Raw genomic sequence first — 70,135 nt, 5'->3', positions numbered from 1 at the left:
CTTCCACCGAATACCCAGTGGGTTACCGTTGTCCCCGTCGCAGCCGCCATACGGCCGGTCCCCCTATGGCCTCGTGTCTCCTGCGGACGCATACGCCCGGGGGCTCCAGCGAATGCCGGTGCCGCCCCCTCTCATGTCTGAACTCGTGGGGATGGTAGACTACGGTCCCAGCTGTCTCGACTTCATGGACAACAACGTCGGGAGTGACGACTCCAGCATCGGCGACATGGCACCAAGCCACCGTCCGTCCCGCGAGTGTGCTATGACGGACGCTTCAGAACAACCGCCAGGGGTAACGGAGTTCGCACGGACTCGCGCCCCTCTAGGCCCTCATGCGGAGACCCTTGAGCTCACGCGTGAGCACGGGGAGGATCTACAATGACAGTGGCCGCATCAGCCACCAGTTGCGCCAGCGCGCTCGGCGCACCACGCTGTGCCCTGCGCGCATAGACCGGTGAACGGCGCTCGGGGTCGCACCTGTCGGGTCTAGCGCAACACCCCGTATAGGGGAACCGATCCCCCGCAGTTCACTCGGGCCAGCCAGAACATTGCCGCCGCGGTAATGCTCCTGCGCAGCTTGTCCGAGCCGAACGACCCTTGCGAACAGGCGATCCACCGGAACCTCCGGTCATTGGTGGAGACCGCCGCCGTTCAACAAGCGGATAGCTCCATATCGTGACGCTGACTCATGACCTCGCTCCCCATCCAGGGAACAGAGACACAACAGATGAGGCACTACGCCCTATCACCGTCACAACCACCAAGTGGAGCACCGGAAGCCGCAACGGCACCTCGTCTTGACTTGACGACCGCTTTGTGCCGACTGCCCGTCTACGCACGCCTCAGACCAAACCAAGGCACGCGCGACGTCGATCAGAGTCCCAACCCTGACAGCCCGGGGCCACCGACCTTCGCCCGACACCTCCAGCAAATGCCGTTCCCACCACGCTTCAATGGAGGCCATGGCAAAGGAAAGGCCAAGCACCAGGATCAAGACGAGGGCCCCTCCACTCAGAGAGGAAAAAGAATAGAAAGAATCGCCACCAACCGACCAACTCCGTGTTGGTCGCCATGGCTGATCATACGGGCACGCTGCCCCAGCAGGGCCCCTCCGGCCACTTCCATGAGCTCATGGAGAGTCCATGCACCAACCACGACTACCCCGTGAACCACCTCTACAAGGACTGCCTGCTCCTCAAGCGCCTACTGAGGTAGGCTGGCAGGCCAGGAAAAAGAAGAAGGGGGCGCAGCGGACAAGGATCCAGACGACTGAAGTGATCCGACCGGACGCTTACTGACTGAAGGATAATGACGAGGATGCTCTCACCAAGCACCTTAGAACAGCTAGGTCGTTTTCTTTTCCCCTAAGTTTCAACCTTACCATTATTTACTTAACGTATGATCCTGTAAGAGCACCCCGACCTGAACATTTTTTGGCTCGGGGCGTTCAGGGGCTCCACTAGGGGGCACTACTACCTCTCTGTTTTGTTTACTGTTGTATGGAGAAATTCCTTCCTACCCTAACGAAGGGGTAGTTCATTCCTTTAATTTACCTTACGTAGCTTTGCTTTAAAAATTCCGACTGATCGCACCCCGCTCTTTCCTATAGTTACGAACAGATGAGCCTCGCGGGCCACGCCTCGGGCTCACAAGGTCGCAATCTATGGAACAAACAGGCAGGTACGAGAAAGAAAAAACTAAAAAACAAAATTATGCTAAGGCAAAAATTAAGGAATGAAGGGGAACAAGCTTCCTCGAACGGAGTGACTCCATCGTAGAAAACAAAATACCATTATAACTGTTAAGCACACGAATGTTTTATACGAGGGCTTCCCTCACAAGCTTAAAACTATCTACTTCCACTAAACTACTATTATTTTTTACATGCTACTGGGCTGGCCCAGCAACAACCGACGACGGTGCAACCGATGAAGGCGCGAGCTGCTCACTTCCTGATGGCACGGCATTCGGCTCAGCCAAGACCGGGGCGACATTCACTGCCGACCCAAGCTCCTCGCCATCCGAGAGCTCTGCAGCATTCTCTCCACGCGCGCTTTTGGCCAGGTCTTCATGGCGGACGTCCATCACCCACTCGCGGAGACTTGGTCTGCCACCAACCGCGCGTACGACAGCAAGCTCTCCCCAATGGACTGAATGTCCACCATGCTCATGCCTTTAGCGTATCCGCTATAGATGGTGGCGAAGTCCAGGTGCGGATGGTGCGTTCCCACCATGGTCAGCACCCCCGATGCTCCGTAGAACAGCCCAGACCTGATAAGATCCCGGACCTCTCCCGGGACCTCCGCCAGGTGGACAACGGGTGCGCTGGTGCTCGGCGCTGACCCAAAGATCTCCGAGACAACATGCTGGGCAACATTGCGGATCTGGTCAAGACCCCCCTCAAGAGCACGACGCTCCTCATGGGACTTGGCCAGCTCCTCCATATTCCGACCAAGCGTCGCCTTGGTCATCTCCAGGTCCCGCTCCAACACCTCCACTTTTCCGCCCAGCTCTGCGAGAAGAGCAACGAGCTCAAAAACAGGCTGAGGGAAAAGCCAACACAACAAAAAACAAAAAGGGTACGTACCGATGTGAGAAGCCTCAAGGGTGGAGAAATCCTTCGCTTGCCGAGCCACCTGCTCACGTGGCTGGGCCACCTGCTCACGCAGCCGGGCACTTGCATCCTCCATCTCCATCACCCGGCCCCAGAGCACGAGCACCTCTCGGTCCGCCTCCGACCGGGCCCTCCGCTCCACCTCTAGGGCCTTCTCCGCTGACTCTAGGGCGGCGCGCTCCGGATCAAGGGCCGCCAAAGCCTCCTGAAGAGACACCTCGGTGTTTGCCAGGGATGCCCGCAACTCCGCCTCAGTCTCCGTCTGGTGGGCCCTTGCCGCCTTGAGCCCTTGCTCGGCCATAGTCGCCCGCTCCTCCACACGCTGCCCCTCCGCCCGCACCGCGGCCGCCTCGGCCATCTGGTCCCGGGCTTCATGGCAAGAGGACTCCGCCCGACGCTCGAGCTCAGCCATCCGGGCATACTCCGACCGGTGGAAGTGGGACTTGCGGGACGATGTCTTCCTTATTTCCTACAAAAGGCAAGCACGCTAAAAACAACCGACAGAGGATCCAAATGGTAAAAGACAAGCACCAGAAACTGACCTCCGCCGCAAGCTGCATGTCGCCCTCAACCAACTGTTGGGCAAACAGAGCTTGCTTCCGGGCGCTTTCAAGCTACGTGGTCAGCTTGGTGAGTTCTGATACCACGACGTGCCCTTGCCCCCCAATGATGTCCTAGAGCTGCCGCTCTTGGGAGTCCCAGAGGACGAACCGCGCATTCGCTGGGTGCTCAGGGCAGGGCCACTCCAGGTCACCCTTCGGCACCTCGCTGGAGGGCCCAACCTCCAACCGTACCACCGCTAGGTCCCGCGGCGACACCACCGGCCCGCCAGAGGTCCCAGCCACCGACTGGACCACCGCCAGTCCCCGCGCCAGCACTAATGGCTCCACCATGACATCACCAACGGGTTGCCACAATGGCACCGATGGCTCCGCTAGGACATCCACCTCATCATTAGACAGGATCTCCACCACCTTGTTGGCCGAGGCCGCCGCCAAGCGTCCCGACCCCGGCCCAACCACGTCTTCCCCCGGCGCCTTCAGCTCCGACGACAAGGGTGAACCATGCGACCCTACACCCGGCAAGGCAGGAAGCTCGGTATCCCTTGCCTCCACCGCAAGAGTCACCTCCGACGCCACCATCACCATCGGCACCGGGATTGCCGCCAACATCGACGCCATAGCCGCCACCTCATCAACAGCCGAACTAGAGGGCGCCATCCCCGGAACGGAAGGTCTTGCCACTGTGACACGCTGCAGAACGGGCTTCTAGGTCTCTTGCACGACAGTCAGGGCAATACTCATCCCCGGCATTCCTAGGCCACTGACGGAAGGTATGGGTCAGTCACACTCCAACAAAAAGCTCAACCAGCAAAAAACCAAAAGGAAACGGAGAAAGACATACCAGGTGGCGAGCGGCACAACTTTGAAGGCCAACCCTAACATCGACGGGCCTGCATGTCGAGGACCGCTCCCAGACCGCGACCCACGCTCCTTTACTTCGGCAGGGGGCAAAGTCGTCCCTACCGGCTCCTGCCTGACCTGCGGGTCATCCCAACCTCCGGCTCGGGAATCCTCGATCGGAGCAACAGGCGTAGTATCCTTCGACTGTGACTCATGCGGCACACGTGCTCCAGTCCGCCCCTCAGATTGCTCGACATTCTCAACTATGCCCATAGTAGGCAGGTCCTCCCCCCCATGAGTCATACATCAGCACTGATCCAAGCGACGCGCGGGTGTTAGTCTGCCCCTTAGCAGACCGCCCGCCTTGCTCTACCACATCCACGACAGGTGGGGATGGGGCTGGCGACACTGCCAAGGGGCGCGGTGACCGCGTCCGCTTCAATGCTCACTCACCGACGACGTCCACGCTCGCTGCACGCTTCCTTGACGAGGGATCCGCCGCATGACGCGTGGCCACCAGCTCATCACTAGTGGATGACGTCACGGTATAACGGCGCTCCGCTGAGGTCGCAATGACCTCCCCGCTCTCCTCCTCACCGGAGAGACCATGTCATCCAGATCCGTAGGATCATCCGATGCAAGTTCTGACTCAACGTCGCTCCTATGTTCCTCGGCCCTTGTACGTTGGGCGATCTCCTGCTCCTTCTCCTATTTCCGTAGGATCTCCTTATTCTTTTTCTTCTTCCGAGCCTCGGCCTCATTCTTCTGAGCGGTCTGCCGAGCCACGCCCTCCGGTCCCTTGGGAAGGTGCGGTCAGGACTTATACCTCCCAAGCCCCTACGGAATGAATGAACCAGATCAAAGAAATAGGAAAGAGTAGAGAAGAAGCACGAGCAAAACAAGGGAACACACCAATGTGAACGCGATCGAGGCATTAAGCGGTATAGGCTTTCCCACGATTGTCTCCCTGGGCCTCAGCTATAGCACCCAGCCGACGTGACTCTAGACCTCGTCATCCAACAACTCCTCTGGTGACGCACGGTTCGGGTCCGACCGGCCGCCGTACTCCCACATCGGCTGCGTCCTCTCCGCCAACGGTGCAATCCAGTGGTGGTAGAGGGTGTAGAACACCCGCACTTCATCAAGGCCGCGCCTCATGAGCTTCCAGAGCTCCTCTTCGATGGCCTCCACCTTGTGCCTCTCCTTACGGCCACAACCCCATGACCAGCTTTCCTGCTCCTCTGGCCTCCTGCCGATAAACGCTAGGAACGACGCAGCCTTCGGGTTCTTGATGTAGAACCACTCCTCGTGCCACCCCTGGTTGGAACTACAAGGGGTGTACATGGGGTACGAACCTCCTGCGCTCGGCTTCCTCTAAAGGGCGAAACCCCCCACCGGCGTGACCTCAACCGAGCTCCCCGCCATTAAGGTCCTCCCAGAGAAGAACCGCCGGAAGAGATCCACGTGCGGCTCCATCCTGAGGAAAGCCTCATAGACGGTGATGAAACCGGCGATATGCAACACCCCCATTAGATTGAGGTGTTGTAGCTCCAAATCCCACTCATTAAGGAGCCCGCGCAGGAACCAGTGCGCGGGGTATCCTAGCCTGCGCTCATGGAAGGTAAGGAAGGACACCACCTTGCTAGGACAAGGTAGCAGGAACTCCTCTTCTCCCAGGACCCTCCAATGTGCCACCTCCTGCGGTGGCAGAAAACCCTTCTTGACGAAAGACTCCAGCATCGACTTCCTCACGATGGACGACCTCCAGTCCAACATCTTGCTCTGGCTTGCAAAAAGAATCAGTGAGTTCTCCTCTTCCCCCTCGCTCTCTCTCCCTTCCTTTCTTAGAAACCTCCACAGCTCTCTGGGATGCTCTCGACAAAGAGGAAAAAGAAAGGTGGTGGTAGTAGGCGACGAATAGGCACAAGAATGAGGCAAACACCCTCTCTCTTCTCTCCTACTTAAAGGAGGGGGAGCAACAGTTAGGAAAGGACATGCCGATCGGGAAGGCGAAGCGTCAGGGCAAGAAACTCTCTCTCTCTTTTCCATTTAATGCAGATGGGAGGCCCCTGACCAACGGGACGTGCCTAGTGCGATGAAACGACTCCTGATTAGGCGGGACATGACTGGGACATGGCCCACCACTACCGCACGACCAACCACTACCGCACATCAGGCATGAAAACCAAAGCGCCACCGCACGCGGACGACTCCTCGTCTCCCCAGGCCATACCTAGAGAGATCCAACAGCGAAATCTCCACCAGGAGAAATCAGCCGACCTCCTGAGTTGATCATTTCACTTAGGATAAGCACCTGAGATATAGGTCCTGGTCGGACATTTCCGAACTGAAGCTATCCGAACCCCGTCTCTTAGGTCACCAAGGTGAGCATGTGTTCATTAATACAAAACTGTTCACACGAGGGCTAACCTACGATTGACAAGCGCAGGTATCGGTCGGACATTTCTGACTGGAGCTCTTCGAACCCCGTCACTTTAGTCATATGGGCACCACCACACGAAATCTTCGCCAAGAGACCAACCGGACCCCTGAGTCGATCGAATCGCTCAGTATCCACACCTGAGATACAGGTAGGAAGCGAAGGGGCGCCCCATGCGGGCCACGCCGACTCCGTCTCGAATGACGAGCATGGGTCCCGGTCGGACATTTCTGACTGAAGCTCTCCGAACCCCATCTCTTAGGTCATCAAGGTGAGCATGTGTTCATTAATATAAAACTATTCACACAAGGGCTAACCCACGATTGACAAGCGCAGGTACCGGTCAGATGTTTCTGACTGGAGCCCTTCGAACCCCGTCACTCCAGTCGTCAAGGTAAAACACTATCAAAGCCCCTCTATTTCGATTTAAAACATTCATGCATCCATACGTGCATTTCATTCCATACGCCTGAACCCCCCGGACGGTTAGGGCATGAACCGCCCGGGGGTTCGGGAACTAAGCATCGCACGTGCAGCGAAATGCACCAGAACGCTCCGTGTCGCGCCACAAAGCGGCGGCTTGCCTCATTCAACATGAGCAACCAAACAGAGATAGGGGAGAAAATTGTAGATGAGCACCGTGCGGCCTTCGCCCGGTCTGGCAAGCTAGGTCATCTCAACCTTCTTGTTCGATCCTGAACCTCTCGCCAAGCCCACAGAATCTCCATCGAGAGGAGGCCATTAGGCCACCCGGGTCGGTCTCTAGAACGACCTAGGCATGTGCCAGGCTGTAGGTAAAGGAGTAGTAGAATGCCACAAGAGGGCAATGCCAACCTCGTCACGAACGATGAACCCGGATTCCACTCGATCACACCCGTTAGCGAGCTCACCGAGCTAGTCTTCGAGCCCGAGCGATCAGGACAGGCGACGAAACTCAGCTCCTTTGGTTGTGAGGAACCGGGTGGGGTAGCGCAAAACGACTCACACCACCCCCGCCAAGGCCCAATCGGGCTCAGGGACTCAAATGCCAAGGGACCGTGACTCCGAACTCGCGTCGACTGGATCAGCGACATCTGGCTACGACTCTTGGGACCGTGACTCCTAAACTTGCGTCGATGGGATAGGCGACATCTGGCTACGGCTCTTGGGACCGCGACTCCTAAACTCGCGTCGACGGGATAGGTGACATCCGGCTACGGCTCTTGGGACCGTGACTCCTAAACTCGCATCGACAGGATAGGCGACATCCAGCTACGGCTCTTGGGACCGTGACTCCTAAACTCGTGTCAACAGGATCGACGACATCTGGCTACGACTCTTGGGACCATGATTCCTAAACTCGCGTCGAGAGGATCAGCGACATCTGGCTATGGCTCCTGGGATCGCGACTCCTAAACTCGCGTAACGGCTTCCTAAACTAACTAAACTAACTCTCTCAATCCACGGCGTGCACCGACGCCTGGGTCCATTCGCAAACTCCGCCTCACCCGATCCCGCAGCACGCATCGACGCCAAAAGATCAGTGAGCACTAACACAACTGAACCGAGCTATCTCCACCCACGGCGCGCACTGACGCCAGGGTCCGTTCATGACTCCGACTCACCTGATCCCACGGCGCACAACGACACCACGATTTAACAAAATTCCATCTCAAACTAAAAAACATGCATACACGCCTACTGAGACAACACCCCAGCCGGTTCGGCCCGAACTGGCTGGGGCTCGGGGGCTACACCCGCGGGTGCGGCTCGCGCGCATCCGTCGGCAAGACAAAAATCCCCCGAACGATTCTGGCCGAATCGCCTGGGGGCTCGGGGGCTCCTGTCGGGTTCATAAACCCGGGGTCCCTCAAGGACCGGCTTCCACGCCAGGGCTCGGCCTAGAAGGATGGCCTTCTTTTCTTCTGGACCGGCCCGAAAGTCTAAATTCAACAGACCAGAGCACTCGCTTCAGGCCCTGGCCGCCTTCGGCCCATCTTTCTGACCGAAGCACTAGCTCAGGCTCAGGCCAACTCTGAACGGCCTCTCTGATTGGAGCGCTAGCGTCAGGCCCTGGCTGCCTTCGCACGGCCTCCACTCGGAAAGCCTGACTCGAGGACCGCCTCCGACTCCGACCCCGTGTCTCCTGACCGGGGTTCATAGAAAACCCTGCCCATTGCTATTCTCCGACTAGCGCGCCAGAACCGACTGGGGCCATCCGACCTGGGACGCCCGCTCGGAAAGAACCAGGAGGCGTACGAAGGAAGGCAAGACGGGGCTCGCTAGTCAAACCACGGCACCAGGGACCATACCCTGCGGAACAGTACTTTACAACCGCCCTGCCATAAACAGTATTGTAGGCGCCGACATTTACCTCTACAGTATTGTAGGCGTCGGTCAAAACACCCGTACGGTAAGACCCCCCATGTGCCTCTGGGCATCAACAGTATCGTGGGCGTCGGAATTCACCGTATCAGGTGAACGTGGTACAGCCATGCCCCCAGTCGGCGAGACAACATTTTTGCAGGTACCGACATCCTCCAGTCTAGAAGAAAGTAGCTCAACCTCCCACATGTACCTGACATTCTGTGATGACATCAACAGTATTGCGGGCGCCCACCATTGTCCCATCCCCGTCGGCGTGGGCAACAAGGCTTAGAAACGTCCGTACTCTCTCTCCCTTTCACTTGTAAAGCTATCCCCTTCTTCTATAAAAGAGGATGTGCTCCCTCCAAACACGAGGAGGTGAACCCAAGTCGACTTCTTCAAGTTTAGGTTTAGGGTTGGACACTTCGTTCACAGCATAGTTCCTATCGATCTCGGCCCTTCCGACCAGACCGACCGGACACCCCATCTCTCTCTCTCGTTTGTAACCCCACTACAAACTTCGAGCACCTGGGCTCAGGAATAAAGTCACCGACCGACCCACACTGGACGTAGGGCACGTTGCCTGAACCGGTATAAATTCCGTGTCATTGAGTGCTAGGCCACCTCCGATCACAACGTGCAGCAAAACTACAAATATTTATTAGTTGGTCACTTTTTGTACCGACACTCATCATTCACTTATCCCTTGTTCAACCATCTTTCTGGAGGTTTTGATAATTTTTTTCAAACAAAAACAAGTTCTTCAAATGATGCTCTTAACCGCTCAATGTGTATAGTCCTCACCAAGGAGCTTGCCTCCGGCGCATGGTGCCGCGGTAACGGCTCGCCAACGGCTGCCCACCTGGCCTTGGGCGCGACGATGGCTGCCTCGAATGTTAGTGATAGGAGAAAGGAAGAAAGGGGATTGAGAAATTTGGCTGGTTGCCCCATTTTCTTTGGGAATTAAGGGGTTAATTTTCTCAACTGATAAAAAATATGAAAAAGATTAGAAAGGGGATCTGCCGGAGCTACTTTTCTCTCTCAATCCTTGTTATCACTAGTTATAGGAAAATGGATTTCTTTTTCTTAATGGAGACGCTCTTAGAGTGTCTTCAACGGTATGAGCTAGCTCTAGGTTTATTAAGCTAATAAATATGGTGGAGAGAGAGACCGTCCTAAACATCGTGCTGTGAGAGAGGAGTGCTTCGTGAAGTGTGGGCGACTATCTCTTGAGTCCATGATAGTCTCCTGTCTTGTGTACTATTTAATCATTAAAAAAACTCATGAGCTAGCTCTAAGCTATACCATTGAAGACGCTCTTATAGCGCTTGGGAGGTTCATCATCCGCTTGGAGTCTTCATGTCATTGAAGTAATTACGAAGTTTGATGGCAAAGAAACTACCTGATGAATTATGTATGCACGGCGGATCTGCGCATCGCGTCCTCTGGTTAGTTGATTTGCTTTAGTTTTTGCAATGTATGGAGGACATACACTAAGGAAAATATCTTCAAATGAAACAAAAAAAAGCACATCTCTCTCAGTTAAACTGCGCAGCCGAACGGCTAGGCTAAAAGGCCCAGCTGCTACGGCCGAAATCAGCCCATTTTCCTCCAGCCGAACAGGGTGACTATCTGCCAGGCCGCGGGAGAGACTGCTGTGCTCTTTTGGGCCACTGACAGTCTGGTACTCAGCAGTTGGGCCGCTAGTGCTAAGTGCCAAACCCGGTCGGTCCCACAGCAGCTTCACAGTTCACACACACATGATGTATGTGATAACAGTGCTATGCTATGCTGTAAAATATTATTACTGTGCTTCTAGTAGTAGCAGTTAAACAAATCCAATATGGTCACCGGTCGGGCGGTCACCCACGGACCCACCTACTCAACCGGTGCCGCAGAAGCTTCGCATTTCCAAACCAGAGCACAGAGCCATCCAGCCCAAATTTTAAAATCGCAACGAGGCAGCAGTTTGCAGAATGTAACATGGGTATATAGATCGGATAGCCCGAAATTACGGTGTTCTTCCAGTTCCGGATTCCAAACCAGTTTCACAACACATGTGCTGCTGTGTGCAGCAGTGTTATTATTAACAAAATCAAATAAAAATATGGCCAAACTATTGAAACACGGCACGGTAAAGGAGGAAGACAGCAGCACGATCTAGCACACTTTACACAGATCGCAACGACGAAGCATAGCATGTACACTGGCCACGCACAGCCGCCGGCGTCGACCAACCAGAGACCAGCGGACCAGCGCTACTCATCGTCGCCGCCGTCGCCGCCGCCGAGGAGCGCGGAGCGGTAGTAGAGGAGGACGGCGATGAGTGCGAGCGCGAGCGCGACCCCGACGGGGGATCCGCCGACGCGGTGCACGGAGTCCGGGGACCCGCCGAGGGCGAGGGCGTCGGCGAGCGCGCCGGCGGCGCCGCGGTCGGAGGAGAGGACGCGGATGACGAGGATGAGCGCGACGGGGAGCAGCAGCAGGCCCGTGGGGCCCAGCAGGTCCGCAATCGCGGACGTGATCGCCTCCCCGCCGTCGCCCAGGAACAGCGGGCCACCCACCACTAGACCCACCACCACCGCCATGATCACGCCGTGCGGCGCGCCGCCGATGACGAACCCGGGGCCGCCTTGCTGCTGGTACCGGTACTCGTCACCTCTCATCATCGTCGTCGGGCGGAGGGGAGGAGGTTGGAGACTGGAGACGGAGATCGAGGTGGATCGGTGGTGCTGGGTGTGGAGGTCGGACACTCAGTAGTGCGTGGTGGCCTGGACTGGTGGGAGAGAGTTGGAAGGAACTGAGTGTGTCGACGACGAGACGAGGAGGAGAAGAAGGCGTGTGCTGTGGGGGCGGGTCGCGGTCACATGACGGCATGAGACGGTAGGGGCTGCGCGGGAGGGCTGCTTGGACTTTTTCGTCATCGCACGGCGAGGCAATGACTGCGCCGTCCCGGGCCCGGCCGCGTGGTGGGGTGGGGAGTCTGGGGACGCGGACGACACGACGCCATCACACTTGTGCCTTGGGCAGGTTTGACCAGATGCAGATGACGGGTGTGCTGGAGCCTGGAGCCGCCCGCGGCTGCCATGTCCGGTGGGAGCTACTCATCCGTAGCATTCTTTCGCGGAAACAGCGGGCCACGCGCTTGGTGGTGGCCGTATGGTGGGCGAAGCCAAAGCCAGCGGCGAGAGTCTCGTGAGTACGGTGTGCGTGTGCTAGCTCATGCGATTGGATTTGATCCTTCGTCAACCATCAGTCGCTCGAGTGTCAAATCGACGATTTCTTCACCCGATCGATCGACCTCCAAAGTCAATATCCCTGCAAGGCTGATAGCTCCATTGCTATAGATTGCGAGCTCTGCTGACAAGGCAACCGGGCCCTTAGCCCCTTAGAAATGGTTACAACATGTTCTATACCCATCGTAAACAATTTACATGGGTGACGTATGGTCAAGCTCTCAGCCTCAATCTTACATCAGCGAGAGCCTGACATCTTGCAGATTAATGCAAGCTTACATCAGCGAGCTTGACATTTTGTTGCTTACTGGAGTATTAGCGGCGTAATGTACATTTAATTTGGAGGTAGGGACCTTACCGATCGACAGCCTAGATCAGCATGCAGTGCAGCATATGTATAATCAAGCACGGCATGTCGTCGTCGTCACACGACCTGACAGGGGCTGACCGCCGCGGTGAAAGCATGCCGACGACCGTGGTTTAGTTTGCAGCAGATTAGAGCGAAGAGGCCAACGCATGTATGGATATGCGCGGCGGCGCGGCCGGCATGCATGCCGCCGTGGACCAGATCGATCAGTTAGTTGTTGTCGTGGTGGTGGAGGGGCTTGGTGATGGCCGGCTTGAGCATGGTGGACACGGGCGGCCTCGCCGCGAAGGAGAAGGCCACCTGAAAGGCGTCGCGGGAGGCCGACCGGAGCATCTCCAGGACCACCCGCCTCGCCGCCGGCATTTCGTATCGTACGTGCCTGCCTACTACGTGGTGGGGCACGCAGGAGCTTCAGTCCTCTCCTCGCCTATATTGTCGGGAGCCGGAACATGCACGGCTGAGGATCAACCAGCGACGGAGCACGGCTTATAAAGGGAGACCGGAGACGACGGATCGGACACCATGCACGCGTGAGTCGAGGAAGGCTAAAATTGGGCGGGCAACGAACAAGTGCTAGCTGTTTTGTTATTCATGGAATCCAAGGCTAGCAGCCTAATTACGTAGCGATCTACTAATTCGGGATGCTGTGGTGTCAAAAAAAAAAATTGGGAATGCTGTACAAATGCACAATGACAGTGGCGTGCGCATGCCGGCTATAGCCGCACGCACGTGAGACGTGACATATTTGAGTTCATTTATTTGATCGAGTTTGAGACGTGACTTCTAATTGAGACACGAGAGCATGAGCTGCGTTCGTTAGGGGCGTCTGAATTGATGGAAGGGCATCGGTAGGGGCGGGTGTGAGAGACCTTCTGGCGACGCCGTCGGCTCCCTCGCGGCCTGGGCCTGGGCCGACTGCGAACCTGGTCTGCGCGGAGAGACGTGAGGAGGGATGACGGAGGACGGGCCTTGCAGTTCAGGCCGGAGGAGAACGAGGTGTGGGCAGCAACGCCACTGATGTCGCTGATGGCCTTGCTGGGCAAATTGCCCATGCGGATAGCACGCTAGGCTCCAGGGGATTGGCGAGACTGTGGGGCCGGTGGGAAGGCTCGAAAGAAAGGGTTGGGCTGCCAATGCTGCTGGGCCAAAGTCGGCGTAAGGTTTGGCTGTGAAAAAGAAAGGGTTTTCTCTTCTCTATATACTACTAAAAAGAGTCACTTGGACCCGTCTACCACTACATGGTGAAGCCGGCTACCATTCCCCTCCTGCAATCATATTACCGCGCTGACATGTGGACCCTGCCTGAGTCCGATGCGTCGTGCGTGAGCAGCTCCCGCAACTGCCCCATCCCGCGTCCTCGATCTTCGCCGTCGGCTGCTGCTAGGGTTTTGGCCGCCACCATGGCGACAGCGAGGCCCCCGAGAAGCACCCGCCCGCCCAGCCCCGCCCCTGTGCTCCTCCGCCCTACCCGCCCCAACTACGCGCCGACCCTTCCCACACCGTCGCGATCCAATCCTAGCCCCGTTCGAGAGGGCAGGACAGGGCGCGATGGCCGGCGTCATGTGCGTCACCGGTGCCAATTGTAGGGTCGAGATGGCAGACTAGAGGGGATGAATAGTCATTTCTAAAACTTAATCGCGTGGCTAACCGAAATAAATGTGGAATTAAGACTATCGGTCTAGCCAAGACTACACCCCTCTATCTAAGTTCGCAAGCACCTTATAAAGATCCTAATTAGACAACAAAGGTGCCGGGCTAGCTAGAGCTCACCTATTTAATTCTAGAGCAAGGTCATACAAACCTATGCACTAGTACTTTGACAACCGGAGAGCTCCTACACATGCTAGTGATGCAAAAGCACAAAGCTCCTAAGCTCGCTAGCAATGCTCAATAACAAGGCTACACAAGTCAAATTAAAGAGCGCAAATTACTTAGCTACACAAACTAAGCAATGTGACTAACAAGGTTACTAAAACCAAATTAGACACGCAAGGGAGCTACTTCTATGTTACACAAGCATAATGTATATGAATGTAAATACAAGTTTGTGTAAAAGGGATGCAACCAATGGGAAGACAAGGATGATACGATGATTTTATCCTGAGGTTTACGTGCTTGCCAACACGCTAGTCCCCGTTGTGTCGACCGCTCACTTGGTGGTTCGATGGCTAATTGGCATCACTCGCCAAGCCCGCATGTCGGGCACTGCAAGAACCTACCTCAAAAGTGAGGGTAGCTCAATGGCACGCTCTACTAGAGTTGCTCTTCGTGATCTCCGCGGGGTGAGCACAATCCCCCTCACAAATCCTCCTCCGGAGCACTGCACAATCTTCTCGCGTGCTTCAACAGAGTCACAAGCCACCAAGCCGTCTAGGAGGTGGCAACCTCCCAGAGTAACACGCACCACCGGCTTACAACTCGATCACCTAGTGCCACTCGATACAACCTCACGATGCAATCGCACTAGAATCGTTCACTCACTCGATCGGATGATCACTATCAAGCACAAGTGAGTTAGAGGGCTCCCAAGCACTCCCCAACCATGGACACTCAGTCCCAAGGGTGCTCTACTAGCCAAATGCCCGAACTCCACCTCTATTTATAGCCACCAAGCCAAATAGAGCCGTTGGAGCAAAGCTGCACTTTCTACGAGGGCACCGAACATGACGGTGCTGGCACCGGACATGCCCCCGTGGTGCCCCAACGGTCACTTCCCAACGGCTAGAAAACTAGCCGTTGGGCACCAGACAGGGGTGGCGGTGGCACCGGACAAGGTGCGGCGGTGCCACCCAGCCAAACCCCCCGAAAACCAACTCTCTGGATTAATAGGACGGTGCACCGCCATCACCATGGCAGTGACCACGGTGGTGCCCCCCTACGCTCAGGTCCAAACTGGCCAGCCTTGGGAAGAAAGCGGCGGTGGCACCAGACGTCCCTTGACGGTGCACCACCCTGCACATGGCGATGTACACCGTCACCGGCGGTGACCACCTTCGCTGCTACTGCTCTGAACTGGGGTCAGGTGGGCACCGCCCTAGGGGTGGCAGTGACACCGGACAAGGCACAGCGGTGTCAGCCCCAACACTCCTTCTCGATCAAGGCCAGGTGGGCACCGCCCTAAGGGTTATGGTGCCACCGGACAGGGGGTGGCGGTGCCACCCAGGCAGCACCCCAAGCCTGGTTTTGCCTCCTTTTCTTTACCAACTTCTTTACCTTTGCAAATGTGCCAACACCACCAAGTGTTCACCAACTTGTGCACGTGTGTTAGCTTTTCACAAATATTTCCCAAAGGGTTAGTCACTTCTTTCACCATGCCACTCGATCCTAACATGTATGCAAAGTTAGATTGCTCAAGTGACACTAGATGACCGATATGCAAACAAGTTTGCCCCTCTTAATAGTATGGTCATCTATTCTAAACCCAGTCATAAACTTCTCTACACACCTATGACCGGTGAAATGAAATGCCCTAGGTTATACCTTTGCCTTGTGCATTCCATTCCATCTCCTTCAATGTCGATGCAACACATGCACTAACATGATCAACAATGATATGATCCACTCCATATCATCACGTGACCATATTGGTTCATAGATCTTGACTTCACTTGCCCTTCACCGTTGCTTCGGTCCATCGGTGCCAAGTCATCACTCAACTTGCCCTTCACACTTGCAACCGGTCCATCGAGCCAAGTCATGTCTTGATCTTCTCCCCCTTGATCACATGACTCAATGTCATGTCTCATGTGCAATGAGATCCTTCATCACATGTGTGACCTTTGCAACATCTTCGAGCCATTTTCACCTCCATGGCATATGTTGCTCACACACATATACATGTGGACTAATTTCCTGTGTATCTCACATTAAACACAATTAGTCCACCTAAGGTTGTCACTCAATTACCAAAACCAAACAAGGACCTTTCAATCTCTTCCTTTTTGGTAATTGATGACAACTCTACAAAGATATGAAAATTAAGCTCAAATGGATTCATGTTGCTTGCCCAACCAATTTTACCATGTGTAAATGATTTTGGACAAGTACCATAAACCTGAATTGGTAGTATTAGCTCCCCCTACATACGTGTTAGAGTGTTTGGTTTGAAACTCGCACATATGCATAGATTGGAATTGTGGGAGAGTAATTACTGTCAATGATACTAAGGTGTAAAGAATTAACCTTTGAAGAGTGATACCAATCAGAGTTGCACTTTTAACACCATCCTTTGCATTATGAGTAGCTAGACATAAAAAATACTAGAAACCCCATAAGATCAACATTATAAGCAAGGTTCTAGTACCACGTGTAGTAATTCAAGTCTAGCTACCATTCTATGCATGCTAGTTATCATATCATCGATCAAGTTCTATAACTAGCATACACCATACAAGCATGCATATTAAATTTAAAACATATGCAATGCAAGCAAGCACATGACTATGCACAAATCAAATGTAATCAATCAAAGTTTATGAGCTTACTCCCCCTATTTATGTGCTTCTCTTGTCCAAGAATTTTTATCCTTCTCATTTCTTCAATGTTGCTCCATCTTTGTCCATGTCCATGTCCAATCTCTACTTCTTTGTCTCAATCTCTCCCAAAGCTTTCATATCTTTGTACAATTTCTTCCCCTTTGTCATCAATTTCCATAAAAGGTGTGCATTTTATTGATACAAAGGATTGCATTGGAGTAGATGGTTGACACCTTGCATTTTTTATGGACACCACTTGTATAGCTCTTTAGACACCATGTGTAGGATCTTGTGAACTTGATACTAATTTTAGTGGGACTCCTCCACCTATGTCCAAACATGGGTCATTCACTTGATAATCTTGAGCTTGTATACCACTAGTTGATGAGGGAAGCATTCTTCTCTTGATGATCACTTAAGGTTGAGGATCACTTGTGGAACCACCATCTTTTATGATTGATACAATGTGTAGAGATGTGATACCACGTGTATGATCGATTTATCAATAAAAACCATTTCTTGAACATTTGCTATCATCATGAGTACCACTTGTAGGATATTACTTGTAAGTTAATCTAGACACCACTTGTGAATTCTTCTTGTTTGAGTCTATATACCACTTGAAACAATCAAACTAGATATCCATTTGCGTTGTTGTCTTGTGCTTGTACTCTTGTCACTTATCATGAGCTTCTAAGTTGACTTGAACTAAAATGATTTACCTAAGCTTCCAAGTCCGGTTTGAACCAATGATAAGTTTCTTCACACCTCTTGCAAGGGTTATCTTGCTAATGTTGTACTTGTCACTTGTTAGCAATCTAAATTAAATCAAGTACTTGGGTTCACTAGCTCATGAACAAACTCATACACTACCACTAGATTCAACTAATCATTCTAGCAATAGTGGTAGGCTATGAATTCTAAAGATTTTCATTTGTTATGCATGATCCTATGAAGCATGTACTATATGCACTAACCGCGTACTAGTAAGGGATGAGAATGATCATGCACATTACAATAATACCTTTGCTATGTTAGAGTAGAGAATAGTCATTAGTTTCTAATACATTTCTCCAATAGAAATATGAAGTCCAATTTATAGCTTGGTGAAGACCAATCATCAATATTAAAATCCATTCTTTACCCATATGAATTAAAAACCACTAATGATCAAGTGCACTATCATGATGTGGTTAGCTTTCTTCTTCTTTTGATCAATGCTTGCATGAGAAAACCACTTGAATATTCATGAATTGCTTCTTCTTTTTGGGTGTTGCTGATATGGACAGCAGGCCTGCCCCTGACGGATCGTAAGTTGTAGCCATGGGAAACCGATGGATAAAGCTTGAAGCGTGATGAACAGCATCGAGGTGCCGTGGTCGCGCGTGTGGAGGAGGAGGAGGCGCATGACAACAGCACGAGGCGGCTAGGGTTAGGAAATCCTGGTTCCCTTCAGGAAGCCAGAAACAACTCTGTTTCTGCTTAATCCAATCTCAAAGTCATTACAAGTATTTATACTTCTCTCTAATAATAATCTCTCTAATAATAGGAATAAATAAAATAACTATTGTCTTTTAGGCCCCTAGGCCCCCCTGGCCGGCAGCCCCTAGCCACTAATGGGCCTACGCCTTGTATACTGGATGCCGGTCATAACATCTCTCCCCGCCTGTGCAAACAGCTCGTCCTCAAGCTGGAAGTCAGGGTAGAGGGTGCGGAACTCATCGATGGACTCCCATGTTGCATCCTCCTCGGAGAAGCCGCGCCACTAGATGAGTACTTGCCAGGCACCCCAGCGTTGCTGAGCCCAAAGCGCCTTGGCAGGAGCTGGCAGCAGCCAACCATCTAGGGTCACCTCAAGGATGCCCAGCGCTATTGGAGGGTCCCCTTTGTGGCGCTTGAGCAAGCCCATGTGTAAGACATCATGTAAACGAGCACCCTCCGGTAGTTGCAGATGATATGCCACCCGGTCGATGCATTCCAGGACGCGGAACGGCCCTATGTAGCGGGGACCCAGCTTGCCCTTGGCGCTTGGCTCGAGGGATTGAGCCGTGCGATACAGCAACCACAGCTAGACCCAAACACCCACTTGGAACTCCACATCGCAATGCCCTGCATCATAATACCTCTTAGACAACTGTTGGGCCTGCAAAAGATATTGGTGAACCTCTGCCAGGACCTCATCCCTAGATCGTAGAAGAGCATCAATAGCTTCTGTACGCATCGTCCTTAGCATGTAGGGCAACATTGGTGGAGGAGGCCGACCATAGATGACCTCGAAGGGAGTGGCACGCAGGGCGGTATCGAAGGAGGTATTATAGCAATACTCTGCCCATGAGAGCCAGTCCACCCATGCATGCGGGCGATCACCCGTCACACAGCGCAAGTACATGGCGATGACCTTGTTGACCACCTTAGATTGGCCATTCGTCTGTGGGTGGAACGCCGTACTCATGCGGAGTTTAACATCGGCCATCTAGAAGAGATCCCGCTACACGTGCCTGGTAAACACAGGGTCCCGGTCACTGACAATGGACAGTGGGAACCCATGAAGGCGAACAATGCCGTCGAAGAAGGCCCGGGCGATGATCGTGGCGGTGTAGGGGTGGCCGAGCGCGATGAAGTGAGCATACTTAGAGAAGCAATCCACCATGGTGAGAATGATGGACTTGCCACCAACCTTGGGCAGCCCCTCGATGAAGTCCATCGAGATGTCGGCCCACACTTGGGACGACACCTCGAGGGGCTACAGTAGCCCCGTCAGTTGCAACGTCTCCGTCTTGTTCTTCTAGCAGGTGGTGCAAGAACACACCCAATCTTGAACCAACACGTGATCCTGTGGAATGTAGAAATCGGCGCGGAGGCGGTGGAGGGTCTTCTAGACTCCCTCGTGGCCAACTAAGTGCGCCAGGAGGAGCGCCTGGTGGCGCAAGTCCCCATGGTCTGGTACAAAGATGCGGGACCCATGGAGAAGGAGCCCATCGTCGAGGTGCCACGGCTCCGAGAGCTCGCTGGCCCGGAGCTACTAGAGGAGCTACTGGCCATTGGGCGCGGTCGCTGTTGCCCACTTGATGTCATCTAGGAGGGCGAAGGTCAGCCTGGATAGGGCATGAATAGCCACAGTTGTCCCCTCCATGGTGGTCGTAGCCCCCTCCTCTGCATCTCGGTGAGACAGAGCGTCCGCCACGGTGTTCAGACGCCTCAGGCGGTACTCCACAGAGAAGTCAAAGTTGAAGAGCTTACTGATCCATTGGTGCTGCAGAACGGTGGACAGGCGTTGATCAAGCAAGAATTTGAGGCTGTAGTGGTCAGTACGAACCAGAAAATGATACCCCACAAGTATGGGCGCCAATGGCGCACTGCCTGCACCAAGCCGATCAGCTCCTGCTCATATGCTACAAGCTTCAAGTGTCAGGTAGCAAAGGGCCTACTGAAGTAGGCGAGGGGTCCCGCGCCCTAATGTAGGATAGTGCCGAACCCCACACCCGACGTGTCGTAGTCCACAACAAAGGTCGTGGCAAAGTCCGGCATCTGAAGAACGGGCCCTATGGTCAAGGCGCTCTTGAGCGCCTCGAATGCTACTGCTGCGTCGTCATCCCATGCAAACACGTCTCGCTGTAAGAGACACGTGAGCGGTGCTGTGATGAGGCCAAAGTCCAAGATGAACTTCCGGTAGTAGCCCACGAGGCCTAAGAAGCCATGGAGGCCCCGAGCGGAGTGTGTAGTCGGCCATGCAGCAACAGCGGTGACCTTGTCAGCATCCATGGTGACACCGCCCTCGTAGATCACATGGCCTAGATAGGCCACCGATGTCGCCCCAAATGAGCACTTGGAGCGCTTCAGGTGAAGATGATGTGCCCGCAGCGCATTGAGGACGATGTTGACGTGCTGCAGGTGCTCAGCCCACGAAGAGTTGTAGATCAAAATATCATCGAAAAATACCAGCATGAACCTCCATAGGTAGGGTCAGAGCACATCATTCATCAAGGCCTAGAAAGTTGCTGGGGCATTGGAGAGCCCAAACGGCATCACCATGAACTCGTAGTGGCCGTGATGCGCGCGGAAGGCAGTCTTGGCGATGTCATCGGGATGCATCCACACCTGATGATACCCGGAGCGCAGATCGAGCTTGGTGAACAAGTGAGCGCCATGGAGCTTGTCAAGCAGCTCATCCACCACTAGAATCGAGAACTTGTCCTTGGAAGTCTTGGCATTGAGGGCACGGTAGTCGATGTAGAAGCGCTAAGACTTGTCCGCCTTCCGTACCAGCAAGACGGGTGTGGAGAACAGAGAGGTGCTTGGTCGAATGATGCCCTGGGCGAGCATGGCCGCACACTGTCATTCTAGCTCGTCCTTCTACAGCTGGGGGTAGCGGTACGGGCGCACCGCAGCCAGGGTGGTGCCAGGCAGTAGGTGAATGCGGCGGTCGTATGGGCACACCGGTGGGAGCCTTGTGGGCTCATTGAAGATGGTGCTCTGCTGCTGCTGCAGCAAGTCCATCAGCGGCTGTTGGGCATCGGCGGAGAGTGCAGCGAGGTGCTGCTGTGGGACCGCCATGTCGGGGCTGTGCACGTCTTGCCAAAGGATGTGTCTACCCTCGTGCTAGAAGGATAGCATCATGGCCTCAAAATCCCACAAGATGGGACCCAAGGTTCACAGGTAGTCGACGCCGAGGATGAAGTCGAAACAGCCCAAGTCCAATCCGACGCACGTGATGGAAAAGGACTCCGAGCCGATGCGGATGTGCACGTGGTGAGCAATGCCCTCGCAAGGTAGTCGGTCGCCATTGGCCACGGTGACACAGAGATGCTCACCGCCTGTCGGGGCGAGCCCTAGGCGGCGCATCATCGCGCCATGGAGGAAGTTGTGCGTGGAGCCAGTGTTGAGTAGCGCCAATAGCCGCTCCCCTTTAACCATCACCGGGAGAAGCATCGTATTATCCGTGCGGATCCCTGCAAGTGCGTGTAGAGAGACCACAAGAGCATTAGTGGTCGCAGGCTCCTTGGCGTCTGGAGCCTCGGGGTTGGCGATGTTATCCATCGTCGCGGCATCCCATAGCCCATCGTCGATGTAGTCGTCTGACTCGAGGTAGAAGAGCCATGGGCACATGTGGCCGTGGACGTAGGGCTCATCACAGTTGAAGCAAAGCCCTTGTTGACGCCGCTCCAGTTGCTCGGCCGGCATGAGGTGGTAGAACTGGCGCACCGGGGGCGCCCCATTCACTGCTGCTGGTCCACCCACTGGGGGCATAGGGGCTCCAGCTGGAGGAGCACCCACACTTGGCATGCACAGGGGAAAGCCAGGCCACTGAGGAGGTCGGGCGCCCCACTACAGAGGCACTGGAGGCATGGCCACCGCACGACGCTCGAATGCCCAGGCCAAATACATGGCGGTCTAAAGGTTGGGTGGATCCCGCATCTCCACATCCACCCGAATGTGCTCCGGGAGGCCGCCAACGTAGAGTTCGGCCTTCTGCTTTGTGGAGATGTCGCGCGCATGGCACAACACCGCCTAAAAGCGGTCAGAGAACTCCTGGACAGTGGAGTGGAAAGGTAGTCGCCCCAGCTTGGCCAATCTGGTACCGTGGATAGGCGGCCTAAAGTGGAGATGGCACAACTCCACGAAGCGATCCCAAGGAGGCATGCCCTCGTCTTGCTCAAGGGCATAGTACCATGTCTGCGCCATCCCCTTGAGATGGTAGGAAGCTAGCTAGGTGCGGTTGGAGGACGGTGTGCGCTGGCCCCTGAAAAACTACTCATAGTGATTGAGCCAGTTCAGGGGGTCCTCGAAGCCATTGTACATCGAGAACTCCAGCTTGTAGAACTTCGGGGGGTGGCGCCCATGATCACTCCCCTACTCATCGCCTTGATTACCACCTGAAGGGAAGCTATCAATGGTTGGGGAGGCGATGGAGTGTGGCAGGAGGTTGCTACCATGGAGGAGCGTGCCATCGACACCTCCATATAGGGTGTCTGCTGCAAACGGCCCACCGTGAGCGATGACAGCGCCCGTCGTTAGCATCGGCGGTATGGACGCCCGCGGTGTCGTCGTGGAGTAGATTGGCGCTGTCGTGGAACTGAGCGCCCAGGCCAGAATATGCGATGGCGACTGTGGAAAATGAATCTGTTGAATCGGAACATATGTCGACGACAGCGATACGGAGGTCGGCGGCGAGGGCAGTGCCACGCTGGGCATCCCATAGGGGTACGAGATGGCCGGGTAGGATGCAGCTGATGACGGCGGCAGAGGGAGTGGTGGTGGCTGTGTGGGTAGTGGCGACGTGATGGTCAGTTGTCCCTAGAGGAGCTCCCACAGCATTTCCTGGACCTCCCGCATGTAGTGGCTGAGGTCCACGATTATCGCCGTTGTCTGCTCCAGCGAGAATACCGGGGCCAGCGCAGCCACCGATCCCAGCAGCAGCGACGGGTTCACCACCACGCCTGAAATTGCGGGAGGCGCTGTGGTGGAGAGCAGCACGGTGGAAATCTCCAACGAAGGCGCGGTTGTGGAGGCAGCGGGGGAGTCCATGATCGGCAAGGTCTTTGATACCAGGTTGATATGGATAGTAGGCCTGCCCCTGACGGATCGTAAGTTCTAGCCGTGGGAGACCGAAGGACAAAGCTTGAAGCGTGACGAACAGCGTTGAGGTGCCATGGTCACGCGTGTGGAGGAGGAGGAGGCGCGCGACAATAGCACAAGGCGGCTAGGGTTAGGAAATCTCGGCTCCCTTCAGGAAGTCAGAAAAAACTCTATTTCTGCTTAATCCAATCTCAAAGTCTTTACAAGTATTTATACTTCTCTCTAATAATAATCTCTCTAATAATAATAGGAATAAATAAAATAACTATGGGCTTTTAGGCCCCTAGGCCCCCCTAGCCGGCAGCCCCTAGCCACTAATGGGCCTACGCCTTGTATACTAGATGCCGGTCATAGCAGTTGCTTGCTTTTCTTGATCAACCCTTTTGATTGCTTTAACTAAGCATCTCAAATGTTCCTCGGATCACCACTTTCATGTTAGCCTTCCAAGTACCACACTTGGTTTACCTACACATAGGCAACAAGCCCCTACACTAGGGAGAAGTGACCTCTCTCCAAGAACCATTCTTGACACTCACTTGAAATGAATTTGTTGTTTGATTCAATTGATGGACTTAACTTGATGAATAATCTTGAATTCTTCTTTAAGTCCTTTTCTTTCTACTAGTTTAAGTCCTTTTCTTTCCACCAAATTATTTCCAATTGTTACTAGAACTTAAACTTTTCATCTTCATCTTGAGCTTGGTCTTGATCTTCAATTTGAGTACCAAATATATGCCAAGTACACTCCACAATCAAATGGCCTTGTACTCTTTGCTTATCATGCTTCTAGCTCATCTCAAAACCAAACTTAGGTAGCTGAAACAAGTTTGCCCCTCTTGATAGTACGATCATCTATCCTAAACCCGGTAATAAACTTCTCTACACACCTATGGCCAGTGAAATGAAATGCCTTAGGTTATACCTTTGCCTTACACATTCCATTCCATCTCCTTCAATGTCGATGCAACACATGCACCAACATGATCAACAATGATATGATCCACTCTATATCATCACGTGATCATATTGGTTCATCGATCTTGACTACACTTGCTCTTCATCATTGCTTCGGTCCATCGGTGCCAAGTCATCACTCAACTTGCCCTTCACACTTGCAACCGGTCCGTTGAGCCAAGTCATGTCTTGATCTTCTCCACCTTGATCACATGACTCTGTCATGTCTCATGTGCAATGAGCTCCTTCATCACATGTGTGAGCTTCGCAACATCTCTGAGCCATTTTCATCTCCATGTCATATGTTGCTCACACACATATACATGTGCACTAATTTCCTGTGTATCTCACATTAAACATAATTAGTCCACCTAAGGTTGTCACTCAATTACCAAAACCAAACAAGGACCTAGTGTCTTCATCGGATCGTGGATCGTCAACCTTCTCCTCGATCATGGGTACGCCATCCGCGGCAGCTCCGACGGCGTAGGTACATGCTGCTACTCCCTGCCTCTGTCTCCCATCGCGCTCCCCAAAATCTCTCTTTCTATGCAATTGCTTACTCTGCGATACTGGTACGATTGGTCATCATTGAGGGGGCATGTGGCCGCAATTGATTCCAACCATGTTCTTTCGGATATGTTACTTGCCAGTTCATAGGCTGGCTCAAAGTATTTCGTTGCCTGATATTAGGGTTAAAATTTACTAGCAGCAAGTCAGCAATTATCAGTTCATAGATCACTTTCTTGCCCTCCCCATTAGATGAAAAAATAGTTTTTACATTTTCAGATTCACTGTTGATATGTTTTATTTAACCATGCTCTTATGCAGGAACACCCATCACTTCCAGATATGCCAATTTCAGTCTCATGGAACCTCTTCAGCCACTATGGAGGTGAGTTATTGCCTCTGTCGTTGTGATTTGTGAATGAGATGCATCCCTACTATATGATTTGGATTTCATGGACCTGATTTCGAGCAACTTGTGTAGTACCTTATTCAGGTTTCATTGCTTCCTTGATGTGTAGTTGGGAGCCATGAGTAGTTTTAGGTTGGGAGGATGCTGGCTCCCGAGGCAATGTCTGTAATTACCTATTAATGATGTTGACTGTATGTGTTGAATTCATGGATGAAATACATATGGTTTTGTTATTTGGACTAGGTTTTCTGTCTGTAGTAGTAAAGCTTATTACTTAGGTTGTTTTTCATTTTTGGTTCTTCTCTTCCTACTGCTATCTCAGAAACCTAGACCGTTTGAGACAATCAGACATGGAGAGAGCCTGTCTAGAAAGGGCAAGATGAATGCAAGTTTGAGACTACAGTCACCCTTGTGGGTTCAGCCATCAGACTCTGAAGATGATCAGGTACATAGTGCAATCTTTGAGATATCTAAGCTGATGTCCCCAATTGTTCAGAACAATTAGAAAGAACTGCAAGAGCCTTAACCTAATCCTTTAGCTAGATCTCATGAAAATCTACTGCAAGCATATGTTATTGTTATTAATTCTTCTGCATAGGAGGCTGCCACCCGATTTTTAAGTGGCAAGTCTGCCCTAATGTTTAAGTGGATTATTCAAATTCATGTTCCTAGGGCAAAAAAAATTCAGAATTCCATAGTTGTCTGTTCAACTTGTATCTTATATTCAATTTAACTGCTCTAGGGTAGTAAATAGATACATAATGTAGAAAGTGATCCTTTCATGAGTTTTGTCTCCTGTTGGCCAACATTTCTCATTTGTTTTGTCTAAATAATAGGTCAGTGGCCATGTAAGATTTTCATCTCTGCTAAGATCGTTTTCATCATGTAAACAAATCACGTGACTAAGTCCTAATTATTCAAACAATTATATATCTTTGTCTTAAAAATAATTGTTGTTCTATTATATATCTTTGTCTTAAAAATAATTGTTGTTCTATGGTCTAATTCTCACTTTTCTTCTAATTTTCTTCAACGTGCGAGTTTTTGAATTCCATGGCATAGTTTCTGTTGCGGTTTTCCTCCACCTTTGTTGTGACCTTAATGAAATCGATAGAGGATTCAGGCGAGGGAGAGAAGGGCAACCAACATGAAGACAGGGTTGTGTTTTGTATGCACAAAGGACTCGTACAGGCCCGTAGAAGGGCATCATGTACTATGACGTGACCATTACAGGATGACTATTGATAATAGATATGGTGCCAACACGGAGGGGGGCCGCCGCACACGCCTGGCGCGAAAAGGGGCGCTGAGACAGGAGCGGTCCGAATGAAGGCGGATCCCATACACGATCAGGAACTCAGGATGTAGATATTATCAACTGGCCAACTCCATACTCAAATTTCAGGCATGCATGATTGTAGAAACATCTATGCAATTATTATCGCGTTGAAAAATTTTCAGCTCCCGACCTAGTCTAATAAAGGATACAAACTCCAAGCAAAAAACAAACTAGTAAAACCAGGTAGGCTCCAGAGTCCAGACAAGCACCCATGCTAGACAACATGAGATGCACATGTTTTGGTTCAGAAAATTAGTGTTTTGGTTTTAGGAAAAATGTGTTCACTTAAATTGAATTCAATTCCCTTTTTATTTCTGAGAAACAGAATTTTGTATTAAATTCTTTCTAAAGCTTGACTTGGTCATGTCACGTTATGCAAGGTTTTAATTCTAAAAATCTACGTGTCAATTTTGAAATAGGATGATAGGGGAAGTTTTACAAGGGTTTCGAGCTAAACGCTACATGCAACGCACATTTGCACAAAATTTTAAAAGGTTGGTATTTTTATATTTCATATCTCTTACAACACGAAATCTGCACCAAGGAACCAAGCTTATTATTTTGCCACGTGTCCTACAAGCCGAAATCTCTATAACTGATCCGCCGTCTGAGACGGGCACAACATCCAGCATTTCTATAACGAGGATCCAACACTAGCAGGCGCGCAGCGTTCATCAATGACTGCGCCGGTGCGAGGTGGAAGATGAGATGGAGTGGAAGCTTGTTGGTGCCCGCCATGGTTCTCTCGCTAGGCTGGCCCGGGTCCAGCTTTGATTCTGCTGCCCGCCTAGGCACATTGATGTCCCCTTTGCATCTAAGGCCAGTCTCAATGGAATTTCATTAGAGTTTTATAGGCATTAAATATGCTGATGTGGCACCGTATTAATGAAGAGAGAGATGATAAGAGTTTTATAGGAGCAGAGAGAGTTTCACGGGGGATGAAACTTTTCCGCACTATTTTCAAAATATGGATGTGTTGGAAACTAGAGAGTTTCACGGGGATGAAACTCTTTCGCACTATTTTCAAAATATGGATGTGTTGGAAACTAGAACATGAAACTCCATTGAGACTGGTCTAATAAATTATTGGCCTCAAGCAAATTTGTTTCTGGCTTCCAAAGAGAGAATGAAACAAACAAGTATATTTATTGCGTTTATATCAGTATGAATTGCTAAGATTATATTTTTCGTCTAGATTTTCCCCCTTTGCATCTAGATTTTTCCTTAGATGATATTTTTCATACTGATAACAGCCTCTACTATTTTTACTACAACCACCACAAAGTCCACAACAACTATATTCAGGCCTCGTTTGGATACGCATGTATTGATCCTAATCCACATGTGTTGAAGTGGATTATAGTGGAATTAAATTAAGTTTCATTTCAATCCACTCTAACACATGTGGATTGAAGTGGATACACATGCATCCAAACAGGGACTCACAATGTTTGTAGTTCTGTTGCTAGCCGTGTTCACAATGTTTCTAGCCCTGTTGCTATATGAATGGGATTAAGATATATGAAGAAATGCAAGGCAATGTATGAATTGAGCGTTGATGAGGGATGATAATACTTAACCTTCTCTGAATTGCATGCCATTAAGCAATTTGAGCTAACCCCGCCGCCTCTTCAATTGTGCAGCAAGAGGTAAGAAGGCTCGTTTTTATATGATTGAGCAAACGTGAAGCTGAGCCCTCTTAGTGCTATTTCCATATTGACAGCGTTCTTTTGCTCCACATCTAATATTTGTATATTTTTCACTTTTTCATATTTGAAACTATTGTCAGGTCCAAAAGTTTCTAATGTGGGAAAAATGCTTACATTGTGAGGTTAGAGCTCGGTATTATGTACTGCTTTTCTATGCAATTACATAGATGCCCTTTTGGGGCTATAGCAACATCATCAAAATAGGAGAAAGATTATTCCCTTTATTTCTAAACTTAGACAACAAAGAGTCAAATTAAAGATTATTTATTCTAAACTGACATAGAATGGCAATTGGTAGATCGATTACAATACTAATTTACACCTTACATTGGCTTTGCCTACTCCATTGATGTCTCCAGGCTGATTGGCCATGAAATGAATTACATGGATCTTTTTGTTTCCAAACAGTTAACAAGTCATTAGTATGGTTATTTTTCTTAAGAACGTTGTCAACTTACAAAGGTATCTATGCTACAATTGACCTTCAAGTTTCTCTTTTATTTTCTCTGGTTCTGTGTTGATCTTCTATGTCAGATGTACGTTGTAGTCTTATTTTAAATGCATTGGTCATTACAGAATATGTAAAACCCAGCCACTTTACAAATTTTCATTTTCATGATATTGGTTTACTAGATATCGCCCCTTACAAAATACTACCAATCTCTGTTAAACTCAACCATCTAGCATATATATGCAGTTCTTTACATGTGCACTAACTTGCAAGCTGACATCAAAGTTGCTCTACGACCTTTTTTTTGCTACCAGGATAAAATAATTGGAGAAAGCAATGTAGGCGGCTATGGCTACTCTAATTTAATCTAACCCTGTCCTCTATTCAAGCTTTAAGTAGGGTAGAGTCTGCAAATTGCGGAGCAAGAGATGAGGGTGCTTATTTTGCTTCACAGTCAACATTTCTTTCGGCCATTTGTCAGTGATCCCTGGCTGGCCCGCTCCAAGAAGGGCGCGGCAAAGCCGTGCCGATGTTTCTAGTAAAAACATAGATTGTTACACGTCTAAGTCGGAAGATAATATCTAAGCTGTGATCATGTTCTCCACAGCCTGCTCCCCACCAAAGGTGGGTAAGAGGCAATCTTCCTTTATTACCCTTTTAATTTACAAATTACACATAGATCATTGATCCTTATAGTTTGAACCTTACAAAATGGGACATGACTAGGCCATGCAACACCCCAACATGGTCATGGTAGAAAAGTTCTTCACTTCCGACCAGTCAGAAGATAACAACATCCCCATTGCGACCTTGTTCACGCAGCCTGTTCCCCTTTAGAAAAAATCATGTCCTGGCGAGGAACTCCGATATCCATCCTGAGTCAATGGAACTCGGTCGGCTTGCAACTTGATTGGACAAACTGGTCCTCAACTGCATTTCACATACTGCTCAAGGACGAGAAAATGGTCGGCTTACGAAAGGTCGAAAGTCACCTCCTGAATAAGATTACAACTCTCAAACGCGAATAAAATGGAGCTCTCCCGTTCATTCAGCGACTGTTGGCCTATCGCTGCACGCCATCTGCTGTACTTAGCGTTTCACTCTGGTTGCCGTTTCTACTGCTGCTTCGCGTCGCGGACACCATCGTTGCCCTGTTCGTCCGCTCCGTGGCCCCGCACCCCCAATGCGACCTGCTTATTGGGTTGTGCCTGCGTTTTCTGGTCGCGGGGTGCTGCTCTCGACCATGTTCTTATCATCCGTACTTTTCTATTTGTTTTTTAATTAAAATAGTGTTTTTCTCTCAAACCAAATTAGCCGAAACAATGTTTTATCTTATTTTTTTAGCGAAGCGAACGGACCCCTCGGCTCCTTTGCCCGCCTCCTCGGCGGCTAGCAGAATAGTAAATTAACAATGAGTTAAGTTAAAGGCACAGGGCTGCTACTACTTTCCCTCTGACCCCCTCTCTACTTCTCTATCGGCTCCATTAGTTTGGACTCTTTTTTTTTCCCGTTGCTTGCTACTGCTCCTTGATTCCATGAGGGCCGATGCTTGTGCTGACTGGTGACTGCTGAGTGCGAGCAGTGAAATACGCGTAAACGCGTTCTCGGGAAAAAAAAAGAGTAGGCGACGCCATGGCCTTGGAGATCAGTGGAGGAGTCCGTGCCGCCGCTGGGCCGTCCTTGTAATAGGGCGTGCTGTTTAGGAATGAAAACGGTCGGGAAAATGTGTTAACCATTTTCGCTCCTGTATTTTTTTGGCTGAGAACGGGAACGAGAACGGAAAGGCCGGACGGGAAAACGAATCCGGTATTACGGGATATCGGGAACGGAATATTTCGAACGGGAACATGCCGATTACGATCGGGAAGCGGTAACACAAAACGGAAACATCGATATATGTAACCACTTGAAACAGTGAGCTCGATGCAACAATAGCAACCATGCATAATCCATATGCAAACAATAGCAAACAGTTAGCTCGTCAGAATATTTATGCAAAGAAAACTACACAACTACCAAAAAAAAATGGAAAAGAAAAATGAACAAAGGCTAAACCTTGCTGCTCCTGTGCTCCATGCGTGAATTCCTAGGCCAAGCAACGATATGTGGCCTTCTCCTGCATGCTGCCCATTCCCGCTTTGTGGCCTTCTCCTGGACCAAGCAACGATCTGTGGCCTTCTCCTGGGCCAAACCATCAGCTCACTGTTCCCGACGGTATCACTGGGCCAAGCATGGAACGATGGAACGTTGGGCTGTTTGCAGGCCTTAAAAACAGGAATTTCCCGTGGGAATTTTCTGAGCAAATACGGGATCCGCTAATTCGGTCGGAAAATCATTCTAACCGATTTCGATCCTGGATTCGTCCAATTTTCCCGGATTTCTTACCGAACCCGTTTTATCCCGAGAAAATGATATCCGGTCGGGAATTTCGGTATTCGGTGTCGGTCGGTACGGGAATTTCCCGTTCCCGCTTTCATCCCTGGTGCTGTTCGCCTCCTTCTCGAATCTCGAGGAGAGCACGGTCGGCCGTGCCGTGACGGCGGGAGCCACGACTCGCCGCACGTACTCGTCGTAGTGCTCGGCAGCGGCGCTAGCGATGATCACCATCTGCCTGCAAGGCTAGGAGATGCCATCGGCGGGGACAGTCGCCGCCGCGCTGAAGCATCTCTTTGCACATGGGCTTTTCCATGTTGATGCATGTACCCAACTTATTTTGATAGAAAAATGAGTATATACGTGGTGTGTGTGTGTGTGTATACCTGTACTATTTCTTGTCTTTCTTGTATTAATTATTCTTATTAGTTAAAGACCCTCAATTCACATCAAACAAACAAATAGATAGGTTACATAGTAGCCCATTGCCCATTCTTGACTCGCTCTCACGAGCAATTTAAGGTCCGTTTGGCTAGGGTCTAGACTCATAGAAACATTTTAGATTTAATTTTTTAAAATAAATATTTTAGGCGATGAATCAGAATCACTGCTATATGAAATCATTTGACTGGTTGGATACTGATTCCAAAAATAGATGTTTTATATAATAATCATATAAATAAAAATACGTTTCAAAAAATCCAGAACTTTTTGTGGGCAAAGAATAACATAAATACAAAACACTTTAATTTGTTGCACATAAAAAGAATATCCACAAAAAATTGTCCCTGGTAGAAACGAAATCAAGTGAAACCCGGCTCGAGTCGTTTCACTCACTCCAGTCAAATAGCGTTGAACGATAGAAATAATGTTCTGACACAAAATTATTTCACGGATATAGCGTTCAGCAGCGTTCTTTCGTTTCCAACAAGAATCGGAACCGATCCGATCGATCATCCAAACGGACCCATTAGTTTCTAGTATAGATCTTTAATGAAGGTTCAAAACACTACTACAGGAATGGTTTGGGGCGGCCGATGAGGCTTTGTAGAGGCGGCTCGGCTAACCGGTCCTACCATACCGTCTCTATAAATCATGCATTTATAGAGACGGTTATCAGACCGTCCTTACAAATTGATTTGTAGAGGCGGCTGAAGTAACAACATTCCCTATAATACCTGTTTGTAGGAGCGGTTCAGTCTAGAATCGCCCTTACAGTATATTTTTTCATTAAAAAATTAAATTTACATTTCAATTCGACCGGAATATATATATATATATATATATATATATATATATATATATATATATATATATATATATATATATATATATATATATATAGAACTACTATCCTGTAGCTGGCTACAAAATAACTTATTATGTAGCCACTTTGAGTTACGATAATTACTATGTTAATTTACTAAGTGGTTTATTATAACGTTACGGTAAATATCTCCATGTGTTATAGTAACCCAACTATCGTAAATATGTATTAACATTATCGTAAATTAGTGTATAAAATTATGGTAAATGGAGGTGGCTACAAAATAACTTATTTTGTAGCCGGCTACTGAATAGCCTCTCCCTATATATATATATATATATATATATATATATATATATATATATATATATATATATATATATATATATATATATATATAAATTCAAATCTGACCACAAGCACAAGAACATTATATAAACTACCATTACAAGTCCAATTCATAAGAATATATACAATCAATCATTAAATTTATCAACCAATTTAATATAAATATTAACTTAGGCAATAGAAAGAGACAACAGCAGTCAAACGCACATATAAATTATCAACCAATTTAATATAAATATTAACTTAGGCAATAGAAAGAGACAACAACAGTCAAACTTATAATCCACCTGACTAAAAATTTAATAAGAATTTGACGGCATTTTACAAACTTCAACATTTGCAGAGCAAAGTACTATCAACTTCTTTCATTTTTGAGAACTGTTGAGATACGGAGATGGACACTTGACGACACAGAAACAAATAAAAGGAACGTTCAGAGAAGTGACAGCTGAAACCTTGCTGAATATATGTGCTTGATCTTTGTGTTGCTATCGACCTGCAAGCATAACTGAACCAGAAAAAGAGTTGTTCAAAGATAATCAAATTTGAACTTCAGTAGAGAACTGAAGCAACCAGATAGATTACTATGTAGATGAAAATACGGTCAAAGACAATCAAACATCCTAGACATTTTCTGTAAGCATCCATGTATATCTGCAGTCAAAGGTTCACAATTCAAAGGGATCAAAGCTTCCTGGCATTATACCAACAAATCAGTTACTCATCTCACTAGTACCTTTTTGGTTGCCATTGCAAATTGAAAGAATCCAAATCTGAAAACAATCATAGAAAAGCATGCAAAGAACATGATTCATGAGGCCCCCTGAAAATTATACATCAGAGTATCAGACACTCATACTCGCATGCACTGCTTCATAATATTATATTAAATGAAACAACAGATGACATCTTTGTTAATTGTATCTATTTAACTGATTAGATATAAATGGATCTACTGCATGGTGATCAAAATCAAAGCCAAAACATATGGATTAGGGAGGGAGGAAGAGAGGGGAACCGACCAGCACAGAGATGGGGTTCGCGCTGCCCGAAACGATGTGGAGATGACACAAGGTAGCCGGATCCGTCGCTGTCGCCTACCTAACCTCACGCTGGTGCCGGAGGAGACGGGGGCGCTGCCACTTGGGGGATGCGCCGTCGAGGGGCAAGGGAGACGGATCCGGCCGTCGTTGCCGACCTCGCCTCAACGCACCACTGCTTGTGGCCAGGAGGGAGGATGCTGCTTGGTGACCGGGGGCGCCATCGTGGGCCAGGGAAGACAGATCTGCCACCGTCGTCGCAGGACGAGGAAGGCTGATCCACGGCCACCATTGCTGTCGTGGGCCGAGGAAGGCTGATGCGCCGCCGCCGTCGACCTAGCCTCGTGCGCCATCGCTTGGGGCTGGGGAGGGAACGCCGCCGATTGGGGGCCAAGGTGCGCTACCGCTTTTGTGAGAGAGAGATCCTCGGAGAGGTTGTGGCGGCCGAGAGAAGGGCTAGGGTTAGGGCGGGCACTTTTATGCGTCCGCTTTTGGGCCAGCAAAAAGGCCAGCGCAGCCCAGGCCCAAGTTGGTTGCGTGGCTTGGGTTTCACCGCCCATCGAAATTAATTTCTCTGTCGGTGATTCAGTCGCCCCTACAAATGGACACAACAGGGGCGGCTGGTAATAGCTGCCTCTACATACCAGCCGCCCCTGCAAATCGACGCATTTGTAGGGCGGCTGCTGTGCTGGAGCCCGAGCACGTTACTGTAGGAGTTGCTTCAATGTCAGCCGCCCCTAAAAAAAGCCTCGTTGTTACAAACTGTTTTTCACGTAGTGAAAAATGAAGAAAAATATGTAATAGATGTAGTAGCTAATTGTTGAAGGAATAGTTAGAGATGTACCAAAGGATGGACGACGTGGCTAGCAATCTTTGCGTTTGCACCTTTTATATTTTGGAAATACCAAAGTTAAAAATCCTGGCTCTGCCACTGTCTTTGCTGGGCCCTAGGCGCACCCACTGTCTATGATGGACGACGGCCTGCTGTTGGGGACTAGATATGGGATATACATACCTAGGTTTGGGCCCCTCACTAGACTGGACCCTAGGCCGTCGCACCCACAGCTAACCCTGGGCAAAAATAACCGAGAACCGAGAACTGAAAACCGAACCGAAATAACCAGAACCGAAACCGAAAACTTTGGTTCCCTTTTCGGTTTCCAGTTTCCAGGAACCGAAATTAGCAAGGTTAATTCGGTTCCTAGGCTCAGTTAACCGAAATAATCGAAGAAATCGAATAATATGCAAAGGCCCAGTAGAAACATCATAGCCCGGCCCACTAGTTGTTGGTATAGGTGTATATTTGTTCCTTCCACTCCTCAAACCCTAAGACTCAATCTCCCCCATCCTTCTAGCCCCAGCCGCTAGATGCCCAGAAGTTGCTGCCATACCCATCTGCCGATTGCTCCAGTGTGCGTTTGCACGTGGAGCATCCCTCGTTCCCTCTCCCTTCCTCTTCGACCGGTGAGCCCAAGCAGGGTGTAGGAGCCCGCGGCGGCGGCCGCCCCTAACGCGCGTGGCCGTGGCGCCTCCCTTCGGGGCCGGATCAAAGCAGGAGAGCGGCGGTGGAGGCGGCTTGCCCCACCAGCGCGCGAGCAGCCGCGACACCTCTCGTCGGTTGGCGGATCCAAGCATGAGAGCGGCGGCGGCGGTCGGCCCCCAGCTTGTGCACGAGTCAGCGCCGGTGGCTCTCCGACCTTCACCTCCCTCTCCATCCACCCGACGCAGGGACGAGCATGAGCCGGAGCAGCGCGCGTGGCGAGGCGCACATCGACGACTTGTTTTTCCCCCTTTTTTCCTTTTTTCTTGGCTTGGTGAACCTGTAAATGGTTACTTCGGTTATAACTGTGTAATTAGTTATTTTTTTTATCTACATTTAATACTCCATACATGTGTCCAAAAGGCGTGTTGCATGCTATTTTCACTGTAAAAAGCCACTGCATGCTCTCCTCCCCATTGCAGGTCCCTCGACTTCTCTCTCCACAACATAAATAGGCACCGGCGTAACTATATTCACCGCTATTCTTTTTTCCTGGCGTCACTCAGAGTTGGAATCAGTGGTAAGAGTGGTGCTCCAATGTTTTCTCTCCTTTTTGGACACGGCTCAGAGAACACGTCGTGGAGGGCCTTAGGGAAGTGGAGACAAAGCACATGAGGCAACGGGCGACCATTCATGTTTAAAAGGACGGCACCTCGTAGGTGAGGAAGTGGAGACAGAGGTAGACCAACGGACAGACGGCTGTTCCTTTCGCATACGAAGTTCAGAGTATGGAGAGCCGGCGCCGCCTGAGTTAAACATGAATGGAAGAGATGTTCGGCTGCAACGTATCTTATGGTCGTGGGACCACTAGATGACGGTTGCAACATACGAACTTAGTATATATATAGTTATAGAAGATGCAAGTGCGAGGGTCCACTTTGACATTGCACCGTCTTATTACAGACTTTTATATATGGCAACGCATGATCACGGGATCATATAAATTAAGTGGCATACCATCTTGGAGCCAAGCACCCAGTCAATACTCGATACCGGGTGACATGGAAAACCACACAGCTGCAAGCTTGCTGGTGCTATCCGCCTCCATGTGCCTTTGGACTATCGTGGCCACACAAGGCAACGACGAGGCCGCACTTCTCGCCATCAAGGTCGCGGCGATCCATGGTGGCTACGGAGACGTGCTTGCTTCGTGGAACGGTAGCACAGGTGGTGGCGGATACTGCAGCTGGGAGGGGGTGAGGTGCCGAGGCAGCAGGCAGCAGCCTCCAGTGGTGGCGCTGAGCCTACCCTCTCGCGGGCTCACCGGCGTCCTCTCCCCGGCGGTTGGTAACCTTTCGTCCCTGAGGTTTCTCAACTTGAGCTCCAACGCCCTCGGCGGGGCCATCCCTGCGAGCCTCGACCGCCTGCGCCACCTCCATACGCTTGACCTCAGCAACAACGCCTTCTCCGGTAAGCTCCCCGCCAACCTAAGCTCATGCACCGGCCTGGTGACCTTGCTCCTCCAGTCCAACCACCTCCGCGGAGACCTACCCTCTGAGCTCGGCAACAAGCTCACACGCCTCAAGACGCTCAAACTGTCTAAAAACAATCTCACTGGCACCATACCGGAGTCCCTAGGCAACTTGTCGTCGCTTCGTGTCATGTCCCTCGGATTCAACCAGCTACAAGGCACCATCCCTCGTAGCCTCGGCAACATCATAGGCCTCAAGAGCTTTGATCTCGCCTTCAACTACCTCTCTGGTGAGCCCCCACGCTCTCTGTACAACTTGTCGTCGTTGGAAGCATTGCAGATCCAAGGAAACAAGCTCCATGGAAGCATCCCTGCCGGAATTGGCAGCAGCTTTCCCAACATGTCGATTCTTAGCTTTTCTTTGAACCAGTTCACGGGGTCCATCCCCGCTTCACTCACTAACCTCACAACACTCCAGCGAATCGAACTCTCTCTAAATAGGCTCCGCGGGCGTGTGCCTCCGGCGCTGGGGAGACTGCAAGGTCTGCACCTCCTGTACTTGTTCCAAAACGATCTAGAAGCAGACGACAGGAAGGGGTGGGAATTCATCACTTCATTATCAAACTGTAGCCAGCTCCAGGATCTAAACATCGCTGACAACAGCTTCACAGGGCAGCTGCCAAGTTCAATAGGGAATCTCTCGACGACCCTGCAAATCCTCCATTTGGAACACCTCGACGGGATATCTGGAAGCATCCCCTCTGGTATTGGCAATCTAGTCAGCCTTGAATTCCTCGGTTTTGGGTATACCTCCGTATCCGGTGTGATCCCAGACAGCATGGGCAAGCTAGGAAACTTGGTTCAGTTAGGTTTGTACGACACTCAAGTGTCGGGCCTCATACCGACATCTATTGGAAATCTCTCGAGGTTGACTGAATTATATGCACAGAATGCCAACCTGGAGGGTGCAATTCCAACAAGCTTAGGAAAACTGAAGAATCTAATATCCCTTGATCTAGCTAATAACCGTCTGAACAGTTCAATTCCTACGGAGATTTTCAAACTGCCACTCCTCTCCAAGTACTTGGACTTGTCATCTAATTCACTGTCAGGCCCTCTTCCTTCTGAAGTCGGTAGCTTAGTGAACCTTAACAACATGTATCTATCTGGAAACCAATTATCTGGTGAGTTACCTGACAGCATTGGGGAGTGCATCATGCTACAAGAACTTTCGTTGGATAATAACTCATTAGAGGGACAAATACCTCAATCTCTGAAGAATATAAAGGATCTAGTTGCACTCGGCTTGTCCATGAATAAGTTGTCCGGTACTATTCCAGAAGGCATTGGTACCATTCGCAACGTTCAACTACTGGATCTAGCACACAATAACTTGTCAGGACCGATCCCAATATCGTTGCAGAACTTGACATCACTGTCAGAATTAGATCTGTCCTTCAATAATTTACAGGGGGGAGTGCCAAAAGAAGGAATATTCAGACTTGTCCATAACTTTTCAGTCACTGGAAATAATGAACTATGTGGTGGCATTCCTCAGCTTCATTTACTACCATGCCACAAGAATTCTCTGAAAAAAAACAAGAAAAGGCGAATGAAGTCTCTTACAATAGCTCTAGCAGCAACAGCAGCATTCCTGTTTTTGGCTTTTATGGTTATTGTCTTTCGGTTGATCTACAAGAAGCATAGACAAAGGGTCAAAAGCTCATTCCAGCCACCAATAGTTGAGGAACAATATGAAAGAGTTTCTTACCATGCATTAGAAAATGGAACCAACGGATTTTCAGAAACCAATTTGCTTGGTAAAGGAAGCGTTGGGACAGTCTATAAATGCACTTTTCAAGATGAGGGAACTCTTGCTGTGGTCAAGGTTTTCAACCTTGAGAAATCTGGATCTTCTAGAAGCTTTGTGGCTGAATGTGAGGCACTGAGAAGGGTGCGCCACCGTTGTCTTATAAAGATCATCACTTGCTGCTCAAGCATCAATCGCCAAGGCCAAGAGTTCAAGGCACTAGTTTTTGAGTTCATGCCAAACGGTAGCCTAAATGGTTGGCTTCATCCAGAATCTGACACACCTGCTCAAACAAATACTCTTAGCCTAGAGCAAAGGCTAGACATTGCCGTTGATATTGTGGATGCTTTGAACTATCTTCATAATCACTGTGAGCCACCAATTGTTCATTGTGATCTCAAGCCAAGCAATATTCTTCTTGCAGAAGACATGAGTGCCCGAGTTGGAGACTTCGGCATATCTAGAATCCTTCCAGAAAGGGCAAGTCAAACCCTGCAAAATTCCAATAGCACAACTGGAATAAGAGGCTCCATCGGCTATGTTGCTCCAGGTAACTGAAATTGTTTTCATTTGTATTTCATCAAAATTCCTAGTTCCTATATACACACAGCATGTTGATCAATATATCTTTTTGCACAATCAGAGTATGGTGAAGGTTCTTCTGTCTCAGGTCTTGGAGATGTTTATAGCCTCGGCATATTGCTACTTGAGATGTTTACAGGAAGAAGCCCAACACATGACATGTTTGCAGATTCATTGGATCTTCATAAGTTTTCAGAGGATGCTCTTCCAGATAGAATCTGGGAGATAGCCGATGCAACAATGTGGCTGCACACAGACATCCATCACAACGATAGAAGAAGCAGAATAGAGAATTGTTTGGTTTCTGTAATTGCTCTCGGAATATCCTGCTCAAAGAAACAAATTAGGGAGCGGACACCAGTGCAGGATGCAGCCACAGATATGCATGATATCAGGGATTCGTACCTCAAGTTTGTCAGTTCTCTTTCTGTGGAACATAGAGAAGAACAACGCTCTGCAGTGATTTGCCGCAACAGTGAATAAGTAGAGTTGAAAATGGGCAAGATGCCATGTACAAGATGCTTCTGCTTATCAACAACCTAGATTTTTATTAAGGATGTAACCTGCATTTGGTTACATCAATATATGCCCGTACAAAAGGGCATTTAGTAAGGGCTTTGCTGTGGTGCCCTCAAATGACTACGGACCGTTCATTTAACGAGATCGGATGGTTAGGATCATCTATTACTTCTTAGGAGGTAATAGTTGAAATATATATTTATTTAAGTTTTAGGTATAAAAATCTTTCTTCCAGATCTAATTGATACATTCATGATTTGTGTGATATGATAACTCTTTTTATTTTGTAACTTTGAACATGACATAATTTGATCAGCTCAAATTACCATGATAGCTAATGTGCATGATATAATTTGATTATTTCATTCACCTGTACGTGACAGCTACAAGCTGTAGTGTGCTTGATTCCCAACGTTCATTAGGATACGTGTAGGAAGGTGCTGCACTATAGGAGGACGAGCATACAAGAAAACAGAAGCCAGGTGCTTATTTGTTGTTACGTACGTGTAACATGTTTTGACATTCACTATAATAATGTACATGATACACAAACTTGGCGTGCACACCAAAAAAGGAGGCCAGGCCACTCAATCTATGTAATCACGGAGGGAAAGTTCCCCCACTTCTGTTGTTCCGGTGAATAGGGGATTTCAGAAGATTTTTCTTTTTTTCTTAGATTATTTATTTCATTAATTAGTTCATAAAGGAAGGGCAGGCCTGGTGCAAGCGGTAGAGTCTTACCGCCTGTGACCGGAAGGTCCCGGGTTCGAGTCGCGGTCTCCTCGCATTGCACAGGCGAGGGTAAGGCTTGCCACTAACACCCTTCCCCAGACCCCGCACAGAGCGGGAGCTCTCTGCACTGGGTACGCCCTTTAATTAGTTCATAAAGCTAATAAATCAATGGCTCAGATTGCTTTGAAGTATTACCTCCTAGAAGGTAATGTTTGTACTGTAGCATCGCCCAGTAAGTAAACGTATTAGCATAGAGTCCACGGCGTCAGCGTCACCAGTTGCCAACATGGCTCCTGTAAAGAATATTCAATAAGACGAATGAGTCAAAATCCTGTCACTCCTTTATTAACAATCTGCAGTTGTTTACATCAGATGTACGCAAGTATATATAAAGAACATTTCATAATAAATGTTAAAACAGATAAAGGTCTACAGTTTTACTGGTTATCGCCAATAAGCTGTTGAGTCAAAAAACACAAAATGCTGCCCTATGAAACCCACACACTAAGCCAGGCCCAGTGAAGCAACATTCAGAACAGAAACAGCAAACAAGTAGTGGAACATGATCCTTGAATGACCGGTACATATCTTTCTGATATTGGTGTCTCCGTGGTATGGCATCAGAAAAATTTGAATGAAAGAAAATTAAGTCCCCAAAAAAATAGGCAGGAATAAAATCTGAAGTTCCACAATAGGAGCACACTGCATTTCTAATAACCACAAGTTCCAATCAACCACTTAAGAGCTTAACCAAAAAAAAAAAACAAAGTCACCACAGAAATTTCATGAACAATACGAACAAAGTAGGCAACATCCAGAGTTCAAAAGCAACAATCTGGCAATATGGATGAGCGCATAATCCAAGGATTGCACTATTTAGAAACATTTCGATCCTGTCATTGGGCTTGCTCATGATGCTCCAATTCCAAGCAACACGACGGATGAAGTATACCAGTGCAGAACACAGGCACGATGAATAACACAACTAAATTAATACTCCTAGAATTTAGCCGATAGAAGACCATCCAGGAAAGACATCTCTACAAAAAGAAATAACAATGAACATCAATGCTGAAGGTTGGATTTGGACAGCATGATAACTTACCAGCTATCTTGTTTTTTAAGGATAGCTTGCAAGAAATGGAAGGCTCCATGCAGCTGGCATTCAGAATATGCTGCTCGAACATGATCCAGAGATAACAGAAGCCAAACAAGTAGGGATGCCCACTTCATAAGATGGCCTATATGGGTTCTAGTGCTAGCCCACTTGCAACCCTAAAAACAGCATATCTTTTCCACATGTTCCTCAACAGCAACAGAAACATTCTTATATATCAAGTAAACTTACCATTGCTATCAAAATTTGAAGCCAGCAATAGCAGAACAGCAATTGCCATGCCATAATCCATAGATCACAGCTTCCTACACTCTCAAGCTTCCACAGTGGACATGATGCCTAAATTACCTGTGTATGTACATTACCTTCTAGCAAATGTGCCAAACATAACATGCTATCCAACTTAACAGCACTCGTACAACATTTCCCATCTCAATGCACTGAGATACTTTTAACTAGTAGCAACTATCAAAGGCACAACACACTTGATCCAGACTTGACATATAGTTTTCCACATAGAATTATCAGTTCACTGCCAGCAATATGACAATCGCACAATAAGAGGATCCATCCTGACAAATCACAAGTAGGATAGGCACCGTGACTATTCTGGATCATGAAACAGGATTCCAAAAGCATCACCACAATACTTACCGCAAACCAACTACACCCAGATCATCATTCATCCATTTCAAACACCACCAGCTACTGCTACCTCTAGCCCTATCAGATAAACTGAGCCACATCTACTAACACCACCCAGTACCACCGACCTAATCTAAGAAGAGGTGAACTTGGTCACAGCCTTGGTGCCCTCGGAGACAGCGTGCTTGGCGAGCTCGCCGGGGAGGACGAGGCGGACGGAGGTCTGGATCTCGCGGGAAGTGATGGTGGGCTTCTTGTTGTAGCGGGCGAGCTTCGCGGCCTCGCCGGCGAGCTTCTCGAAGATGTCGTTGATGAAGGAGTTCATGATGGACATGGCCTTGGAGGAGATGCCGATGTCGGGGTGGACCTGCTTCAGCACCTTGAAGATGTAGATCTTGTAGGTCTCCACCGACTTCTTGGCCTTCTTCTTCCCCTTCTTGTCGCCGCCCTCCTTGCCGGCCGACTTGCCCGCCGGGAGGCGCTTCTCCGCCTTGGGCTTCTTCCCCGCCGGGGCCTTCTCGGCCGCGGGTTCCTCCTCCGCGGGCTTCTTCGCCGCCGGCTTCTTCTCCGCCTTGGGCGCCATCGATGCGGTTGCTGGGGTTTCGCGGCGGTATGCGAATGCGATGTGTGAGGCTGCGGCTGCGAGGGATTCGCTCGGTCGATTTCGATGGAGAAAGAAGAGAGGGGTGCGGCGAATTTAATGGGACGGAGCAACTGGTGCTGATTGGTGGAAGGGCTGGTGCCACGGATCGCTGGCGTGGAGGGCTGTGATGTGTTGATCCTGTCGCAAATTGACGGTGGAGATGGGTTTGACGTGGTCAGAGCTTTGGGCGGGAGGAGACGGAGGGAACTGGCTTTCTCAGCGCGCAGAGGTGGGCAGGCCGGACGGCCTTTCTTTTGGCAGTTGGTTTCGGCCTGGCCCAACTGTCCACTGTAATACTAGTACGGAGTACTTGTTTCTCAAAAAAAAAAAAGAATACTAGTACTTTATTATAACCTTCTAAAAAAACTAGTACTGTATTATACAACCAACCTGCAAGTTTTATAAAAAAAGGCAACTGTCTAGTGTAAATCTGTAGCCTCTACTTCCAAAAATAAGTGCGCATCTCACTTCGAAAAGTCAATCATTCTTAAATTTGACTAGATTTTTATAAAATACTATTAACATTGATATCTTTAAATAAGTTTACTATAAAAACATATAATGTGATTCCTCTGATAATGTTTGTTTGGGATCATAAACATTAGTACTTTTTTGTATATATATTTGGTAAAACTTAAATTTTGTTGACTCCAAGTGTTAGATGTACACATATTTTGGGACAGGGGAGTAATACACTACTAGTAATATTACTGTAGTATACATACTCAGCATTTACTAAAATGGCATTTTTTAATAAATGCACGTATTACTAACACAAAGTCTACAGCATCACCAGTTGTCAGAAATGACACCTTTTAATAGAGGATTCGACAAAGATAAAATGAGTCAAAATCATGTCACTGTTAAAAATATGCAGTGTTTGCATCAGATGCGTGCAAGTACAACGTTACATAAATGTGTCAAACAGATAAAATAGTAAAGTTTTGCCTATTATTGTCAACGTAAGATGTAGATTCAAAAGGCTCCACTGTGAAACCAACAATGATCCAGAACCAATGAAGCAACATTCAGAACAGAAACAATCAAACAATGTAAACGTAATCCTTGATTTTTTTTGGTAGTTCCACGGCACAGCCCCTGTCCATTTGTATTGCACTCAAGACAGAAATGTCAAGTCTTACAAGTCCAGGAATAAAAGAAGCACTCCAATGTCTACCCTTCCTATGAGCTACTACATCATACAGTCATACAGACAAAGTTCAAAATAAAGAGCCCGCCTCCCTCGGCCAACCATCCCGGAGGGCGATGCAGGTACACTTGCTCCAAAAGTAATCCTTCAATGGCCAGTGCATGTCACTTTGTTAGAATATCTTTCTGAGACCGATGTTTGAAAATTATAATCAGAGAAAATTGAATCCTGAAAAAAATTAACCAGGAATAAAATTTGAAGCTTCCCAATAGCACTACAGCAGTGGCCATACTGTATAAAGAGGTACTCTTTTTACATTTTCAAGATCCTAATTCAAATCATGAACAAATTTAGTTAGGGTAGATTGTCTGTAATATCGGAGAAGATAGAATAGAAAGATATAAGCCTCCAAACAGCAGACTCAGAAAAGTAACACCATTTCAGCTAACATATCTTTACCTATGTTTCTCTTGAACAGAAACAGATAATTAAGTGTCAAACAAATTTCACAATAGCTCAAGTTTTAAACACCTCAATAGAAATACAGCATTGGCCGTACTGTATGCACAAATAACAAGGATCTTTACACTTTTTCAATATAGCAGAATCAAATTGCGTCCAAATTCAGTTTTCCACATCTGCAAAGTAGTACAATGGCAAGCAACAAGAATTTCTGCACTCCAGAGAAATCAGGAGATGAATTTGAGGTCCAGGGAGAACTTTCCCTTTGGAAGTAGTAACTATGTAAATGTAATATACAAAGACCAGCATGTCATAGGAACGGTAATTACTACAGAACTTACAGAATTCAGAGCAGCAGCTAACAAATTCATGCTCACCAATTTATGAACAATCCTGTGTTTCTGTTGCTACTACTACGAGATCAACTGAGCAAGTACCAAACTGCAACCCAGCCACCTACCAAGTACTCTCTCTAAAAAGGGCAGACCCAGTGCCGGAGGCTCCCACATGAGTGGGGTCTGGAGAAAGAAAAAACCAAGGCAAGCTTTCCCCCAGCCACCTACCAAATACTCTCTCTGATGAAGTTAACTAGTTAAGTTTTGAACTATTTAGCGTCATACATAGGATGGAGGGAGTAACTACCACAACCGATGAGGTGAACTCAAATGAGCCTTTTCCCTGTGTACCATTAAAAAAGATGGTCTTTTCCTACAGATCACTAAAAAGTTCGGACTTACCTAGGTGCCATGACACTTTATTTCTTTGCCCCCCAAGCCATTCCGTCCATTTTCGCTGGTAACGGTGTGTAACGGCGAGGAGAAAAGACCAAAGTGCCCTTAGTCTAGGGAGGATGAGTGAAATTGCCGTTTACCCTGTGTGCCACTCCCTGACCAAGCGTTTGAACGTCAAGACTGCTGACGTAGGCAAGTTTGTTGGCTTGATTCGGTCAGCTTGCCTAACTACTACGGAAAGGCGCTGAGAAGGAACACCGTTACTGTTCGATCTCTCCCCCGTTTCAGTCCACTGACTCTGACTGCAAGGAATTGCAGGTGAATGAAATGAAACGGAAACGAACGTGACGTGACGCATCTTTTCGCTTCGCGGGCCTTCTGCCGGCGTCCTTATTTCCGGTCATTCTGAGGTCTGACAGGTCCCATTGGATCGAAGAGCCGTTTGAAGCTGAACCGAGCAGCAGTTGCTGTGCCGGCCAGGGCAAAGGTCAAGAAGGCAGGCTAGCTGTCTAGCTGTAGAGTAGTATTCCAGTGGCCGAGCTGGATGAAGCTGCCTTTCGACAGACTTTCTTGGCGAGAGATCGGTCATCGGATCAAGAACAAGACTTGATTACTGTACAAGTGAGATCATGCACGCAGGTATACATACCACATATATAAAAGTAATACGGTGGCAGAATGCTCATGCGGCTCATGCTTCTTCGTTTCTATTTATTTATTTATTTACTCTAGCTAATCCTATATTTATTTAGTGTTTTTTATATACATAAAAATCTCGGCGTTGGGCCCAGTCTCTACACGAACGGATGACGAGATCATTTAGCTGGGACTGGGGATGATGATGGGTTTTCAATCTTGTCATCATACACGGCGCTCATCCTAACTATCTCCAGCTGCAGTACACGGTACGCGTTGAGGATGCGATCGACGTACAACAAGCAAAGCAATGATGTCACTAGTGTGTTGCTTGTGCTTCCGTTCCGTGGACTGGGGACGCGTTTCGCTCCTCCAGTCAGCCGTGCTCACGTCAGCCGTTACATGGGCAAGTTTGAGCGTGGACTGGACGGCAACGGTCAGCCGTTACATGGGCAAGTTACACACCGTGACTGCTGACATGGGAGCGTTTGAGCGTTTGATCGTCCAGTTACATGGGCAAGTTCCGTGACCAAGCGTTTGAGCACGGGATTCGGATCGTCGCTCCTCCAGTCCAGGGAACGCGTTTCGCGTGGGGACTGGGGCGGAGGAAGAAGAGGAATCCGTCGAGGCGACGGATGTCGTCACCTCTCCCATGTCCGATCCCGTGCTCCGCGCTCCGGCTCCCGCACCACGACAAAAGCGTGCATGGATCCTGGTGGGTCCTGCCTGGCGGTCGGTCTGTCTGTGTGTGTGCGCTCTAGCCGCCCTGACCATTGCACTCGGCCGCCCGGGCCGGCGTAACAAACATGCTAACAGCAGTACAGCATCCAGTGCGGAGATCTAGCCGGAGACATAAGAGAGCCAAAGAGGTCAATGGCCACCACCCACTTGCTCGTTAACCTCCTCGCTGGAGGGTGGAGGGTACAGCGAGTGGTAGTCGCTCTGCCCAGAAAAACATGTAATTATAACACAATGTCATGTTTGAGTATTTTTACTTTGACCAATAATAGATAAAAAAATCAATATTTATGATATCAAATAAGTATTATTAGATTAATTACGAAATATATTTTTATAATAAATTAATTTAAAGCCATAAATATAAATATTATTCACTAAAAATTTAGTTAAATGCGAACTATTTTTTTTAAACGGCCAGGTCGCTCGGTCGGGATCCATTGGGCCGGGCCTGGTAGGTTTAGTGACCAGGCCCCGCAGCACTTGCTGCGACACTGTGTGTGTTAGTGTTAACTGTTAGCCTTGGCAACCTCTCGCTGCAGATGATGGCCCTCAGGAGGCCCCTGGATGAGCGCCAGCGCCAGTGTCGACGGGCGGCCACCATGACTCCATGAGTACCGCGCGTCTGCGAGTGCCAGCCATTCTTCACCCTGTTCGCTTATCGTATCTGCCATACTTATTAGACATGATATAGTGTTTTTCTCTCACGACAGACGACAGAACAGCATCAGCCGGGTTATAAGAAAAAAAACCGATCAAGCCAGAGACACGGGGAAAAAGTGGGCGAGAAAGCGCGCGTGTGATGGTGAAATGGAGAGAGACAGCAGGAACGATTCATTGCGTCCTTGTGCGTGCCTGTACGTGAGACTCAGAGACTGATCGAGCTGGTCGTTGGGATTATTACCCTGCACTGCGCACGTACGCGCACCGGGTTCGGGTTCGCCGTCGTGGCAGCACCTCCCGACACCGCATACTGGATCGCTAGCGGCGCAAAAAAAACTTGCCCACGTCAGCTGTCTTGGCGCTTAAACGCTTGGTCAGGGAGTGGCACACAGACAAACAGCAATTTCACTCATCCTCCCTAGACTGAGGGCACTTCGGTCTTTTCTCCTCGCCGTTACACACCGTTACCAGCGAAAATGGACAGAATGGCTTGAGGGGCAAAGAAATAAAATGTCATGGCACCTAAGTAAGTCCAAACTTTTTAGTGGTCTGTAGGAAAAGACCATCTTTTTTAATAGTCCAGAGGAAAAAGGCTCAACTCAAATGGGCTTAGTGCCCTTACATGTGGGTCACGACAGATATGCAATGTTCAACAGCAGTGGACATACCCCGATTTGGTGGAACTATGGTTCCAGCTCCGGCTCCTCCATGCACTGCAACAAAGAGTGAGAGCCGGATAAAACCATGCCAAAAAGGCCTCATCCACATTGCATCATGCTCAAGTGACACATCAGACGAAGCATAACAATAGTCCAGTACAGGACACAGGCATGTAAAGTATGGAAAAATTATACCAGTTAGCTGATAAAAGAACATCAGAGTCAATGGGAAGACTTCTCTGCAGAATGAAACAACAATGCTGAAGAGGATGGAAACAAAAGCCTCCATGCAGCAGGGACTCACAAACAACATGATACTGAGATTGAAGCAAAACAAGTTTCTATCAAGTACCTACTACTACTAGTAGATTTTACCATCAGAATTTGAACAGAAGAACAAGGATGCCCATGTCATACAACAGTTCATAACAGAGATCTTACACGTTCTCAAGCTTCCACAGTGCAAGTGCACGTGACACTAAATTTGCCAAGGAGTTCACCTCTTTCAGGAAAAGGTTACTATGAACATAAGAACATGATGTTTTACTTCTGTAGAACTACAGAATTTCGCAACAGCGCACTCACATATTAACTAGCAACTAGCAAATGCATCACACTTTGATCCAGAATTGGTATCAGTTCACTGCAAACTGCAAGTTGCCATTTCTGACGAATTATCAACGACAAACAGTGTGCCAAAAGCACAGCCATAGTTCTTACAGCAACCCACCAACAAACCTACACAACGTCATTGAAAGCTCTACATCACCCAGTAACACCAACATCACTTAAGAAGAGGTGAACTTGGTGACGGCCTTGGTGCCCTCGGACACGGCGTGCTTGGCGAGCTCGCCGGGGAGGACGAGGCGCACCGAGGTCTGGATCTCGCGGGAGGTGATGGTGGGCTTCTTGTTGTAGCGCGCGAGCTTGGCGGCCTCACCGGCGAGCTTCTCGAAGATGTCGTTGATGAAGGAGTTCATGATGGACATGGCCTTGGAGGAGATGCCGATGTCGGGGTGCACCTGCTTCAGCACCTTGAAGATGTAGATCTTGTAGGTCTCCACCGACTTCTTGGCCTTCTTCTTCCCCTTCTTGTCGCCGCCCTCCTTGCCGGCCGACTTGCCCGCCGGGAGGCGCTTCTCCGCCTTGGGCTTCTTCCCCGCCGGTGCCTTCTCGGCCGCGGGCTCCTCCTCCGCGGGCTTCTTCGCCGCCGGCTTCTTCTCAGCCTTGGGCGCCATCGATGCGGCTTCCTGTGGGGTGAGGCTGCGGGAACAGGGGTGTTCGCTGGCTCGGTCGATTTGAGGACGGGGGATTTCGATTGCTGGGAGGAGAAGCGTGGGGTGCGGTTTATTTATGGAATGGAGCAGCGGTCTCTGATTGGCGGAGGGGTCGGTGCCGCGGATCGATGACGTGGAAAGGCGCGATGCGTTTGGTGCCATTGCAATTGAACGGTAGAGATGGGTCTTGACGCGGATTGCTGACGTGGTCTGTGTAGACGGGAGGAGCCGGAGGGAACTGTGCGTTTCAGGCGTGCTGGCGGTTGGTTTTGGCATCGGTCTAGCCAGGCCCAACAGTCAGTGCGCCCTTGGGCCCACTAATCAGTGATGTAAACATTTGTGCCACTAAAAATCTATGGCCCTATTTGCATATCAGTAATACTCTGTACCGAGCGTCCGCCCGACCGGACGGGACGGACATGCTTGTCCCCGTGCCTCATGCCTCGCGACCCCACCCGCGCCTTGTGTCTCGCGTCGCTCGCGCCTCGCACTGCGCTCCGCTGCACCTCGCGTCTCCGTTGACTGGCGTTGCGCACGGCCGAGGTCCAACCTCTGCGTCGTGGCATCAAGTTCCGTGCCGACGTCAAGCTCCGCGTTAACGAGTATTCATTATGGAGCGTCAATGAGCACACGTTACAACCATATATTTCATGTTTTTCAGATGTATGTTATATATGTTTTATCTGAACGTTGCAAAATTAGACTTGATGTTGTATATATTACAATGACTATACATGTATGTTGCAAAATGTATGTTTCAAATATTTCAGCCGTTTTAAACGTATATTGCAAGTGTTTTATCTGGATGTTGCATATGTTGCACTGACTATACACGTATGTTACAAGTGTATGTTTCAAATGTTTCAACTGTTTTAAGCATATGTTGTAAGTGTTATGTTTGGATCTTGCATATATTGCAGTGTTCACACACATATATTGTAAATGGTTTATCTGTTTCGGACACATGTTGCATCAAATATTTTATATTGCAAGTGTTTCATGAGTAAGCACTGCAAGGGGCGTAGGCAAAGGTGGTTCCATTGGGCGTAGCGGTCCCCGCGTGCGCGCAGGAAACAAAGCGGACGCGGAGCACAAAGCTGTATCCATATGTATGGCAGCAGGCACAGAGCACGAAGCGAAGCAGAGCACGAAACTACATCCATGGATAGCAATAGGCATAGAGCACGAGGTGAAAGCGGAGCAAGAAGCTGAGGGTATATTATTGAAAACGGGCCGGCAGCATCCGGACGTCCGGGCACCGGCTCCGTTAAACCATTAATAATATATGACTCAAGTATTGGCAATCAATATGCTGAAATAAGACGCTGCAACTGAAGAAGGCTTGGCAATGCAGAAGAAGGTACTGTACATCTATGATTTTTTTGAAAGTTCACGTATATTAAGACATTAGAACCAGAGTACATAGATTTGGGAAATAAATTCCCAATTACATGGTAGAAACCAGGCACAGAAGAGAACTATGTCTACTTCAACATACAGCATCCCAAGAGCAGATACTAAGCAAGTAAATTTGAATAAGTTCTCCAAATTCGAAAATGAAATCCACCCTAGCAAGGACGATGAGTCTCGAAGACGCAGCATAACAGTTTAAGCGCCTTGCATCGCACCGGAGTAGAACATGGACCATTAGACGCCACGTCCCGGTGACACTCGGCGCAGTGCTCCACGGTGGTGTCGTGTGGAGTCGGAGGAGTCGCATGAAGCGCCTGGGGCGGGGAAGACTCGAGAGCCGGCACCGAAGACCAGGTCCACCGAGCAGGAGGCCTGATCTAGAAGCACAACCACCAAATCGTCCTCGAACCCGAACGGACCAAGGGCGACGGCGATGGAGCTCAAGCCGCCATGGGCAGAGAAGGGTGGAGATGGAACTGTTTTTGAGAGAGCGGACTTATTTTATTTCTACTGACCTTGGAAGCTGCACCGTCGACGACGAGGAAGACCTCGGCGATGGCAGCGGCAACAACAAGGCTGGACTTTCCCCGAGGAGAGACACCCATCCGTACAACCTACAAGTACTAGCTACTGACTATTAGGCGCGGGCCCCACTCCTAGCCCTCTCCGGCGAGCTCGCCGGCGGCGGGAGGGAGAGGGCCCGCTGGAGCTCGCGGGGGCGCAGGCAGAGATAAGTCGGGTCATCTATGAATTTGTGATGGTCACCGAAGCAGCGGCGAAAAGCATAAACAGACCCTAATGAACCATCGGATAATGGCAATCATCATTGGCAATGAGCCAGCATTGTCAATGGCATTTCCATGAACCATGAACATATATAATCCATTTACGGGCTATTTGGTTCGTGACCACAACATGCCATGCCGCCACACTTTCTTAGCACCATGTTTCACACGTTATACATTTATTTTCTTGCCAAACTTTGTCACAAGTATGACTTCAATTTTGCTCTGTGACAGCCATAGTTTTGCCGAAGATTTGACTAGCAAATTGCAGTACGAAATCATTCTGGGATAGCCGAACGCTGAAACATGGTTTGGTTCTTCAAAGAGAATAATTTACTTCTTATAGCCTATTTTACCACGTATGTTCATTTCCGTGGCGGTAAGGGTTAAAGCATACTGGAATCCAAGAATCTGAGGTTAGAGAGGCGTTAAAAAGGATGAAAGGAGGTAAGGCGATGGGACCGGATAGTATCTCAATCGAGGTGTGGAGATGCCTCAGGGACATAGCTATAGTATGGCTAACCAAGCTGTTCAACCATATTTTTCGATTGAACAAGATGCCTGATGAGTGGAGGAGAAGTATATTAGTACCGATCTACAAGAATAAAGGGGATATTCAAAGTTGTACGAATTACCGGGGAATTAAGTTGATGAGCCATACTATGAAGCTATAGGAGAGAGTTATCGAGCATCGCTTGAGAGCAATAACGCGGGTTTCTATGAACCAATTTGGTTTCATGCCCGGAAGGTCAACCATGGAAGCTATTTTCGTAGTAAGACAAGTTATGGAGCGGTATAGGGAGAAGAAGAAGAACCTACACATGATTTTTATTGACTTGGAGAAGGCTTATGATAAAATACCAAGGAATGTTATGTGGTGGGCTTTGGACAAACATAAAGTCCCAACGAAGTACGTCGAGCTCATTAAGGACATATACAACAATGTTGTGACTAGAGTTCGAACAAGTGATGGAGACACGGATGACTTCTCGATTAGGATAGGACTACATCAAGGATCAGCTTTGAGCCCTTATTTGTTTGCTTTAGTGATGGATGAGATCACAAGGGACATACAAGGGGACATCCCTTGGTGTATGCTTTTCGCAGACGATGTAGTGCTAGTTGATGAAAGCCGGACATGAGTAAATCAGAAACTGGAGTTATGGCGGAAGACCTTGGAGTCCAAAGGTTTTAGACTCAGTAGAACTAAAACTGAGTATATGAGATATGACTTCGGCACTACTACTCGGGAGGAGAAAGATGTTAGTTTGGAAGGTCAAGTAGTGCCTAGGAAGGATACCTTTCGATTTTTAGGATCAATGCTACAGAAGGACGGGGATATTGATGAAGATGTTAGCCATAGAATCAAAGCAGGATGGATGAAGTGGCGGCAAGCGTCTGGTGTCCTATGTGACAAAAGGATACCACAGAAGCTAAAAGGTAAGTTTTATAGGACGACAAATAGACCTGCTATGTTGTATAGTGCAGAATGTTGACCTACGAAAAGACGACATGTTCAACAGCTAAGTGTCGCGGAAATGCGTATGTTGCGTTGGATTTGTAGTCATACAATAAGGGATCGAGTTCGGAACGATGATATACATAAGAGATTAGGGGTAGCGCCAATTGAAGAAAAGCTTGTCCAACACCGGTTGAGATGGTTTGAACATATGCAACGGAGACCTCCAGATGCACCGGTGCGTAGTGGAATCATAAGTCAGGATAGTAACGTGAAGAGAGGCAGAGGAAGACCGAAGTTGACTTGGGTAGAGGCAATAAAAGGAGACTTAAAATGATGGAATATACCCAAAGACTTAGCCTTAGATAGGAGTGCTCGGAAGGCAGCTATTCACGTGTCTGAACCTTGATTGCTTCTGTTGGGTTTCAACTCTAGCCTACACCAACTTGTTTGGGACTTAAAGACTTTGTTGTTGTTGTTGTTGTAAGGGTTAAAGCATATATACAGTATATGTTTACAAAATGATCGTGTTCTTTCGACCTGTAACAACTAACTGTACATATAATGAATCCGTAGTGCAAACAGCTTATATGAGCAATTCGTCAAGAAATTTCACCCAGACGATGGAAGAGATCTTTTGGAGCCTCCATCTTTGACAGATGTACACAGATCATAAAAAAGAAGTCCAATAATTGAAGGTGGCACCATTTGTTCTTTTTTTATAAACAAGGTGGCACCATTGTTGTGCTTTTATCTGAACTTCCAGCAGTTACCTTCGAGCAGAATTCCTGAAGCTTAGCAACAGATGAAAAAATATCAGACTGTGAAATATATTGGAGGTGAACTTAACTGTTGCAAGCAGAAACAAAGCAAACTGGAAATGATACTACAACTCTCACCTGTGTGTTGTTGCATGTTTTCAGTCGCAAGACAAGTTGTTTTCCAGTGAAGAAACAGGTACACTGAGAACCTGGAAGTTCAGCAGTTGTACAAGTGACAGTAAAAATGTGCGGAGATTGGCGTTTCAGTTTTGCATGGAGCAAGATGTCACTCCTTTGAACAGTATAATCCTGATACAATGAACATACTCAGTTTTCTTTTACTTAACAGATAATATATTAGATTGTTTGACGGTCATGTTGCACTAACAGGCAAAAACGTGGAGGATGTAGTGATACGCCACACAGGTACACAAACCATTGTTATGCTTGCTGAGCATATCCTGGGATGTATCATCCATTGGGAATATCTTGTTGATGCACCAAAAAATCAACCATCACTCAAGATTCCAAGAACTAGTTTTTACACCACCGGAATGCTCAGGGCCTCAAGCAAAAGCCGGATCACTGCTGCAATGTTAATGGTATGAAGTGTCACCATGTCGTTCAAAATGCACCTTAAAATTTTGTTGAAAAATGTGGAAAGTATAAATCCCAACTTGAGTATTAAAAGTAAATGTTTAAACATGGGCTTCTCCATTTCATTGAGATGAAATTTGTCCCGATCAGCTTGTTTTGGCCAAGCAAGCAAATTAACCGGTCTGCAAAATGGGAGAACGGAAAACAACATCAAACTCCGATATGTCTAAACAAAGGAGCTTCCTCTTCCCAGTATAAGTATCTCACCAGTCACCATCATATGCAAAATCATTTGCAAGTTCAGCAGCATTAGCCTACCCCAACTTGTTTGGGACTTAAAGGCTTTGTTGTTGTTGTTGTTGTGCAAGTTCAGCAGCATAAGTTTGATGCAGTTTTCGATCACTTTTCTTCCTGACCCTTTGTGATTGACCAGCATATCATCTTCATACTTCAAATTGACCTACAACCAGTAAAAGATAACATCATCGATAAGACAAGGATTAGAGATGCGCAAAGTAAAAATCTTCAGTTTTCATGATAGAAACTTTGAGGTGGTTTGTTATCAGCCCCTTTTTGCGAAAACCATTACTAGGGACCAGAGCCCTCTCAGGTTTTGACGGCATCTTTGTTTCATTAGCTTTAAGTGGTTCAACACCCACACAAACTCATATTTCTAAAAAAAAAGACAGACAACAAAAGATGGCCAAAATGAAACAGCATAATACAATTATCTAAGCACCAAATATTATAAGGACTACGGACTATTACAATCATAACATTTACAAATTAGACATGTACCAAAATCGTAATAGAAGTAAAGATTAGCAAAACAATTACCGAAACACCATGTTGAAAAGAAAAAAGTGATGATCTCAGGTGTATTACCTCAGACTGGAATCCATCTGCTCAAGCATAGAAAAAGGCAATATGCAGTTATGCACATGTATGTTATAGGCTTATAGCCACTTGTATACGAAGCAACAGTTCAGGGTCAGATTGATTTTTGCATCTGGCATCCATCTTGATTCAACCTATTCCAGTAGATGAGAACAAATATTGCCCTAACATCATGTGGTCAATAGTAAAGTTTTTCCCTTTGTGGTCATCAAAGAAGCTCCTAAGAAAAGAGCTCTATATGTGCCCCAGTTTGGTTGCACACCATTTTTAACCATATCACTGTAAATTCCTAAGCCCTTATCAAATTCGCCATGAATATTGCACCAGCGAATCAAAATATTGTATGCCACAATATCGGGTTTCAGTCCCTTGTATAACATTTCATTCCAAAGCTCAAATGCTTTATTGGTGTCACCAACCTTACAGAGCTCATTTATTATTGTAGAATAGCTGATGCAATCAGGAAAGAAACCACTCTCAGTATTTGTCTGCATAAGGTCAATTGCCCCTTGGATCTGCACAGCCTTACAGAACCCTTTGATCAATGTGTTAAATGTCACTGTGTTAGCTAAACAGCCTTCAAGCATGGCTGTGTGTAGAACTTTAGCCTTTTCCAGCTCTCCTTCATTTGCCAGATAATCAAGAAAGCAATTATAAGTAAAACTATTAGGAAGGAAGCGCTCAGCTAACATTTCTTTACAAAGGATCTCTGCGCTACTCAAATACCCAGACTTGCATAGATGATTAATTAAAACCGTATATGTGACAACATTTGGAGAGCATCCGTCAGCTATCATCTTATCCCAGCAGTTTAAAGCTTGAACTATATTTTCTTCCTTTGAGTGCACATCAATCATGCATGTATGGAACACATTGTCTGGCTTCACACCTTTTTCTTTCATTTCCCTAAATAACACACTTATTTTCTCCCTGTCATGCAGTTTCAGAGCTGCATATACAATTACAGTAAAACTGATAAGATCAAGCTTGACTCCCCGCGCTCTCATCTCATCCCAAACATGGTACGTTTCAGTTAACCTTCCTTCTTTGCAGAATCCATGCATAAGTGCTGTAAGGCTAAAACTATTTAGCACAGCACAGTTGTTTTCTAGATCATCAACAAATTCCTTAGCTTTCATGGCACCTAGTGTCAAACAAAGTACACTTATCAGTGACCTGTAAGTGTAATTGTCAGGTGTTAGGCCCCTATCTACCATCTGATCATATAACTGGAATGCCTTCCTAACATTGCCTACACGGCAATACCCTTCAATCATAACATTAAAAGTCACTTCATTTGGTACTACAGAACTGTCTATCATCTTATCAAACAACCTAGCTGCTTCATCCATATTTTTGTCCTTGCAGAAACCACTGATAAGCGCTGTAAATGTATATATATTCCCTGAAACATCATTCCTAGCCATCTCCCTATGGAGCTCCATTGCACTGACCAGATCCCTTTTCCGACATAAACCAGCTATAAGGGGGGAATATGATGCCGCACTTGGTGTCAATCCCTTCTCAACCATCTCGCTTAGAAGACCTCTTGCCTGGTGAAAGTCGTCATGTTGGCAGTAACCATTAATTAAAGAATTGTATGGATAAACTGTCACTCTGATTCCCTTCTCCCTCATCCTATCAAACATGCAAAGTGCGTCATCCATCATTCCCCTCTTACACAGGGAATGTATCAGTATAGCATAGGTCACCTCATTTGGCTCTAGACCCCTGTTTGCCATCCCTCTGAAGAGCCTTTCTACCTCCCTAAATCTTCCATCCTTGCACAGTTTATCAATCAATGCATTACACACAAACAGGTTTGGTACCATGCCCAACTCACCCAAGTTACAAGCTAACCTGAATGCCTCGTCGACGTGCCCTCTCTTTCGTAGCCCATCAAGCATAAACGAGCAACTGGCCTCTGATGGCACAAAGTGCAGACTAAGCATGTCATCAGTCATTTCCAATGCCCTTTCAAGTTCCTCAGTCCGACAAAACCCATAAACTAGAGTCCGGTACGTAACTTCATCAGCGACAATTCCTCTCCCCACCATGCTGTTCTTCACCTCCACTGCCTCAAGAACACGATTGTTTCTACAGAGACCATACATCAACACATTGTATGGCACAGCACTGCCCTTGACACCCTTGCTTTCCATCCTCGCCAACAGTCCCCTTGCGCAATCCAAATTCCTTATCTCACAGTAGGCCCGAATTCCGGCCGTGTAAACATACTCGTCCAAGGGAAATTTGTATTGAAGCATTTCATCGAACAGGTCGCGGGCAAGAGCAAACTGCCGGATCTTAATGAGAGCAAATAGTATCTGCGAAGCGGTGTATTGCTTCATCGCAATGCCAGATGAGAGGGATAGGCGGAGGACGTCGGCAGCGTCGCGGGCGCGGCGGAGCCGGAGGTACGAGGAGGCAAGAAGCGTGACGGCGGCGGTGGCGGCGCCAGGTCGGAAGGTGGCGAGTGCGTTAGCGTGTGAGAGAGACGAAAATGAGGAGGACGCGGACGGGGTGGATGACGCGAGGGAGAGGAGCAGGGAGGCGGCGTGCGGGGAGGATGCCGGGGACGAAGGGAACGAGGAGAGGAAGGAGAGGGCGAGCAGGGAGAGTGAGACCGGGGCGACGAGGTGGGAAGGCAACAGGAGGAGAAACCGGTGGGAAAGGTCGGGCCGGCGGAGAGAGGCCGGGAGGACGAGGAGGGAAGAGACGTGCGCGGGGGCGAGGCGTTGGCGGAGCAGCGGCGCGGCGAGGGCGGACGGCCAGGTGGACGGCGCGGTGTGGTGGAGGATGTCGGCGAGGAGCTTCACCATGCCGGAATCTGAGGTGGCGGGAGTGGCATTAGAGTGGCCCGCGAGGGGCCGGCGCGGCGGAAGAGGCATCGGGAACGGCGTGGCGGATTGCCGGAGGTCGCGCCGGCCGCCGGGCCTGTTCGGTGGGCTGCAGCTGGAAGCGGCTGCGGCTGCAACCTGTAAAGTGTAAAGATTCGTGCTGAAGGATAAGCGTCTTTGCCTCTTCGTCGAGTTCAGTCCAAAACTGCGCTTCCCCTATCTGCTATCTTCTCCGGTTGCCAATGGCTTCCTCCCTCCTCCGCGCCTCGCCCTTCTCCCTCCTCTCCCGTCTAAAGCCCAGGCCATCCGCCTTGCACCTCCGCCGCCTCCTCCCGCTCTCCACCACCTCCACCTCGGCCTCTGTCCCCGCGCCCCAGCTCCGAACCCTAGCGTCCGCGGCGGCCACCGATGCGGCTGCGACCCCGCCGGAGGAAGCGGCGGCGCCCGCCGCGGCGGGTGCGAAGGTAGAGAGGCTGCAGCCGCTGCAGTGGCCGCCGAGGGATGCGCTGTGCGGAGAGCTCGGCGCCGGGGACGCCGGGCGCAGGGTAAGGCTATGCGGCTGGGTTGCGCTACGCCGCGCGCACGCCGGGCTCACCTTCCTCACCCTTCGAGACCGCTCCGGCATGGTGCAGGTGAGTTGTTTTGTCCTCGTGTTAGCTGCATCAGTGTCAGTTTTCTGTAGTGGTGGGGGTATGCCTGTAGACTGTAGTTGCTTTAGCTAAACGGTTGTAATTGCTGCAAGCTGCTACAGTACATTGTTTCGTGATCCCGTGTTTGCGTAATTGTGTCTACATTGATGTAGCTGCTGCTTCTGTAGAGACAAACTCGGCAATTGATGTTAATTTCACATTTTCTCTAAACCCTCCGTTGCTTGACGTGTGTTATCTGGAATGATTGTTGCATTGCTAAATTGTTCGTGTACTGTTAAGCGTTGCACTCGGCCTCCAGCATCAGCTACTGGTCCCCACCCCAAGTGACTCCAGTGCTTGTACTTAGCAGAAGGGCAATGGAGCAATAGTTGCTTCATGACAGATTGACAGTTGTCTGAATGACTTCTGCTCAGAAAATGTGTGCTTCTATGGCTGCTTAGTGCTTACCTTTTCTTATTACGTGCAATACTTGTCGTATATGATTCATGGCTTATGGTAAAAAAACTTATGCATTGACTGTCATAATGATAATTCTTACAGGATTATGTATGTACATGCTGTGGTTGTTGATATTTATGTTGTTATCAGATCATTGCTGGGGTTTTTATATGGTACTTTGTGTAGTGTAGGTGACAACGTTGCCAGAGTACCCAGAGGTTTACAACATAGTAAACAAGCTGAGAGTGGAGTCAGTGGTTGCTGTTGAGGGGGTGATCCGGCCACGCCCGGTGGATGCCATCAATGCAGATATGAAGACCGGAGCTATAGAGGTATTGGTTGGCAGCCGTCACACCTTATGTTGTTTTGGATTAGTAGACAATAAGCTGGGTGACTTTTCATGGCTATAATTTGATAATCACACAATCTACTTGTAAATATTGCTGTTTATAAGAAGCTCCCTTTACCTTCATTCAGTATGTTTTGGTCATGGAACATGTATGAGATAAGGAATAACACATTTTATATGATTCATTCATTGTTTAAGTACTTGTTTCTTTTGACTGCCATCAACCTTCCTATTTTTTATTTTCTTTTGTATTGATTGGCACCCATCACACCTTATATTGTTTTGGCATCAATAGGACATAGAGGTGGCTTTTCATGACTAGAATTTGGTATTTACACATTCTACTATAGAAATATTGCTGTTTATAAGAAGCTCCCTTTCCTTTTATGCACAGTGCATTTTGGACACGCTAAATGTATGATATAAGGAACAACACATTTTATAGAATACATAGTTTAAATACTTGTTTCTTTGAGTGCCATCAGCTTTTCTATTTTCTTTTGTGTTCATACAGTAACCAACATAACCATCTAACTTTGTTGCATGTTGGTACCTTGAAGGTTGCGGCAGATCATGTTTTAGTGCTGAACTCAGTAACTCGTTCACTGCCGTTTCCAGTTACAACTGCTGATACTGTAAAAGAGAAGTTTCCAGAAGAAATTAGATTGAGGTAAAACATTTACAATCTGTCTTTTCAAAATTTGTGCGCTAGACTTTTTGGAAGTAGCTTTAAGCACGGTGAATCCCTCGAATTAGCCAACTTGTGACCATGTATTGCATATTGGCTAAAACATATTGGCAACCATGTATTGCGGCATAGACAATGTCAAACGCTTATTCTAGCATACCTGGAACTTGCTAACTATTGGGTGCATGACATTTGTTTTAGCATAAATGCATTATTGCATTGTGAAAGTTATGCATACATGACCACAAAGTTGCACGTTTGCCTTGTGAATGGTATGCACTGACATCAGGGGAGTTTGGTATTAAGTATATAGGTATAACTATTCATCTCATGCTTTGTAACTGCTGTGATTGCTGTAGTAGTTTTCACTTCATTTTACTATTCACCCAATTTTGTTCATAGCTATAGTTTGAGGTTGTGTTGTGCTTTCATGTATATGCAGTTTGTTAAAGAAATTATATTGCTCTCATGTTGACTGCTAACTTAATAACCTGCAGCTACTTACTTCCTCTGATTCAAAATGTAAGTCGTTGAGGACATTGACAGTCTACAATTTGACATAAGTGTACTATTTCAAATAGGAAAAAATATATTCTGTGAAAGTATTTTCAATTTTGAATATATTGATTGATATCAACCACGTGTTTTCAATCTATGTAACTTTTCATATACTGATGGGTCAAGTTTAAGTTTCGCTCACTAGAACCCTAAAACGAACAATTGGATTCTGCTGTACTGTACTTCTTCCGATTGGCTGTAATTTGCTTCTTGTTCCAAACAACTCTGCTAGCTATTAATACGTGTTAAAAGTTAGAGCATTCCTATTTGCCTAAAGTTGATTCCTTGTCCTAAAGTTGATTCCTTGTCCTTTCTCCTTACAGGACTTAAGATACTAGTATGCTAAGTTTTATTCAAATAATGTGTTTATGCTCTACCAGTTTAAGTAATGAGTGCCTTTTTGTAACTTCCTATCATTGAATACTGTAGGTTTAGAGTGTTGGATTTGCGTTGTCCTCAAATGCAGTCAAACTTGCGGTTGCGCCATAATGTGGTTAAACTCATACGCCGTTACTTGGAGGATGTACATGAATTTGTTGAGGTATGCTGGTTATATATACTGTTAGTCTGTTACACTTGTTCATTGTTTTGTCTGAGTTTCCACCCCAATATATTTTACTTCTTGTCATATACATACCTGCTATTTTCACTTAAGAACGGAATATATCATAGTGGCCCCATTTTTCTATGAATTGCAATATTTCCTCTTGTGATGTAGTGCTTGTTAGTCACTGAATTCTTACTCTTGGTAGTAGCAGAATTCTTACTCTCATCGAGAGGGGATGACACTAGGAGTTGGGACAATTTTCTGGTTTATTTCTCACACAATGCCATGCCAACCTGAGGGGTTGGGGATACATATTTATAGGCTGCTAGCCAGCCAAGCATATGCCAAGATGCTAGTCTAAGATGCTGTCCTAGATGCTAGTCCTAGATGCTAAGATGCTGTCCTAGCCAGTCAAGGATATTGTCCTTGATGGGTAGCAAGACCACCATGGGCAGCAAGACCACCATGCTGCTGCAACCCCACAAAGACCACAGAGACTTATCCATCATTTTCCCCCTAAGTCTTGTGCGTCGTTTTGTGGGAAAGTTGAACCATCCCGGTCCTAGAGCAGAGCTCAAGGAACTTGATCCTCCCAAGAGGCTTAGTAAGCAGGTCCGCAAGCTGGTCCTTGGTGTTGATGTAGCTCGCCTTAATGCTCCCTTCCTCCAAACAGCCTCGGATGAAGGGGTACCTCACCCGGATGTGCTTACTCCGTTCATGGAAAACGGGGTTCTTTGCCAGGGCCAGAGCGGACTTGCTGTCCATCCTGAGCTCCACCGCTCTAGTGTCTCTGCCGAGGAGATCACCAAGCAGTCGAGCGAGCCAGAGCGCCTGAGTCGAAGCGGTGGTGGCCGCTATGTACTCGGCCTCGCAGCTGGACAGGGCCACCACTTGTTGCTTGACCGACTGCCAGCTAACGAGGCACTTGCCGAGGAGGAAGAGGATCCCGCTCGTGCTCTTGCTGGTGTCGATGTCGCCGGCGTGGTCGCTGTCGCTGTGCCCGACGAAGTGTGCCGCCCTAGGGCACCTAGGGTAGTAGAGGCCGTGGTCGAGAGTCCCCGCAACGTAGCGGATGATCCTCTTCACAGCCTGCTGGTGCTCCGTCGTCGGTCGCTGCATGAACTGACTAACGTAGCCGACGGAGAATGCCAAGTCCAGCCGTGTGTGGGCGAGGTAGCGAAGGCTCCCCACAAGACGCCGGTACTGCGTAGCGTCCACCTCCTCCGTCGTGCTGTCGCGGCTCAGCTTCAGTCTCTCCATCGGAGTGAGAGCTGGGTTGCAGTCGGTGAGCCCAGCTAGCTCAATGACGCGCTTGGCGTAGGCGATCTGTCGAAGCGTGATCCTGGAGGCATCCTGGTGCACCTCGATTCCCAGGTAGAAGGAGAGAGGCCCCAGGTCACTCATCTGGAAGGTGGCCTTCATCTCTTCCTTGAATGCCGGCACCTCCGCATCCTTGGTGCCGGTGATCACCAAGTCGTCGACGTAGACACCCACTAGCAGAGCATTTCCTCCACTGCCCCGTTGGTAGATGGCCGCCTCGTGCGGGCTTTGCTCGAAGCCCATCCCCTTTAGGCCCGTTCGTTTCGAGCGGAACGGAGCGCCAGAACCGATCCGGGCCGGAAGGCACCTGTATTTTATACCCGTCGATCATCACCGGAAAACGTTCTGGCTGGAAATCAGCCTAAACGAACGGGCCCTTAGCGTGGAATCCAACTTGGCATTCCACGCCCTCGGTGCCTGCCGCAAGCCATAGAGGGCCTTGCGCAGGCGGAGCACCTTGCCCTCCTTGCCGGGGATGGCAAATCCCGGCGGCTGGTGCACGTAGACTTCCTCCTTCAAGTCGTCGTTAAGGAACGCCGACTTGACGTCCATGTGATGAACACACTAGCCCTCCTGGGCGGCTAGCGCAAGGAGGAGTCGCACGGACTCCATCCGTGCCACGGGAGCAAAGGCGTCGTCGAAGTCGACCCCCTCCTGCTGCACGAAACCTCGTGCCACCAAGCGAGCCTTGTGCTTGACGATGGCGTCGGCTTCATCCCTCTTCAGCTTGTACACCCACTTAAGGGTGATCGCACGGTGACCACGAGGAAGGTCAGCAAGCTCCCATGTGCGGTTCTTCTCAACCGCATCCATCTCCAATTGCATCGCGGCGCGCCATGCCGCGTGTCTCTCGGCCTCTGCAAACGACCGAGGCTCGCCGTCGTCACAAGCAAGGTGCAACTGCGCCTCCAGGTCGTGAGGCACCGGTCCCGGTACCGGCTGGTCGCCGAGAAGGTTCTCCATCGTACGGTATCGCAACGGCTCGCCGTCGTGCTACGCGTCGATGCGCTACTCGTCGTGAGAGAGCGGAGTAGCGAGCTCAACCGGGCTGTGCTCGACACGAGCTGGTGTTGGAGTAGACGTGCCTGGAGAGGTGCCTGTCGGTGCTGGAGTGCGTGGCGGTGTCGACTGTGGTGGAGCCGGCGAAGAACTCATCGTAGCCGGGGTCCTAGCTGGAGAGTGTGGTGCTGTCGGAGTAGCAGGCGCCGATGTCGGTGGAGGCTCGGGGACTTGGGTAGACGCGCTCGTCGAAGAAGAGCTACCTACTCCCCCAGCTCCCTCGAAGTGGACGTACTCGACAGTGAAGTTGTCGTATGTCAGAGCCGAGCCGTCGTCTCCCGCCTTGTCCCACGCCCATCCTCGGCCTTCGTTGAACACAACGTCGCGCGCCGTGCGCACACGCTGTGTCTTCGGGTCGAGGATGCGGTAGGCCTTCGAGCCCTCCGCGTAGCCGATGAACACTCTCGGAGTACTCCTGTCGTCGAGCTTGCTGATGTGGCCAAGCTCCTTGGCGAACGCGAGGCAGCCGAAGACCCGCAAGTGGGAGACCGCCGGCTTGCGCCCATGCCAAGCCTCGTACGGCGTCCTGCCATCGAGCGCCTTGGTAGGCGAGCGGTTGAGGATGTAGACAGCCGATACCACTGCCTCTCCCCAGAAGACAGCCGGCATCCCCCTCTGTTTGAGAAGGGCCCGAGCCATCCCCCCCCCCCCCCACAACTGTCTGGTTGCGCCGCTCGACGATGCCGTTCTGCTGTGGGCTGTACGGCGCGGAGTAGTGGCGCTGAATGCCCTCATCAGCGCAGTACGACGCGAATTCAGCCGCCGTGAATTCGCCGCCGTTGTCGGTGCGCAGCACGCGTAGCTTGCGGCCGCACTCCGCCTCCGCAGCAGCCTGCGTGCGCCTGATGGCGTCCATAGCCTCTCCCTCGTCGTCCTCCCGGTGTGGCCGGTGTCACCGGGCCACACAAGTCCCCGTGCACAAGCTCGAGCCTCTCCTTGGCTCGAAAGCTCGCCCGCTGGGGAAAGGGAAGTCGCCTCTGCTTCGTCAACATGCAGACGTCGCAGAGCTGCTCCACATGGTCGAGGCACGGCAGGCCTCGCACCATCTCCGTGGCACTGAGCCGCTTCAGGGCCTCGAAGTGAAGGTGCTCGAAGCGCTCGTGCCACTGCCACGCCTCGTCATCCCGACGAGCAGCGAGACAGAGGGGTTGTGCCACCTGCACGTTAAGGCCGTAGAGTTGATTTGCGCTTCTGGATACCTTGGCAAGAAGGCTGCGACGGCGATCCCAAATCCTCATGACTCCATCCTCAACCACCACGCGCGGACCGTTCTCATCCAGCTGTCCCAAGCTGATGATGGAGTTCCTCAACGCGGGGATGTAGTAGACTCCGGTGAGCAGCCTGTGCTCACCAGACACGGCGGTGAAGATGACGGAGTCGACGCCCTTGATCTCCACGACGGAGGCATCCCCAAACTTGACGGAGCCTCGGACGCTAGAGTCAAGCTCGGTGAAGAACTCCCGTCGACCGGTCATGTGATGGGTGGCGCCGATGTCGAGGCACCACCCGTCAGTCTTGTCGTTGCCGGAGCCGTCGCCGAGGAGGGCGTGTGCTTTTGGCTCGTCAAGGTGGAGGAGAGCCGCTGCGGCCAGTGCCGCTGGAGGTAGCTCGATGCTTGCATGTGCCATGAACAGAGCCGGCTCCTCCTCCGCCTGTGCGACGTGGGCCTGGCCGCGTCGTGGCTGTCGACAGTCCTTGGCCCAATGGCCAAGCTGGCCGCAGTTGCGGCAGATGTCGTCTCGTGCCGGCTTGTGCTTGCCGGCGGCGCCGCCCTGGGCGCCTCTGTGGGCATCACCCTCGGCACGTCCTCGCGCCCCGGCCTGGGCGTCTTTGCGCGCCTTGCGCGGCTTGCCACGCTTGCGGCCGCCTGTCGCGGAAGAAGGCCCCCCCTTCTTCCGGTCACCTTGGTAGGCAGCCCACTGCTCCCGAGTGAGAAGGAGCTTCCCGCCAGTGGTGATGGGCCCCGAGAGAGACTGTGGCTCATCGCTGTCGACGACCTTGAGGCGACCTATCGCCTCGATCGACATCGTGGAGAGATTCAACAGGGACTCGATCGAGTGGACCATCTGCTTGTACTTCTCGGGGACGCAGCGGAAGAGCTTTTCGACAGCTCTCTCCTCGCCGTAGGTGTCATCGCCGAACTGCACCATCTTCTGCAACAGAGTGTTGAGACGGAGAGCAAAGTCATCAACGTCCTCACCTGGCTTGAAGGCCAGATTCTCCCACTCCTTGCGATGTGCCTGCAGTGTGGACTTGCGGGCGCGGTCGCTGCCGATGCGTGCCGCAGCGATGGCGTCCTAAGCCTCCTTGGCAGTCCGCTTGTTGGTAAGCGAGAACTGCATCTCGGGCGGGACTGCAGCGATGAGGGCATCCAGCGCCCGTTGATCCTGGTCGTAGTCGCCGTCGCCGTACCGGACTGCCTCCCACATGTGCCGCACCTGGAGCTTTACCCTCATCACCGCAGCCCACTCGACGTAGTTGGTCTTAGTGAGAGTAGGCCACCCACCGCTGGGGCCGACGTCCCTGACAACAGCTTGGAGCCCGTGGTAACCACGGTACCGATCCGGGGAGAGAAAGCCACGCTACCTGTGAAAGCCGCGCTCTCCATCGACCCGTCCGCCACCGTTGCCGTGCGCACCTCCTCCAGGAGCGCCACCGTCGTGCGTGCCTCCTCTAGGAGTGCCACCGCCGTGCGCGCCTCCTCCAGGAGCGCCGTCGCCGTGCGCGCCTCCTCTAGGAGCGCCATCGCCGTGTCCGCGCCTGTCTGGGCTGCCGCCGCCCTCGTGGGTGTGCGCGGCTGCCCACTGCGCAGCCCGTGCTCGCGCTGCCTCCCAACCCAGCAGCTCGAGGTCCGCGTCGGCGCTGTCGTCAGCAGAAACGGAGCTGCTGATGCTGCCGCGCAGAGCCTCGACCTCCGCTCAGGTTGCTGCCAGCTCGGCCGCTGCCAACCTCGACGCCCTTGCCGCTGGTCGCTCGCGTTCCTCTGCCGCGGCAAGTTCAGCCTCCTGCCGACGCCGCGTGCTCGAGGCGACCAAGCGCTGAGACTGCCCTACGGACATGACGCGCTACCGAGGGGCCGCTGCGTGGGGAGAGGGCTGCGCAGAGGGAGAGGAGTGAGCAGGAGCGGCCGGAGCTGCTGCTGCTCCCGGCTGGGGCTGTTGCGAGGCTGGGAAAGGAGATGAGCAAGAGATGCTCAGGCTACAGGATAGTACAACTCTGATACCAGTTGTTAGTCGCTGAATTCTTACTCTTGATAGTAGTAGAATTCTTACCCTCATCGAGAGAGAATTTCACTAGGAGTTGGGGTAATTTTCTGGTTTATTTCTCACACAATACCATGACAACCTGAGGGGTTGGGGATACATATTTATAGACTGCTAGCCAGCCAAGCATATGCCAAGATGCTAGTCTAAGATGCTATCCTAGATGCTAGTCCTAGATGCTAAGATGCTATCCTAGCTAGTCAAGGATGTTGTCCTTGATGGGCAGCAAGACCACCATACTGCTGCAGCCCCACAAAGACCACATAGACTTATCCATCAATGCTAGATGCCTAGATGGCCAATCTTAAATCAGGGCTATAATTCTTCAACTTGTGGTTTGAGGGTTCAGGGCTCTATCTTATTTTTTTCAACCTCGTCTATATAACATCAATTTAATTTTATTGCTTTTTTATCATCATGTAAAGACAGTCAACAGCAGTATTTTTTATTATATAGAATCTTACTAGCAGTACAGTCTATCTAATGAAAATTGTGTCTTATGAAAATTGTGTGTGTGTGTGTGTGTGTTGGATTGGTAAAATTAGTCAAATATGCATGCACTGTCTGGCATCTTCTGTTGCTTGTATCACCTAGCAATGACTCATTAAGTTTAAGGCAGTGCATAGGACACCTTATCTACAATGATTATAATAGTAGTATAAATTTTTAGTTTTTACGCCCTTTTACTTCCTGACTTAAAACCTTCTGTTATGTCTGATCGAAAGTTACATGTTCCAAGGTAGATTGAGACTCCTGTTTTGTCCAAGTCTACACCTGAAGGTGCTCGGGACTATCTTGTACCATCGAGAGTTCAGGTAATTAAACTATGTACATTTTTTCTATTTCTTCACAGACCATTATCTAATTTTGTTTTCTCTTTAGAAAACACTTCGTGCTGTTGGCTACTGTTTGTAAATTTGTATTAGGAAGTATATATGTGTATTAGGAAGTTTGTTCATTCCTTCCATGTACATCGATTGTATTCCTTATACACCAATCTTGATTGGCTATATAACAGAGGTCACCCCCCCCTCATTAGGGGTGTGGTGTTTTCCCAATCTCCTTTCTACATGGTATCAAAGAATTAGATCCTGGGCCTCCTCTTCTCTCCCTACGCCTTCCCCTTCTGGCCTGCGCCCCCCTGCTGTGCCATGGCCACCGTCCCCTCTGGATCCGGCGCCCCTACAGCCCCTGCTGCTGGCCATGTGCCGCCCTCTGGCCCGCCCCCTGCTGCCAATGGTGGCACCTGTTAGTCGCTGAATTCTCACTCTTGGTAGTAGGAGAATTCTTACTCTCATCGAGAGAGGATGACACTAGGAGTTGGGGCAATTTTCTTGTCTATTTCTCACACAAGCTCACACAAATGCCATGCCAACCCAAGGGGTTGGGGTTACATATTTATAGGCTGCTAGCCAGCCAAGCATATGCCAAGATGCTAGTCTAAGATGCTAGTCTAAGATGCTAATATGCTGTCCTAGCTAAGATGCTGTCCTCTAGTCTAAGATGCTGTCCTCTAGTCTAAGATGCTGTCCTAAAAACAGAAAAACAGCCACAAGGACCATGACTATGTGAGCATCATAGCCCCACAAAGACCAGCCACACATGAGACTTATCCATCATTCTCCCCCTAAGTCTTGTGCGTCGTCTTGTGGGAGAGTTGAACCATCCCGGTTCTGGAGCAGAGCTCAAGGAACTTGATCCTCCCAAGGGGCTTGGTGAGCAGGTCCGCAAGCTGGTCCTTGGTGTTGATGTAGCTCGCCTTGATGCTCCCTTCCTCCAAACAGCTTCGGATGAAGTGGTACCTCACCCGGATGTGCTTGCTGCGTTCGTGGAACACGGGGTTCTTTGCTAGGGCCAGAGCGGACTTGCTGTCCACCCTGAGCTCCACCGCTCTAGTGTCTCTGCCGAGGAGATCACCAAGCAGTCGAGCGAGCCAGAGCGCCTGAGTCGAAGCGGTGGAGGCCGCTATGTACTCGGCCTCGCAGCTGGACAGGGCCACCACCTGCTGCTTGACCGACTGCCAGCTAACGAGGCACTTGCCGAGGAAGAAGAGGATCCCGCTCGTGCTCTTGCTGGTGTCGATGTCGCCGGCGTGGTCGCTGTCGCTGTACCCGACGAAGTGTGCCGCCCCAGGGCACCTCGGGTAGTAGAGGCCGTGGTCGAGAGTCTCCGCAACGTAGCGGATGATCCTTTTCACAGCCTGCTGGTGCTCCGTCGTCGGTCGCTGCATGAACCGACTAACGTAGCCGACGGAGAATGCCAAGTCCGGCCGTGTGTGGGCGAGGTAGCGAAGGCTCCCCACAAGACGCCGATACTGCGTAGCGTCCACCTCCTCCGTCGTGCTGTCGCGGCTCAGCTTCAGCCTCTCCTCCATCGGAGTGAGAGCTGGGTTGCAGTCGGTGAGCCCAGCTAGCTCAACGACGCGCTTGGCGTAGGCGGTCTGTCGAAGCGTGATCCTAGAGTCATCCTGGTGTACCTCGATTCCCAGGTAGAAGGAGAGAGGCCCCAGGTCACTCATCTGGAAGGTGGCCTTCATCTCTTCCTTGAATGCCGCCACCTCCGCATCCTTGGTGCCGGTGATCACCAAGTCGTCGACGTAGACACCCACCAACAGGGCATTACCTCCATTGCCCCGTCGGTAGATGGCCGCCTCGTGCGGGCTTTGCTCGAAGCCCATCCCCTTTAGCGTGGAATCCAGCTTGGCATTCCACGCCCTCGGTGCCTGTCGCAAGCCATAGAGGGCCTTGCGCAGGCGGAGCACCTTGCCCTCCTTGCCGGGGATCGCAAATCCCGGCGGCTGGTGCACGTAGACCTCCTCCTTCAAGTCGCCGTTAAGGAACGCCGACTTGACGTCCATGTGATGAACACGCCAGCCCTCCTGGGCAGCTAGCGCAAGGAGGAGTCGCACGGACTCCATCCGTGCCACGGGAGCAAAGGCGTCGTCGAAGTCGACCCCCTCCTGCTGCACGAAACCTCGTGCCACCAAGCGAGCCTTGTGCTTGACGATGGCACCGGCTTCATCCCTCTTCAGCTTGTACACCCACTTAAGGGTGATCGCGCGATGACCACGAGGAAGGTCAGCAAGCTCCCAGGTGCGGTTCTTCTCAACCGCATCCATCTCCAACTGCATCGCGGCGCGCCATGCCGCGTGTCTCTCGGCCTCTGCGAACGACCGAGGCTCGCCGTCGTCACACGCAAGGTGCAACTGCGCCTCCAGGTCCTCCAGGTCATGAGGCACCAGTCCCGGCACCAACTGGTCGCCGAGAAGGTTCTCCATCGTACGGTACCGCAACGGCTCGCCGTCGTGGTACGCGTCGATGCGCTCCTCGTCGTGAGAGA

The 70,135-nt window shown here is 49.5% G+C and overlaps 6 protein-coding genes and 1 long non-coding RNA gene across 10 annotated transcripts; 2 read left to right on the top strand and 5 right to left on the bottom strand.

Annotated features, from left to right (window-relative positions):
• Positions 1-10,779: 10,779 nt before the first annotated feature.
• Positions 10,780-12,846, bottom strand: LOC136535279 (uncharacterized). Its single transcript, XM_066527574.1, has one exon. The coding sequence runs from the start codon at positions 11,470-11,472 to the stop codon at positions 11,062-11,064; it is 411 nt and encodes a 136-aa protein (XP_066383671.1). The 5' UTR covers positions 11,473-12,846; the 3' UTR covers positions 10,780-11,061.
• Positions 12,847-36,371: 23,525 nt separating this feature from the next.
• LOC136535275 (putative receptor-like protein kinase At3g47110) lies at positions 36,372-40,277 on the top strand. Its single transcript, XM_066527570.1, has 2 exons — positions 36,372-39,168; positions 39,262-40,277. The coding sequence occupies exons 1-2, from the start codon at positions 36,399-36,401 to the stop codon at positions 39,681-39,683; spliced, it is 3,192 nt and encodes a 1,063-aa protein (XP_066383667.1). The 5' UTR covers positions 36,372-36,398; the 3' UTR covers positions 39,684-40,277.
• LOC136535277 (uncharacterized) lies at positions 39,391-41,495 on the bottom strand. The gene is made up of 3 exons (XR_010778969.1): positions 40,647-41,495; positions 39,606-39,654; positions 39,391-39,526 (listed from the first exon to the last, which is right to left on the bottom strand). It is a non-coding gene; the product is annotated as an uncharacterized lncRNA (long non-coding RNA).
• Positions 41,496-42,042: 547 nt separating this feature from the next.
• Positions 42,043-42,878, bottom strand: LOC136535276 (histone H2B.1). Its single transcript, XM_066527571.1, has one exon. The coding sequence runs from the start codon at positions 42,794-42,796 to the stop codon at positions 42,347-42,349; it is 450 nt and encodes a 149-aa protein (XP_066383668.1). The 5' UTR covers positions 42,797-42,878; the 3' UTR covers positions 42,043-42,346.
• A 5,656-nt stretch (positions 42,879-48,534) lies between these two features.
• On the bottom strand, positions 48,535-49,215 carry LOC136535274 (histone H2B.1). Its single transcript, XM_066527569.1, has one exon. It carries the CDS (start codon positions 49,131-49,133, stop codon positions 48,684-48,686), a length of 450 nt encoding a protein of 149 aa, XP_066383666.1. The 5' UTR covers positions 49,134-49,215; the 3' UTR covers positions 48,535-48,683.
• A 4,079-nt stretch (positions 49,216-53,294) lies between these two features.
• On the bottom strand, positions 53,295-58,005 carry LOC136535282 (putative pentatricopeptide repeat-containing protein At5g59900). Of its 3 annotated transcripts, none has more exons than XM_066527579.1 (6): positions 55,073-58,005; positions 54,455-54,647; positions 54,268-54,369; positions 53,979-54,178; positions 53,729-53,899; positions 53,295-53,623 (listed from the first exon to the last, which is right to left on the bottom strand). In XM_066527579.1, exon 1 carries the CDS (start codon positions 57,973-57,975, stop codon positions 55,255-55,257), a length of 2,721 nt encoding a protein of 906 aa, XP_066383676.1. In that variant the 5' UTR covers positions 57,976-58,005; the 3' UTR covers positions 53,295-53,623; positions 53,729-53,899; positions 53,979-54,178; positions 54,268-54,369; positions 54,455-54,647; positions 55,073-55,254. The 3 variants fall into 3 exon arrangements, with proteins under 3 accessions (XP_066383676.1, XP_066383677.1, XP_066383678.1); XM_066527580.1 differs by having other exon boundaries at positions 53,295-53,617; XM_066527581.1 differs by having other exon boundaries at positions 54,027-54,178.
• Positions 58,006-58,016: 11 nt separating this feature from the next.
• Positions 58,017-67,651, top strand: LOC136535285 (aspartate--tRNA ligase, chloroplastic/mitochondrial-like). Of its 2 annotated transcripts, XM_066527584.1 has the most exons (5): positions 58,017-58,556; positions 59,204-59,344; positions 59,922-60,031; positions 61,037-61,148; positions 67,536-67,651. In XM_066527584.1, exons 1-5 carry the CDS (start codon positions 58,167-58,169, stop codon positions 67,542-67,544), a joined length of 762 nt encoding a protein of 253 aa, XP_066383681.1. In that variant the 5' UTR covers positions 58,017-58,166; the 3' UTR covers positions 67,545-67,651. The 2 variants fall into 2 exon arrangements, with proteins under 2 accessions (XP_066383681.1, XP_066383682.1); XM_066527585.1 differs by lacking the exons at positions 61,037-61,148; positions 67,536-67,651 and adding an exon at positions 60,492-60,573.
• The last annotated feature ends 2,484 nt before the right edge of the window (positions 67,652-70,135 follow it).

Source organism: Miscanthus floridulus, unplaced genomic scaffold (genome assembly GCF_019320115.1).
Source record: "Miscanthus floridulus cultivar M001 unplaced genomic scaffold, ASM1932011v1 os_2652_1_2, whole genome shotgun sequence".
In the NCBI taxonomy this organism is placed as follows: Eukaryota; Viridiplantae; Streptophyta; class Magnoliopsida; order Poales; family Poaceae; genus Miscanthus; species Miscanthus floridulus.
The sequence above is the reverse complement of the archived record's forward strand: the minus strand, read 5'-3'. Positions and strand labels throughout refer to the sequence as shown.

Coding starts and splice junctions, on each gene's coding strand:
- LOC136535274 (XM_066527569.1), bottom strand. CDS start 49,133: ATGGCGCCCAAGGCTGAGAAGAAGCCGGCGGCGAAGAAGCCCGCGGAG.
- LOC136535275 (XM_066527570.1), top strand. CDS start 36,399: ATGGAAAACCACACAGCTGCAAGCTTGCTGGTGCTATCCGCCTCCATG. Junction 39,169..39,261: donor CATCGGCTATGTTGCTCCAG/GTAACTGAAATT, acceptor TTGCACAATCAG/AGTATGGTGAAGGTTCTTCT.
- LOC136535276 (XM_066527571.1), bottom strand. CDS start 42,796: ATGGCGCCCAAGGCGGAGAAGAAGCCGGCGGCGAAGAAGCCCGCGGAG.
- LOC136535279 (XM_066527574.1), bottom strand. CDS start 11,472: ATGATGAGAGGTGACGAGTACCGGTACCAGCAGCAAGGCGGCCCCGGG.
- LOC136535282 (XM_066527579.1), bottom strand. CDS start 57,975: ATGCCTCTTCCGCCGCGCCGGCCCCTCGCGGGCCACTCTAATGCCACT.
- LOC136535285 (XM_066527584.1), top strand. CDS start 58,167: ATGGCTTCCTCCCTCCTCCGCGCCTCGCCCTTCTCCCTCCTCTCCCGT. Junction 58,557..59,203: donor ACCGCTCCGGCATGGTGCAG/GTGAGTTGTTTT, acceptor TGTGTAGTGTAG/GTGACAACGTTGCCAGAGTA. Junction 60,032..61,036: donor CCAGAAGAAATTAGATTGAG/GTAAAACATTTA, acceptor TGAATACTGTAG/GTTTAGAGTGTTGGATTTGC.